Below are 72,089 nucleotides of genomic sequence, written 5' to 3' on the forward strand. Positions count from 1 at the left end.
CTGGGAGAAAGACCGACCTGACGTGTGGGGATGCAATCACACACCGCACACAGCCACAGCCTTGCAGCCCAGAGCCACCAACACATGGAGGAAGGGCCGACCAGCATCAGAGCTATCAGAGCTGGTTGTTCCCTGGAAGCTGCAGTCCAGCTGGGTCTCTAGGGACATTTTGAAACTTAACAGATTTTGAAAACAGCAGGAGAATGTTACTGCTACAAAGATGTGCCTGTCACACTTAGTGAAGAACAGCAGAGAGAACGCTAGGGGAAAAGATGGGGGAGTCAGGAGGGGAGGAGAGGTACATACACACTAATAACATATGTTTCATTTATGGAGAATCACTGGGGAGAGGGTGTGTGCAGAGGGGAACAGATCTGATCGGCAGATGTAAGTGGACAGCAGTTCTGCATGGCAGGTAGAAAGGACTAGAACCAGGAATGCCCAGGAACAGGAGGACCATTGAGAAAGAGAGCCTTATGACCACAGTGTTTTAACAGTCCATAGATCGGTTGGTAAAGAATCTGCCTGCCATGCAGGAGACCCCAGTTTGATTCCTGGGTTGGGAAGGTCCGCTGAAGAAGGGATAGGCTACCCATTCCAGTATTCTTGGGCTTCCCTGGTGGCTCAGCTGGTAAAGAATCCACCTGCAATGCAGGAGACCTGGCTTCGATCCCTTGGCTTGAAAGATCCCCTGGAGAAGGGAAAGGCTATCCACTCCAATATTCTGGCCTGGAGAAGTCCATGGACTATGTCCATGGGGTTGCAAAAAGTTGGACACGACCGAGCGACGTTCACTTTCACACTGTCCACTGCACCACCACCTTGCAGCCCTGACTATGACAGGAAGCCGAAATGCTCAGATTCCAGGCTCCATTACTGAAGTGGCAGAATTATTCGACTAGACGTTCATCTGGGCAAGAGGATACTATTAGGCACATTCGGTTGAACAAACAGTAATAATCAACTATGTTTTGGGGGCGGAATAGGATTTTGAGTTTTTTTTTTTTTTTTAGGATTTCAGTCAATTTTAAACAGTGGAAATTGCTCTATAATTTTCACTGCAGGGATTCCTAAATATTTGCTTTTAAAGCTATGCGTTAAGTATTATGGCAATACCTAGGTCTTTTTATTTTTCTGAACCACAAGGTAGCATAAATGTTCTGATTTTTATGACAGTGTAATATGTGTTGATTGCCTATTTTACAGCTGTTGTAACCTAAGTCCATACAACCTACTGCAGCTAAGTTGTGGCAGGTCCCTTAGAAGCAGGATGACTATAGCCACCTGGGATCAGCTTCAACAATAAGGCTTCCTCTAAAACACCTGCACATTACATCCAAGGGAGACTTGACTGACTTAGCCCCATTTCTCTATTAAAAGGAAATTCAGTTTTGACTTAGCTTAATTATCCACAGCCTACTGTATAAAGATGCAAATACTGAAAGCCTTTTTCTCAGTAGTAACCTAACACAATAACAAAAACATAGATACAAATATAACAAGAAAATTTTCAAAACCAATACAAGAAAGAAAAATATTTGTAATGGTATAAGAAGCAAAAAAAAAAAAAAAACTTGGTTTAGGAAAAGTTTGATACCATCTCTTTCTGTATAAGTCTTAAGTGAACTGATTATGTGGAGGTCTTTGTGTTCTAAGCAAAGTCAAAGCAATGAACTTAAACAGACTCTTTTTACCCTAGGAACTGTACACCTGGAAAGTGTTGACTATGTGTAGATACTAATTCCTAGAAACACTTAAATGATTCGTTATTAGGATGCACTGTGATTTAGGGACGCTTCTTCTCTAGACCTCTGGATGCTAAGATTTACTCACTACCAGCTCTTTCCTTCAACTTCACAACATTTCCCTTCCAGTGATGCCACATTTAAAAGTACTGGTCACCAGAATGATGAAGTACAAGGGTAAAAGTTCAGAAGGAGTCTAATATTCTTCAGGATGTGAGACCACAAGAGTGTGACTCTCTAGGAATTCAGGAAGGACAAAAACAAAACAAGCCCTGGTCCACTTATATTTGCACGGACCCTGGGTTAGGCAATTTGAACATGATGTAGCTAACATATGAAAGGTTAGGGTTCCCTGATACCATCTGGGTTTACTCAGTGATTTCTTTGATGTCTGTCTCTCACTTTGTCTCTGTGCCTTACCTCCTGTTTTCTCACTATCAGGTGTGACCATGTTGAATTCTTGTGACGTCTTCATATAAGAATCCTATCAGATTAGAGAACAGACTTTGTATGATTTCAATATCTTTAGACCATGAAATTTTTGCACCTTGTTTTATGTGCCTGGATATGTTCCATTGTCTTCTAGTCTATAGTCTATGAGAACTTGAACTACTACTGCTGTGTGAAAATTGTATAAATGTTAATTACACTGAATGGCTTCATAGTGCTTTTCAGGTTTACTATATCTTTTTACTTCTCTGTATGTTTGTTCTATTAATTTTTGAGGATTTGATATTGAAATCCCAATTAAAAATCTTAATTTATCTACTAAAAATAATTGTGATATATTTATGTAACCTTGTTCTGAGGGCTTCGTTTGTGGCTCAGGTGGTAAAGAATCTGCCTGCAATGCAGGAGACCCAGGTTTGATCCTTGGATCAGGAAGATCCCCTGGAGGAGGAAATGGCAACCCACTCCAGTCTTCTTGCCTGGAGGATCCCATGGACAGAGGAGTCTGGCTGGCTACAGCCCATGCGGTCACAAAGAATCAGACACGACTGAGTGACTAACAGCTTCATTTTCAACCTTCTTCTGTATTTTCTAAGTCACTTGTATATGTGCTATCATATTTTTATTATTTAAAAAAAAATGAAATTAAAATAAAGAAAATAGAATCCCATCAGAAATGTGCTCCTGGCATGACTCTGGAAGCTTGCAATATGGCTTATGAACTTGGGCAACAAGCCCTAAAGGAACAACAACCATTAGGTGTTTTTCTGCTCTTGGTATAAACTGCCATCTATTAATCATTATAAAACATTCCAAGCCCTGGAAGCAGTGATAGAGGAGACCTCTGGGTTACCTGGACATTCCTGCCATCATTTCTGCCGTGCTCCTGGCCCATGGGATTGAGATGAAATCGTCCACTGTGATTTGGACCAGTTTTCCAGTCTGTGCTGACCCAGATCCATGTATGCAAAGACAGGAAAGGCAAGTCTGAAATCCAGTTATATTCAGCACATTCACCAGCCATCCTTTCTCTGTTCAGCTAGTCCACAACTCACATGTCCTTTGAGGTCCGGCCTGCATTTCCGCCTGTGATCACGAACCTTGTCACTTACCTCCTCTCTGAACTTCTGCGCCCTCATGTGCCCCAAGTGATACCTGGTTGTCAACGTGCATTCGGATGATTTATGTGTTTGTACCTTGTCCAGTGGAGTGGCATTTTGCACAGGGGCTTATTTCTAAAGTCTCCATATGTGTTTAATGTGATTCATCTGTTCTCCATAATATATACTGTAGTGCATAGTGGTGTCTCAACAAACGGTTCCTAACAGGATAATTAACATTTACCGAGTCCTTACTCTGAGCCAGGCACCAGGCTGATGACTTCAGAAGCAGTATCTCATTTTTTTTCTCACCAGTTTACAGTTTAGTAAACAAGACCTGGCAGAGGTGATGGAATCCCAGGGCAGAGTCACACAGCTGGTCACCCAACGGCGGGATCCTTCCCTAATCACAGTGCTGCTGATGGTCATCCTCCCTCTGTGCTCTATGCCGATCTCACTGACTGCAACAATACTTTTCATTCAGTGGGGCAGGGTCAGCCATTAGATCACTGCCTGCTGTGCTGATCCCAAATATGGTTTAGATTCTTTTACCTGTACATGCAGGATAACTGATGTTTTCTTATTTACAAATATTTTGAGAATTGCACATTTATCATGATTCAGGTTAACCTTTTTCATCTGACATCAAAAGGTGTCTGTTATTGAGTTTAATAAATACATCAAACCAGAGCCTTCTGAGCCTGAGGCTCTGCAGATACCATACTAGCACTTTCCCACTGGGACTAATGTAATATTTACACCCAGGATTTGAAAAATGGTGCCATGCTCAAGGAAAATCATCTGCTTATTAAGAAAAAGTTTTAATGAAATATTTAGCATATCCAAAAACCATGTAACATACCCACTTAATTTAAAGAATATGAATTTACAAATATCCACCCTACTATCCAACTTGAGAACATATGTCTTTTTTTTTTGAAACATTTCTAATTAAACTTTTCTTGGGCTGTGGTCCTGAAGGGTTAGGCCGCCTCAGTTATTACTGATGAAAAATAAGACCATTAAAGCTTGACTCTTCAAGATTGTACTGCCAGACCCAAGCTTGTTACTGACTTATTCAAAACTCTCTGAAGCCAAATGGCATAATGAGTTGAATAAGCTCTTTCTCCATTTTCAGGGAAAAGTAGTAAATGCCGAAAGAATGACTTCGCCATTCTTTGGGAGGATAAAGAGGAAGAAATGCTCTGTTTTATTTCCCCCGAGTCTAAGCATAATCTTCAGGCCAAATGAACTCATGGAAATTCATGAAGACAAGGGCAGTTTCCACAAAGTAATCCAGGAAGTTAGGGAGTTTGGTCACCTCATACTAGACTCTGCTCCCCAAGTGAATCACCAAAGGAACCATACATATACATAGTTAGCAGCAGCAGCAGGGTCCCGATATTACCTCGACAAACCCAGAGTGCTTCTTCCAAGCACATCAAGAGTTATTCTGTTTCACAGTTTTGGATTCGTTACCAACCCTGCACAGCTTAGATGTAAGCCCAGGATGCCATACTGTTAATTGATATTGTTAAGTGTAACTGCGCATACAGACAGGAATACACCGGCTACTGTTTCCTTGATTTCAACAAGTTTTCCAAATAATTACCCATATAAAAAGCCAGTTAAAAACCAGAATGACAAATAAGTTTTCAACAAAAATGTAGTAACTAACAGATAACAAACATTTCATGTCACAAGGATCAGCCCACTCCTTGGTCAGTGCACCAGTTCACCTTGGATTTTTACCATCGTGATGTGAAAGCTGTTGCGGGAGATGCGGTCAAAATCCGGAGAACTCAGTCTATTGCGTTTGCTCCTGCCTCTGTCTCAGAGCACACACCAACTCTGCTCTCCAGCCTGTAATGCTCCTGTTCCAGACTCTCCTGTTTTTATTGCCCACAATCTTCGGGGAAACCATGCACTGACTTCGTACTAGACGGTACGTATTACCTGAGTGATGCTCTAGTACGCATCATCCATGAGGGGATTCAGGAACTCTCTGTGCTGTTGACACTGGGCTGGGCATCATCACACCTACAGGGACGGCGAGTAGGAGCAGAGGAGGGGACTTTTCAGCCGAGCAAGCTTCTCCCTCCACCGAAACATGGTCCATTCCAGGGAACTAGCTTGGGGTCTTTGCTTCCTTTCAACTTTATCTTAACATGCACACACCGCTATATTTAAAATGGATAACCAACAAGGACCCAGGGAACTCTGCTCATTAATGTGTAACATCCTAAAGGAGAAAAGAATTTGAAAAAGAATACATACATGTATACATATACAAGAGTCACTTTGCTGTACATGTGAAACTGACACCGTGTTGTTAACCATCTATACCCCAATGTAAAAGAAAAAGCTGAAGCAAAACAAAACCTCACAAATTCAAACAGCAGTCATAGTTAGACGTCATAGTCTTTGCCCAAACTACAAGGTCACAGCTCAGATAATATCTCTCCCTGCATCTACAAGTGAATGACAAGAACTGCATAACCTGAGGAGCCAAAAATATTGTTTAAATGTCTGGCTATCTAAGAAATGATGCTATAAGCATTTCTAATAAACTTGTAGATTGTTACTGCACACGAATTGCTGAATTTAATATTATTACAAATTCACATGGGGCGGTGATTGTGAAGGAGAGCAGGATTCTACTTCTATACTGGTCTGTAGATCAATAAGTCAAGGACATAATAGAGAACAGATGAAGCTTTCCATCTTTTAATTCGAAACTTTTGGTGTTGTTATTGTTGGGTTGCTAAGTCATGTCTGACTCCTTTCGATCCCATGGACTGCAGCATGCTAGGCTCCTCTGTCCTTCACCATTTAATTTTTTCAAATTAAAAAAAAGTTTAATTTGAAATTTTAAAATGCAATAATAGACTGAACTAAAAATGTACTCAAAAAATTCTATGGTGTTATTGTTGATAGTATTTGAGACACAAAGTTTGGTCCAGTTCATTTTGCTTTTCTTTGAATTCCCCTTTCTCCCTCACCTCCCTTTTTCTTTGATATGAGTACATACCGTGTGCAAAGCATTGTGAGGAGTGAACAGAAGTGAGCGAGACAGAAAAGTCATGTATTACTTTCTAGTGGGTAATGATGACCTTTATTTAAAAGAATCCCTTTTTCAATCAATCGAAAATGTGTTCTCTTTCTTTTCCACTTCAGTTCTTCCTTGCATATTTTCCCCTTCCTTTGATCTCATCTTTTTCACTCTTCCCTCATCAAACCCTAACATAAACGTAAAGCCATAAAGAGTGTGTTGCCTCGTTCCTAGGGAGGACACCTGCTTCCCCTTGGGGAGACTGAAGAGACTGGAGATCCCACAGCCTTGAATCTCAGTTTTCACGGGATGTTCTGTGCAGGCGGATGCTGACTGCTCTGCTGAGCCTACACTTTGTCTGACATTTTACCGCCATTAGGCAAACATTATTCTTTCGGTTGGTATTTGTTCTGTGTGCTGTATACTCAGTGGTGTGTGATTTATGTAAGTCCCCATCTCTTCTTGGTGGCTTAGGCTAAATTATTACCCAGGCATTCCAATTTAGACGCATGATGAGGGACAGATTACTAAGCCCCCAATGCTATACCTCTGCCAAACAAAGCCTAATTCTTTATTTATCACGTCATGCAGAGAACTCACGTTTCTAATGAAAATGTGGGCTGATTTATCAGCTGAAATAGCTTCAGGGCTTTCTGGTATTTCCAATTTTATTCTTGAAGAATACATTTTTAAAAAATTTAGAGACTGATGTGAATAGGCATATTTAGATGTTACTACTTAAAAAATAAGTATATTGCTGCTTTCAGTTACTTAGATGAAGTGACTGTATTTGTAGAGGGTTCTGGAGGGTCCTGATTTTTCATATTGTTCCAGCACAGCCACCCTCAGCACCCCTTTCACCCCAAAATGTGTCCTTATGCGGATGCTCTGAATTTGAAGGCTATAAGAGTACGTTCCATGTAATATTCCTCTGGAATATTTAGAAAATCCTGAGCAGGCAGGCCGTGGGCTGAGGAGGCGCCTGGGTGGAAGGAGTTCACACCCTCCACAGTGTCCCCACAGCAGCAAGAATTCCCACAGAGAGCATGTCTATTGAGGCCAGCTGATTCAGAGGTACATTAATCCACGTTATAAAGAAGAACTAAGAGGTTAAAGATATTTTTAAAAGCCTGAATTAAGTATTAAAATGTTGGCTGTGAAGGGAGTGGTAAAATGCTCAGAGCCTTTGTTATTCTGATGCTGTGTGTGAATTTCCAAGAGGAGTTTGTCCAAGGAAACTCTCTCTTCTGGGGCCACTTCCCAGAGGCAGGGTTCAAAGAAACACACTTTAGGGAGTGTTGCCAGGTAGAACTGTAGTTTTCCTACTCAGAATTCAAACTGTCGGCTGGAGAAGACTCTTGAGAATCCCTTGGACTGCAAGGAGATCCAATCAGTCAATCTTAAAGGGAAATCGAAACTGAATATTCATTGGCAAGACTGATGCTAACGCTGAAACTCCAATACTTTGGCCACTTGATGCGAAGTGGCCACTTGATTCACTGGAAAAGACCCTGATGCTGGGAAAGATTGAAGGCAGGAGGAGAAGGGGACGACAGAGGATGAGATGGTTGGATGGCATCACTGACTTGATGGACATGAGTTTGAGCAAACTCTGGGAGTTAGTGAAGGACACAGAAGCCTGGTGTGCTGTAGTCCAAGGGGTTGCAAAGAATTAGACACAACTGAGTGACTGAACAATCAAGACTTCAGAATTAAGACTCTGGAGCCACATAATACTCTATTTAGTTCCCTCTATTGTATTCAAGTGCTAAGGAGAGAGCAAAGCAGCTGACTGTTGGCCAGACCACAGTGACCATTGGCCAGACCACATGGACTAGAGCCAGGAGACTTGCATGCCTTTTGGTTCAGAATGGAGCTCAGATTTGGGTGGAGGACCAAGACTTAATGCAAGTAATAAGCAGAGGAAAGAGGTAATGCTTGGGGCTCTGCTCTGGAAAACAGATAGAGTGAATATCTAGGGAAAAACACACTCACACATCTTGGATGTTACAGGGGCGATCTCTGAAGATATTCTAGAACTGTGAGAAAAGGGAGCAGCTCATGCCTCAGGCTGAGCTCACCACTTTGCATACAGAGAAACAGTAAAGAAACAGAACCCGGGGGTGGTAGAGGATAAGACGTCTTACAAGGAATTGGTTTACTGGACAGTGGAGGCCAGCTAGTCAGGTCCACGCCATCAGGAAGGGCAGGCTGGAGACCTGGCTACTGGTGGGCTGTTTTCTCCTATGAGGAAACTTGGGTCTGCCCTGCTGGTGGATCAGGCCCTCCCACACTATCCAGAATAATCTCCCTTACCTGACTCAACCAACTGTGTACTTTATTCCATAAGATGCCTTCAGCAACATCTGCACAGTGCTTCTCTAATGCACTGACTATTCTTTATTGTAAAACATCCCCCTTTTTATGTGATATTACTTGTTTTGAAACCAATATCTCCTGATATTTGTGTAAACCCTCCAGCCTTCTTTTGTTTATTGTTAGCAATCACGTCTTTTTTTCTTTTATATACCATTGAACCAGAATCCGTGAATGCAGTAGGATAATGAGATCCAAAGAGGAGGGTCCAAGGCACAGCATGTAATCATGGACGGCATTTTGTGGTGGCCATGGTGGACAGCAGAGTTGAAGCAGCATCAGAACTGTCCACTCGAGCAGACCTGTGGGCTGGCTGGCTGATCACGCTGTTCCTAGAGCTGAAATAGGTAGGAAATCTGCTCTGTTCTTACTTGGTCTGATTTGTGTAAGTAAAGTTCTAGGTCAAGTGAAAGAACTCTAACTTGAATCATAAAAATGGAGTCATGGCCCCTCACTCAATTCCCAGATTGGAGCCAGTTGACAGACCCAGAATTCTTCAATACAGGGGTGGCCAACTCCTCTCAAGGAAGTACCCCTGGCCCCAGATCTATAGTTACTCTTTCCCCCTGACTTCCCCTGTAACCTTTTACCCGGGTGACTGTACCATGGGAAAGCGAAATCATTGTACTTTCAGGACCACTGGATACTGACTCTGACCTAACCCAACTCCAGGAGACCCAGAAAGTCACTGTGGTCCACCAGCAGAGGAGGGACTTCTGAGAGTCAGTGAACAATGGAGTTTTAGCAGAGGCCAGTCTCACAGTGGGTTCAGGGCATCCCCAAACCTGTCATGTAGCTATTTCCCTGGGTCCAGAGCCATTGTTCAAACAGACAGAATCAGCAGCTGGAAGTGTCCCCACATTGGTTCTCTGAGCTAGAGTATGAGGGCTCTAGAGGTGGGAAAAACCATGCAGATACTTCTAGAATAGCCTCTACTGAGAAATGGGGTGGATTTTTTTTTTTTTCGTGTCCACGTTCCTGAGTACAGGTCACCTGTGTTAGCACAAGAAACAGACTTAACACATGTGGAAGACAGGTTAAAGGTGACACTCTGAAGGCCCCCAGTTTCTTGTACACATTTTTTTTATTCAAAAGTTGTTATAGACATAAAAGCAATTATGTTTTTTGTTTGTTTGCTGTGAGATGCAAAGGATAGGATGGAGGTGAAGATTTGGAGCAGACCCTGGTGGCTCAGAGGGTAAAGCGTCTGCCTGCAATGCGGGAGACCCGGGTTTGGTCCCTGGGTTGGGAAGATCACCTGGAGAAGGAAATGGCAACCCACTCCACTATTCTTGCCTGGAGAATCCCATGGACAGAGGAGCCTGGCGGGCTACAGTCCACAGGGTCGCAAAGAGTCGGACACGACAGAGCGACTTTACTTTCTTTTCTTTCTTTCTTTCTTTCTTTCTTTCTAAACAAGATAGACAAGAAGGGAAATACAGAGCAAAAGGTATGCAAAGGCCCAATTTTAAGAGGAGAGGCCTCAAAGGCTGTCTTTTGGATCCTTTGGCTTTGTTGGTCTCTTTGTTAGAATTATATTGGCTCTTTTTCCTTTGATTAAAAGGCAGAAGCAAGAAACTCAAAGGACGGAGAGAAAAGATCAACGCTACATATTTACACGGACTAACCCACAAGGCAATACTCAAATCAGCAGTCTGTGAATTTCCTGCAAAACTTGGGCAGGTAGAAAGAATAAGGAGGGTAGAATTTAGGAGAGACAGGGAGGTAGGTTCAGAAGGATTTCACCCGATTCATTTGCTCTGTTTCAGCACACACTCGGTGGTCCATTAGCTCTGCCTTAAGTCTCACAAAATCTTTCTCCACTAGCTCCTGGTTCCTATGTCTACTGTTGCAGCGGGAAGGAAGTTGTCCTCCATAATTCCAGATGGGAACCAAAAGGAGCTGCTCTGAAATGTTGAAAGATTAAATATTCTAGTCTCTGCCTCACACAAAAATGTCCACACAGCCTGTGAGTTGTGCAGAAAATTCCTCTTTGAGGTATAAGCATACCTGCTTTTATCTGAAATTCCTCAAAATAACTAGGTGCCATATAAGCCTACTTCCATCCAGTGAAGGGTGTGCATGATGAGAGCACACAGGAGCTTAGTTCTGAGAGAAGGCTGGAGCCCAGAACCTTCTATGCCACACATGCACACCCGCCTCCCAGCTCAACTGCCTTGTGCCCAAACTCCGCGCCCCACCACCTCCGTTCTTCCAATGAAAGGGACTGAACCATAGAGTAGCTCAGTTAGATCTTGACCCCTCATTAATTGTTTCCAAGGGGAGGGGGAAGGAGCTGAAAATGCATTTTGGTAGAAAAACAGTGTATGGAGAAGGACTTCGATTCAATGCATAAAAACACAAAACCGGGATAAATGTCTAGAAAGCTTTATGGTGGCAGAGCGATTTTATTCATACACAGTTTACATTCCAAGGACAGTGGCCACCAAGGTGTGAAAATATGGAATGCAAATAAATAAAAGCACACAGATCTAGAATGGGATGCGACTGAATGTGTCCATCAAGATATTACCTGTCCAGACCCACCTCCTGATTCCTCCCCTGGAAAAGGCCAGACAGACAAAGAACAGACCAGACTCGCTTAGAAGATTAATCCAGAACTCTGCTTATTTATTTTCCTCTATGAAACAATTATCATTTTTATCTGAGAGGAATACAGGGAATTTCCAATTATAATTATTATTTCTGAGAAGTAGAATGCTACTCTTTCCTAATGTGGAGTAAAAATGCTTAATTTCCACTTGAAATTAAGTACTTGAAATATCAGTCAAATTTCACTTTATCCAAATAGATGTATTTTTAATATTTTTGAGCATATAAGTATCTAGCTTCAGAAAAACCTAAAAATAAGATTATATATCAAGGTTTTATATCACTTACAGAAATGATTTCAAATATTGCAAAAGAAGTTATTTCTACGGTTACCGAGAGAATTTAAGAGGAAGAAAATTCTGTGATAACTTTTAAGGATTTACAGAAGGAAAAATACTGGCATTTAAAAAGCATCTTCTCTAAAAGTGCTGACTTCATGCTCAGATCGTTTTCTGTGCTTATCTGCTCAGGCTCGTCTGGCTGTACCAGGCGCTGTGCAGTGAGCTTGAGAGCAACTGGGAAAATGAGTTTGGGGATTTTTTTTAAGGTAACAACTCTCTACCATAAAAGCAATTTTCACTTAACAAAAACAACAGAAAAAAAAAAAAAAGAAATACCTGCATTGACTATTGGTTCTGCAAAATAGCCACGTGGAAATAAGTATAACTATTTTGTAATCACTTCAAGCAATACACAGCTAACTTAAATCTCTGGGAACTTTTTAGGGACACGACTCTTTGCAACACTATGGACTGTAGCCTACCAGGCTCCTCTGTCCATGGGATTCTCCAGGCAAGAATACTGGAGTGGGTTGCCATTTCTTCCTCCAGGAGATCCTTCCTGACCCGGGGATCGAACCCATGTCTCTTGCATCTCCTACATTGGCAGGTGGATTCCTTACCACACATGCCACCTGGGAAGTCCTGTATATTGATAAGACTATTATTTAACTTACATATAAATGATGTAATGAGTGCTTATCTTACCTGGAACAATATGTCTCCTTCGTACTTAACATGAAACTCTGCTGAAGCATAGATGTGCCCTAGTGTTCCATGAAGATGTATTTGCTTCCTGACCTTTATCCAAGAAAATTTTAAGGGATGACATCCTGATATATGACCATGTTTATAGGGACAAACAGCAGCAAAGTAAGAACAGTGTATTAGTTATTGAGATTTGTCTTTTAATCATCCTCAAGAGATGACTAGAGTCTATGAGAAAATAAATGAAAGGAGTTATATATATCATTGGAAGTGGCGAAACCTCTAATTTGGAGATTGGAAGATGTCTGAAATGATCTATGCTATTTTGTTGTTTAGATCAGTGATTCCTGCACTTACAAATGAGTACACTTTAAGACACAAATATATTCAAGTAACTGTCATTCAGTCGCCCACCTTTTAATCTTAAATAACAGCATGAATAGATCAATTACTGCAAAATGTCTGTGTCGTTTCATCTTAAGATTTGTGTATAAAACTTCTGACAATCTATTTCATTTACACTGAGTGGTTGTGGAGACAACTTTTTTTGGAAAAACCATCCCCCAAGAATTCCAATGGTTGATTAGAGTTATGAGGGCAATCTAGGTTCTCTGCCTTTATGATTCCATAATGCAACTTCTATGTATTTTCCATCATACACATGAAAACTGACTTTCTTTATGAAATTACTTTCATCTTTCTCTTTATTTTTGAAAACTTATGGGCTACAACTTAGGATTGGAATACACATTCTCACATTTTTATTCCTTTTTTCACTTGCAAAATCCTGCACATTAAACATTCTCTAATTCCCCCAGTGCCGACTGGTGCATCCAAACTCTGTACCAACACCTTCAGCATCACGCCCTGTGCCTGCCATGTCCAGTGGATGCCATTCTGGTCCAAGCGTCCTCGGGCACTGGGAAAGCTAACCACCAGTGTGCAATCATTCATTGCCTACATCCGTGTAACTGGCTTTAGTTAAATCCTCTGTCACTGTGGCTTCAGCTTTTGGATACGGACATTTGCTGCATTTAAATTTGGGGATTTTTACTGTTTGCTAGTCTTGACTACAGAAATCTTGATGGTATGGTGGTAGGTAGTGTGGCTACTTAACTTGGAGATACCGTTTCTTTGGGATTTTGTGTTAATGTCTAGCCTTCATTGTTTTTTCTGTGGAGCACTTACCAGTGCTGTTCAAGATTCACGTCTGAGATTCACAGCCTCTGGCTCATGCAACTCTCATTAAAGACTCTGTTGCTTATTCTCTCCTGTTTGGAGCAAAGCCATGTACTAAACCGCCCAGACTGATGGGCTGCGTTCATTTCTCTGCAGCTAATTTGCTTGTCTTATGAGGCCTCTCATAGGACTTTGGGTCTCATAGTGCTTTGAGTCTGGGGTCACATTATTGTTGTTGTTCAGTCAATCAGTCGCGTCCAACTCTTTGCGACCCCATAGACTGCAGCATGCCAGGCTTCCCTGTCCATCACCAACTCCCGGAGCTTGCTCAAACTCATGTCCATTGAGTCGGTGATTGCATCCAACTATCTCATCCTCTGTCATCCCCTTCTCCTCCTGCCTTCAATCTTTCCCAGCATCAGGGTCTTTTCAAATGAGTCAGTTCTTCACATGGCCAAAGGATTGAGCTTCAGCTTGAGCATCAGTCCGTACAATGAATATTCAAGGTTGATTTCCTTTAGAATTGACTGGTTTGATCTCCTTGCACTCCAAGGGACTCTGAAGAGTCTTCTCCAGCATATTAATAGAGTCCAACAGAGCAATGTGAATCTGACTTAATATTCTAAACTGAACTTTTAGGTAAAATGTTTATCTCTCAGAAGCCATGCTAATCTAATTCTTCTTAAAGAAGTTTGACTGTGGGATGCTAACAAGAATTTTATTATATTTAATTTGTTAAAATAGTGACTGAGTCAAAGGAAAATACATCACACAGAAAAACGTGTTAACACAGATCAATAGCATATCTATCTCCATATATTTATATAAATATGTGTATACTATATAAACTCAGCCACACCAATCATCCTGTCACCAACTTGCCCTCGTTACTGAAAACTACCATGGGTGTCTTTCTAATCCCCGCAGTTTATCCTTAGACACAGACACTTGTCAAAAGAAAGAGAGTTGTTCAGTCATGTCCAACTCTTTGCGGCCCCATGGACTGTAGCCCGCCATGTTCCTCTATCCATGGAGTTTTCCAGGCAAGGATACTGGAGTGGGTTGCCATTTCCTTCTCCAGGGAATCTCCCCAACCCAGGGACTGAACCCAGCTCTCCTGCACCACAGGCAGACTTTTTACCCTCTGAGCCACCAGGGAAGTCCACATGTCGAAGGCTGCATGTTATTCTTCTGTATGATTGTCCTCCAGTTACTGAGCCAATCCTTGTTGTTGACTGTGCAGATTACTTCAGCATTATTGTGGGCAAACATTGTGAATAATTATAATTGCTTTTCTGAGATTGCTTTTTAGAAATACTATTGTAAAAGTTCATGCCATTTTATGGAAACAGACACATTGTGACTAAAAATAAAAATCAAGAGCATTCTTGAGGAAGAAAGAGTAATTTGGGCCAACTTATATTAGATTCTAAAGGGTATAAAGAAGGGAAACAGGACATCTTCCCACTCGGTCTTGTATCTGGGCAGAAGAAATTAGTTCCTATAAATAGTTGCATGTAATCCTCTTGCTTTTTTTTTCAATGTGTTTCTCATTGATTACTGCAGGCACCTCTGGTGATATTTTTTCTTTCCCTTTTAATTGGTAACCCAACCTTAATCTTGTTGGAGAAAGTAATATTTCTGGATAAGATTCCCCTTTTATTGATTCATTTACAGAAAAGTGTGGCCCTGGGCACAACTCTAGCCAGTGAGATAGAGCCAAGAACTCTAAGGACTGAGGGGATGTTTTTGCGAGCCCGATGCAGACATCAACTTTCTTTCTTTCTTTCTTTCTGAATAAGAAAGAAAGTGATGTTGGAGAAGGAATGGGATCTTGAAATCCTGAGGACAACACACATGAGGACAAAAGCCACACCAAAAAGATAGAGAGAAAGCGGTGGGAAATTAAAGCCACTGATTCCAAGTGAAAAAGGAGACCAGGCGCATCTAGGGAACAGAGTTCATGGGGATATTCCTGCCCAGAGGTCAGACCCTCATATGTACTAGGAGCACAATAAATGTTTAATGTTAGATAATTCAAATTTTTAATTGTTTGTATATTTGTTTTTTCTACTTTTAAGATGATTTTCAGCCTGGAATTTCTAGGAATTAATTTTAAGAAAAAATGTGCTGCATTTGAATATCTCAAATTTTAAGTACAAGTTAGTCTGCTAGTTCTATTATGGATTCCCTTTGTCTTCAGAACATATCATGCTTCTTAAGTCTGTGGAGATTGAATGCTGAGGTGTTTAGCAATCTTTATTTTGATTTTAGTTAAGCATAAATAGACAATGATTTTGAACCCTCCAAAATCTCCCTCCAAATTTTAGTTATAATTTCTAATCCAAATCTTCTCAAAGAAGGCAACTATTAATAAGTTAAAACAAAAATCTATGGCCCTAACAGCATCACCAACTAAAATCATGTTAAAATATTTATGGTTATTAAAAAAAAACCCTTTGAAATGACTTGTAAAATTGTATGCTGTTTATACTCACAGTTAAAGCGGGGGTCCATTTCAGTGAAAGATGCTAAATAACACAATTGAGAAACAATACCAAGTTTTTTTTCACAGAGGATTTGTCTAAGATTTTTCATCTTGGGTCTCAGGTTTAAGCCTTCAATATTTCTTGCAGATTTTATTCATGATTACCTTTGCATTATCTCCAGAGAGTCTCCTATTAGTGCAAGTTTATGTTGAACCTTGCTGAACTACAGTCATTATTTTGAACAATATTAGAATCATCGTAATTACTTTCTCTCAGTATGAGTAATCAGTACAATCGGTTCAGATCATTCTGGGCTATGCAAACTTAAAATTTATTCAGAAAATTGTCATTTGAAGATTTCTGAAGAAATATTTTATTTCATTTGAGTGTACGATTTTGAGAATTCTAATCATCACTAATTGCTCTTTTTATTCTATTCTTTGCAATTGTTATGAATTGCCATCAAAAGATGAATATTTATCAAGCTCTTATTTATTCCAAAGAACATAGCTTTATATATCTATCAGATTTACTGTCATCCATGCAGTCTCTCATTCTCCTTTAAGGTGGAGAAACCTTAGCATGATTGCTTAAATTTTAGATCACTAGTAGGGACCCGTTTGCTAATGGTGGCTTTAAAAGACATGTTGATTGGACTAACTTAACTCTAGCCATGGCCCAGAATCCTATGTACTATAGAACAACTAGGAAGGTGGTCTGCATTCCATATTTTGGGAACAAGTTTGTTTGGCACAAATCCAGTTTATTAACTTCCTCCTCAAATCCTGACCAAATAAAGGTCATGGCTGCTGATCCTGTGGCACCTTGCTTCCTGTTACTGGTCCACTCTGTTCATTCAACCTATCACAGCACTCACAAGACAGATGGCTGGACTTGGGGTGCAAATGGTCATTTATGGGTCATCCAGCCATGTTCTCTGAATTTTATTAGTTTCTATTTATTTCATGCCAAGAAAAAAAAAGTCTCTACAGTCTAAGTTCAGGGACTAGCAATGTATTTTTTTATTTTTGTATATATTGGACTTACCCACGTTTTATGTTTTGCAATATTAAACGTCACTAAACAGCATCTTCTTTTGCACAGGTGTGGAAAATAGAAGATACTGTGGATTCAAAGGTAAGAGATAATCTTGTCATTTTAAACTGTTCTGAGCACTGTCTCACAAGTATAGACATGACCTGAGAGCCTGGCTAGGCTTGTGGCTCTGTCCCCAAGGTATGGTGTGACCTTGCTCGTGTCGCCTACATGCTCTGAGATTCCTTGTCTGCCAAGAAGGTGGGACAAGATGTTCTCTGAGACCTGGAACAGGATTACGAGCACCTAGGTCTATATTACTACTCAACACAGTGATTGCATGGACTAGAATAAACAGTGAATGCAGAAATTCATGGAAATAATAAAAATATACACATTGAACAATAAAATATAAATATCTTTAAGTTAAGAATAATTTACAATTTAAGTTTTTTTCTAATTCAATATGCAACTCCACCCATGAAGAGCTCACTTTTTCCTACAGTTTTATTAAAAACTCTATGTTTTTAATAAAAACTGTCGGACACGACTGAAGTGACTTAGCAGTAGCAGTAGCAGCATGTTTTCATTAAATTGGATGTTGAACAGTTGATTTTATCAGAACTAGTGATTTTGTTTTTAATTTATTAATAGCCAAAGATTTCAGACAAAAATTCTCAGGCCAAACAAAAAATGATTTGGTATAACTGGGAAGTTAAAGTCTTATTGAAAAGTACACATATTTGTAACATATCACAAAGTTTTATAGCCTTAATGTGTAAAGTATGCTGCTGCTAAGTCATTTCAGTCGTGTCCAACTCTGTGCGACCCCATAGACAAATGGATAAAAAGAACACACTAATAGAATTGGTTTAACAATTCAGTTTAAAAAATTCAAAAAGAAAAACAATAAATGAACTCACATAAGAATTATTTTTTATTAGTAAGGCAAAAAAGATATCGTTTCTCTTATAGAAGGTAGAAACTTTTTGAAAAAATAATAGAACCAAAGATTGTCATTTTTTGATAAAGTGTTTCTGGGCATAGAAACAGATACAAATGCTATGTAAATCAATTTGGTAAGTTAAGCTGAAAATTCAGTGAGATAAGCTGAATCAAAAAACGTCAATTTAGGAAATTTTTCCCAGAGGAATTATCAGACATTTGCACAAAGTTGCAAATGCAAGATCTTTATCTTAGTGTTTTCATAATAGACAAGAAATGTCCTAACTGTCCAAAATGAAAAAGGTCTTCATTGGTTAAAATCAATGTAAATTCCAAGATGGAATGTTTGAGAGATGTTTACAGGTATAGCCTCCAAAAGTAGTTAAAGATGTTGCAAATTGCTTACTGTATTGTGAAAAATAAGGTTAAATGACAGTATTTAAAAGTGGTGGTTTCAACATGTGCTTCCATATATATCATTTATTACATGTTAATTTGTATAAGGAAAATATTAAGAATTTTATTTATTATCTATTTTATTATATTATTAACTTATAGGGCTATACTAAACATTTTTCTGAAATACATTAGAAATATCTTTTTTCTAGTTTGTCATTTATCTTTTGATACTCTATACTCTAGTTTGTACTTTATTTTTTGATTTATTGTATGTGGGGTTTTTTTGTTGTTGGTTTTAGGAAGTGCCATAGAAATTTTTCTGCATGTTTTGTTATTATATGATCACCTTTATCAAGTAATAAAAACTGAATGCAGTAATTTAATTTGTATAATCTCAGTCCATGATTTTTTTAGATGGTTAACCTGTTGCCCTGTGGTTGTTAATAGTCCTCTCCTTTTCACAGTAATTGGAAATGTCACTTTTATCACACACTGCCTTGAAAATTCTTGTGTCCCCTAATTTTCTATTCAGTTTTGTAGACTTGTTCCTCATGGTTGCTAAAATAGTTTAATATATGTTACTGGGGGTAGTAAGGGCCCTTACTCCCTTTTAACTTGTTCTGTTCTTAGTGGCATTCATTCTCTACTTTGTGCTTCAGAATAATTTTTTAAATATGAGAAGTATTCTGGAGAAGTGATGTCAACAAAATGTCAGAATAGGTAGCTCCAAGCCATCTGTCCCTCAAAAGAAACATTAAAAAACAAGCAAAATCTGTCAGAACCAAGACTGTCAGTTCCCTGGAAAATGGTCAGAGATTTGTAACAATCAAGCAAAGACCCAAGATAAAGGTCAAATCAAAAACAGTAGGAAAGCATTTGGTATTTTTGTGGAGAGTCCAGCCTCCCCTTGAAGTCAGCCATCTTGGCTTCCTGTCTCTGGACAGAGCAGAGCAGACTTACATGCAAGCCATCGTATTTCTGTTCTGACTTGTCTGGATTCCCCAAGGGTGGACAAAGGTGCTCATCTCTGTTTCTTTCAGCTCAGATGTCACCCAGGCTGAGAAGCTGTGGGTTCTGCTGGAATACCAGTGTCAGACACTGGGCAAAACCCTTGCATGTGCAATCAAGTAATTTCAAAAAAGTGCCAAGACCATTTCATGTAGAAAAGTGCAGGTTTTCAACAAATATCAGTGGTGCAATTGCAAGAGGATGAAGTCGGACACTTAATTTATACTAAGTACAAAAGTTACCTCAAAATAGACTCAAGAACTAAATGTAAGAATGAAAACTATAAAACTCTTCGAAGGAATGAATGAAAGTTGCTCAGTCATATCTCTTTGTGACCCCATGGATTGTAGCCCGCCATAGGATTCTCCAGGCAAGAATACTGGACTGGGTAGTCAGTCATTCCCTTCTCCAGGAGATCTTCCCTACCCAGGGATCAAACCTGGGTTCGATCTTCCACATTGCAAGTGGATTCTTTACTGTCTGAGCCACCATGGAAGCCCTTAGAAGGAAATATAGGGTTAAATCATGACTTTGGACTTGGCAGTGGACTCTTATAGAGGACATCAAAAGCCTGACTCACAACAAAACATATCTAAGTTCAGCCTGCACAGTGATGTGGCCTCTTTGGGGACGCTTATCTCTGAGAGTTTCCTGGACCTCAGCAGAAGTTAAGAGAGGAAGAAATAGCAAGTAATAGGTTGAGTCATTGAGGTTTTGGGTTTTTTGTTAACATATATTCTCTTGTCATTCTAATGCACTTCTCCAAATTCATAAAGAGGTTGGCCCATATTTATACACAACAGTTCAAAATTCTGCCATCAACACTTAGGTTTTTAACATATCAAAATCAAAATGTTTAGTAATATTTCCTATTAATCAACTGTTGAACTTTGCTTTTTGGCTGCGTCAGGTTTTAGTTGAAATGCATGCTTAGTTGCCACATGGCATGTGAGATCTTAGTTCCTCAACCAGGGATCAAACCTGCATCCCCTGCATTGGGAGGCAGATTCGTAACCACCCAACCAGCAGGGAAGTTCTTGAAGGTAAATTGTTTAGTTAACTTTCCCATATAGAAAACTTATTGTCTCTGCTTCCTTTTTTCAGTGGCCCTCCACTCCCTAGCAATCTGTAACGTGTTTTTTCATAAGACTTCTCACGTCTGAAAAGCAAGACATTTTGTGTAGCATATGCTGTTGAAGTAGACAGAATAAGCCAGTTAGCACTAAAACACGGAGGATGCAAGGTTAGCGGGAACCGTGGATAGTGTCTGCAGGCAGATGATTCCATTGTTAATCGATGCCACTGGGCTGGTGTAAAGATTGCTCCTCTGGGTCCCACCATGTTTGCACTTGGCTGTTACCAAGAACTTCCCTGTATTCCGATGATGGTTTCTCCACACAGACAGCTTTTGTCTCTGCGGCTGCTGCTGTGTTTCAGGGCAGTCTGTCAGCCTCTGCTGACACCCGCACCCGCCATGTGGCCTACAAGGCTTGAAATATCACTGTGACCTCTAGTAACCTGACTGCAGCCTGTTCAGACCCCCTGTCTCCACCTACGTCACCCTGCTGATGTGAACTCTTCAGGTGCTCACACTTGTCATCTCCTGGACAACAAGGAGAAGGGGCTGTCCCCAGGAATTGGGGTGACAGGACCCCTGAGACCGACAACTGCTGCAGGGAGGCACTGACCTCTGCCCTCCTCTCAGATAACCAGGGGACCACAGATCAGCTTACCCACGACCTCTCTAAGGTGACAGGAAATCAGAAGGAATGGCGTGCTCTGGATAGAATGAAGGACCCTAAAAACTAATATCACTATCTTAACTCATTTTACAAAATTAACATGATATCATTTTATACATTAATAAAATTCCATATTATTAGAAATGCATCTAATAACTGCATTTTTGTTATGGTGTCCAAAGATATGTAGAATTATAATAAAGTCAAACAGGGCATAGTCTCAATTCAATATTATTCTAGTTACAGTGATTTAAGGAAGTCATTATTTTGAGTAAAACTGCTTATTAAGTGGTACATTTTTATTTCCAAATAGACAGGCTTGTATCTGTATGTTTAACCAGCTTCATGGCCCCATGGCTGGTGCTGCGTCAGGGTTTCTGTGTAAAACAGTTTGTCTGACTAATTAAAATGTGATTTCAAAGCCTATTTGTTATTACTTCTATTATCTTCTTGTAGGGCCCTGGAATAACATGTTTATGGCTTCTGCAAACTCATCTAATTTAATATTTGCCTACTAACCCAAATGTCCCCATTTAACAGCAGCTGCCCTTGGAATACAGATATTTTTTTTTCCACCAGGCCAGCTAGGTTTTAGCTAATTGTCACTGCAATGTTCTACTCTGACGGAGTACATGAGCCTTTCCGATGGTGAAATTGGAATGTTAAATGCAAGCAGTTATTAATTTGTTCTCAGCACAAAGGATGCAATTATTCACCTAAAAATAAAACTCTTAGGGTTGGGAGAAAAGCAATGAATGGAACAACTCCTCATAATTTAATATTCTTCATTTTGATTTTCTTAGCAGATCTTCTGAATGACATTTAGAGGCCAGAACTGAAATTATTAGCCAGCATGACCAAGCAATTCAAAGGACTGTAATGACTTTTACAAAAATTATGAAATGATACAGTGTCTCCATAGTAACCATCCTTCCAGCTCAGGGGGTGCTGGACAGCAGGGCTTCTCAGGGTTGGCTGCACCCTCAACCAGGGGTCTTGTTGTGGGTGGATCCACCCTGGGGTCAGCAGAGGAGCCCAAGCATTCACCTTATAAGTCAGTCCAGGCTCTCCACCCTCTGTGCTCTTGCCTGTGCATCTGACACACAGCCCAGGCCAGGTCGCTGGCTGCTCTGGGAACACAGATGTGTCCACCCTCATCCCCTCCTCTTCCTGTGTCTCCCCACAGGTAAGCTGGCAATGATTCACTGGACGTTTGTACATTCCAGGTATTTTGCTCATCACACTGAGAAAAATGCCTGAGTCTATTGAGCACAAATGTTCTTGTGGGAAGCAAGGGTCAATATGATCATCACAGACATGCATGACTGCAGACTGTCTTTGGTGCAATGGACTCCAACTGCAGGGTGACGTGAGGGTGCGTGAGAGGCAACCCAACTGCAGTTATGCATGGATTTATATTCTAATAAAAAAAAAAGAAGAGGAAATGTACAAGAGAAAAACAAAACAAAAATACGAAAAACCAAACCAAAGAAACACAAAGTGGCAACCCAACTTCTTTTAAAGAGTCACAAAAGATTTCCCCAAGGAAGCGACATTTCAGAAGATCTTCCAAGGATGAAGAGAAATAATTAGCTGAATGTCTTTGAAATACGGGAAGGTGCAAAGCCCTGGAGGAGGAAGAGGGAGTCCTTCCTGGACCAGATGAAGGGACAGAGATTTCCAGACTGTGAAGAGTTTCTACACCTCCCGTGGGGGGAAGCACGAGGGGTCACATGGGCCACAGAGCTCGTGCAATACCACGTTAGCAGGAGGGTGTCGGTGTTCTGGGCACTGCTGAGTGGGTCCCCCGGACTTTGATTCTCTTTCCATTGCCTGATGTTGAAGCATCTGTGAAAGGCAATTGAACCATTGTCCTGGCAAGCACACCTGATGAGCAGGGCGCCTTTAGTACAGAGATTCCAGGTCTCAGGTGCAATGAAGGGGGCAGCTTCGGAGAGCGGCATGTTTTGGTCATAGGTGCCAAGAAATGTCCTGTTTGGGGACTCCAAGCAGATGGGAGATTGGAACAGATCAGAGGTGGGGTGGGGGCAAGAGCAATTAGACTGGAGAAAACGGAGTATTCCTTGGGGCACAGGGTGGGGCTGCATGTTGAGAAGTAACACTCTCAGTTGGGAGGTGATTCTGCAAAAGTAACATGGAGAGAAGTGACCTGCTGTTTCTCTGACTGCAGTGTCTGTGGTAGGACACCTGTCAGCCCTTCTACATCCCACGTGGCAGCAGTCACCATCTACCACAAGCAATGAAGTGAAATTATGGCCCCAGATGTTTTCATTCATTGTGCTGCTTACATTCAAACACTCAGGAAAACCTAGTTATACACATCTATTCCCGATTTTTCTTACTGGCACAACAAGTGGTTAAAGCATTTAGATGTCACAATTTAATAATTCCAACAGGTAAATCTGATCCTAGATCACACAGGTGATGCAAACATATATGGGTGACCGCATAACTGTGTTAATAGAATTTTTCAGTTATTTGAGATATATTTTGCAGTTGGAAAATCACGGATAAGACTGAGCTCATGACAGCCACTGTTACCCTGAACAACCCCTTAGTAACTATTTTTAATTACTAAAACATTGCAGCTCTAGTTAACAGGTTTCTCAGGAAGATGTTCAATGAGGTAATTCTTTGGTGGTTCAGATGGTAAAGTATCCACCTGCAATGCAGGAGACTAAGGTTTGATCCCTAGTGAGGAAGATCCCCTGGAGAAGGGAATAGCAACCAACTCCAGTATTCTTGCCTGGAGAATTCCATGGACAGAGGAGCCTGGCGGGCTCCAGTTCATGGGGTTGCAAAGAATCAGACACTACAGCAACTAATACTTCCACTTTCATTTTAACAATATTTAGTGTAAATACTCTTTTAGGTTACATGAAAAGTTTATTTCCATGAAACACTAGATCATATTCTTGATAAGGAATGACAGTAAACCCCTTATTACAGGATGATGGCTGCCCTAATTTCAAGAGAGGCAGTGAAAGGGTAGGTGTGCCTTGGCTGCAAGAAAGCGTTCATAAAATAAGTGTGTTCATGCCTGGAACTGGGGCTGCAAAGACAGAACGTGAAGTCATGAGTTACTTTATAGTTTAAGCCCGAGTAACTGCAACTATGATGATAGATATAAGGAAATTTGGTGAAAAGCTTGGTTGGGAGATCAAAAGATGAGATTAATATTAGGTATATTGAATTTTCTTGATTCTAGGAAGGAATCATTTATCAATGCCAAAACCTTGTGGATTGTTATTTGAGAAAATCAAGCCCAAGTGCACTGCTCCCTCCTTCTCTTATTCTCTCTCTCTTTCTCTGTCAATAAATATTGTAAGAAAGAGACCAATTCTATGCAAAACAATGCAGGTGCCTGAAAGGTCTCTACTAAATAAATCATTCAGCTGTCTCAAGTGCACTGGGGAGAGACGTGTGAGAGAACAGTCCTAACAGAAAACCTACTTCTGACGAGAGACCTCAGGAGCTTGCTCCTGCTCTCAGTTCTCACCAAGACAAGCTAGCCCATCAAGGCTGCAGGTTCCTTACTCAGCAAGTCAAGGGAGAAACGGCTGGATAGATGGTTAAATCTGTCGCCCTGGGAGTTTAAGTCAAAGGTTGCCATGTGAAACATCTTCAGGAAAAGTGCTGCATGAGGAATTACCAATTAGCCCACAATCTGCAATTAATGGAACACTACATACCCATTGTAATTAAAAGCCTGGCTTAAGAGTCTAGAGTTATAAGGAAGTGAAATCCCTTAATTAGCTGGGATGAAAGAGCAAGGGAAGTCAAATTACATAAGGACACTTGGAAAAAGATGAACTATGCTCAGAACATTTTTAGATGACTGGCTTTAGGTTGTGAACATCTCTCTTAAGATTTAAGGTCTTCTGGTCACATATACCACATGTTATTAGACTGGACACTAGTTGAATCACTAAGCTAGTTCTTTGAGATTTCACACTTGTTATGCCATGTTACTGGGATGTAGATACAGAGTAAGCCAGCTCCAACTGAACATCTGAGTGAATGTGTTCTCCAAGCCACACTAGAGATAAGGAGGAACACTTACCTGAAAGTTTTATATAAAATATGCAAATATGATGCAATTAAAATGTCATATCATAATGTTTTGTGTTGTCACGTCATTTCAGATGTGTGATGGTTTGTGGATCCGAGGTGCCTAAAATCTGAGGTTTTTGTTAGTGATATATTGTCTAATGCCATTTCATAAAGCTGAATTCAATCACCACATACAGAGAGAACAAAAGTACCATCCCATTAATATAACAAGATGTGAGAAAGATTTATTTAGGAGCCATCAATATTAAAACCTGAGACATTAATATTTAACACCATCAACTAGGTAGCAATTAAATACCAATGTTTCTATTTATTATGGTCTTACCATGTTGTAGCAATTTCCCCGTTGGCTTCAAACAAGAACGTGGAGTTGGATGTTTGCAGCTAAACTAAGGGCTTGAGTCTCTATTCAGGGATTCTCTTAGAGCTGTAAGCTCCTACTCAGGGACTCTTTTTCCTAGAACAGTCGACAGTGCTTGATCCAGGAGCCCCAGTGGATGAGGAATGCATGCAAGACCCCTTGCAAAAGGGAAACAGACCCCAGCCCAAAGGTGCTTATATCAGTTAAGTAATGTAAACGAGAATAGCAAGAATAAAATTAAGAATTTCTAACTCTTCCTATTCTACAATGATGAGATTCATTTCTCAGAAAGAAAATATGGTTTAACTGGAAGCATGGTATATTTATAGTAAAGTCATTCTTGACAGAAAAGACCCATCCTTTGATAGCCACAAAACTTTTATTAACAGTGTGGGAATTAAGTAAATAGGAGACAGAAAAACACGTCTGAGCTCTAAGAGATTAGAGACACAGGAGCTATCTAGAAAAATATCCCTTCCTTGTTTCCAGTTACACGCTCACTTATTTCTGAACCACTTGTTGAGTTTTATATGCACGATGCTTATATCAAACTATCCCATAATTACAAACTCTGCACAAACACAAAGAAATGTTCGTCTTCCCAGATTAAAGAATTCAGTGTAAGCCTGAAAAGAAAAGTGCTTCAACCGCCTTGGAGATTGTGATCATAATTATTTAACAGTTCATGGATGTCTGTCCTGTCTTACTGTCTTTCTCTTTCTTGGCTTCTCCTCTTCTTTCTGAATCCAGGTGCAGAAATGTGTAGAAATTAATATTAACCTGAATCTGATTATTTGGCTCTTCAGCATTTCATTGGATTATGTTGACTTGGTAATTTGATTGCTCTGCAGATGTGAGCTGCACTGATTGCATTAAAATATGTAAAGGAAATGAGGAAGTATCACCAGACAGCATGGGAAAGATGCTTGGTTCCCCATGGCTTGGCAGGTCCTCCAGGGAAAGAGGCGGGATGGAGAAAACACGCTGTCCCTCCCAGTGCCTTTCTGCTTGGAACTTTCCCTCTTATTACGACAGGGTAACCCATTACTTTCCACTGAGGTGTGAATTTTCACATGGAGTGAATTCTTCTAAAATCATCCTGTGGTCTTATTAAAAATTAGAGCTTCACTGTCCTGCTGGAGAAAATTATAGTTTGTTTAGTATAAGTATATCCGATGTATGCCCTTCTATTTTTATCTGATGAATCTGAGAGTCCTAGATTAAAACCAGCTGTGGTTTCCATTTCTTGTTGCTAGGAACTCCTAGAGACATTTAGACAGAGGAATTTTCTGGGAGCTCTCACAAACCCCCATCCACACAGAAGGAGCCTGAGAAATATTTCCAGACAGGAAGAACATGATCGGTGTTGACCACTGTTGAGTCATTGGTTTTTCTCCAAATCACTCCTGAGAGAGTTTCTAGATTAATTCTGCCATTCAGCCCATAAGCAAATTGATGAATACTTTTTCTCCATTGTAACAGAATTTATTAATAGGTTGACTTTGCTTTTCATTGTGTACATAGTTACCTGTGCTGTCTTATATGGTATACCACTGACCGCATGTACCCACGAGTACCTGGAGTATGTCTGGTCTGAACTGAGACATATGTAAGTATAAAGACACACCAGAGTTTAAAGATTTATGAAGAAAAATCTGTGTATAGTATTTTGTACATTGATTACATGTTGGAATGATAAAACTTTTGAAAGAGTGTGTTAAATAAAATACATTAGTAAAATTTCACCTGTTTCTGAGGTGGCTACTAGAAAATCCACAATAAATGCAGCTCACATAGTACTCTGTCAGGTGATGCTGCATCGGACAATAAGCTTCACGGGGGTGGGAACTGAGACGGCTCTTGAGATGGTTTATGTTCTTACATCAGCTCTTTGAACAGGATGCATTTTCATCATCTTTGCTTCCTCACTTGCACTGACTCTGAACTTGCTGAAATCAGGCTTCTGTTTTTATCCTTGGTCATGCATCTTCTCAAAAAATATTCATAATTATTATTCATATTGGCTTTACAATATACAGCCTTCAGTCCTCAGTTAACAGAACTTTATACCTGACTGAGCATTGCTGTCAACACTCTTCGCAAAGCTCTATTTCTCCGGGGTCTATGCTACCACTCAGCTGATTGTCCATTTATTTCTCTAATGTCCTTTACTCCATCCTCACTGTGCGTTTCATCATCGTCCCTGCCCTGAGAGGGGTTGGTTGTTTTTCTCTACATTCACTCTCTCCGTTGTGATCCCATTCAATCTGCGGGTTTCAACGACCACCCATAGACTGATCTGTTTTTGATTTAATAGAAGAATGCCAAGAGTTAATCCACCCTGTGTGGACACAAAGGCCAGGTTCAGGCCAGGGGAAGGCTCTCCAGTGACCAGTGCTGACTCCAGCTGCTAGAGTTCAACCAGAGTTTCATGAAGAGAGAAAGCCCGTGCTAGAGGGAACAATAATAGCCTCTGTGACACGGCTCACAACCACGAGAATCTAGTTTTTGTGTCTGCAGCTCTGTGAAACAGCTGACATTTGGCTGAGGTAGGTCGGGATCAGCTGGACATCGTGGGCTGCTTGCCTGCCGGCCTTGGCTCTGAGTGTGGGGTTGATTCCAGTCTCCTGTTTTCCGGGGGGTCCCAGGTGGGTGGCGTTGTGGCTCCGAGGGAGCACTCTTCTCAAGCAGACCCTGGGCAGCACGCTCTCATCACACAAGCCACCGGGAGGGGCTGCTCTAGCCCCACGGCCAGACTCAGCCTCTGCGAGAACTGGGGGGTGGACCCTGAGCTCACAGCCGGGATGGGCCCTAAGGAAACCCAATACTGGAGGGCTTCAAGCCTGTTCTGAAGTGTTTGTTTCTTTTATAGTATCACTGCAATTAGTGTATTACTCAGGAGAGGCCACAGTGTAAAAAGTAACCTTGGCATCTCACTGGCTCACAATACCATGTGTTTATTCCTCACACTAATGTCCAAGGGACTTCACTGTAGCTCAGAAAGTAAAGAGCCTTCCTGCAACACAGAAGACCCAGGTTCAATCCCTGGGTTGGAAAGATGGAAATGGCAACCCACTCCAGTATTCTTGCCTGGAAATACCAGGGACAGAGGAGCCTGATGGGCTACAATTCATGGGGTCACAAAGGGTAGGACATGACTGAGCGAATAACACTACACTAATGTCCAAGATACACAGTTGTGAGTCTGCTAATAACAGCCTCACTGTGTGATGCTCTCTGAGGGGCAGTCCCCATCAGAAGCTTTGCCAGCATTATGGCAAAGAGAAAAGAGGGACATGGTCAGACCCAAACTGACCTGGAAAGCTTTTCTCCAAATGACACATTTGAATTTCTATCAATATTCCATCACTTAGAGCATGAGTCTGGCCATATCTGAACTCAAGCAGACAGGGCTCTATATTCCCATCGCACAAGAAAATAAATAATTGTGAACAACGCAATCTGCCACTAAGTTCAGGCATGGATAATACTTGCAAATGTTATCAGTATTTGTGATTGTGACACCATTGGAACATGTTGAACATTAACCCCGAATTTAAGAAGGTTAAAAAATACAAAATAATCTATTGGTCTGTGGAGCTGAATTTCCAGAAAAGATAGACAACTTGGTTTGGACCAACCACCTACAAAGTATAGTTCTATAAAATTTTTGTTTTAGATTCACAATTTGTAAACAAATCCTGGTCACAAGAATTAGCAGAGGCAACAAGTCCAGGAGGTGAACTAAGCACTTGGCATCTTTTTTCCCACTGAAAAAATGGCCAATTATAAATGTACATGCACACACACACACATGCACACACACCACACACATGTGCACACAAAGATGCATGCACACACACACATGCACACACAGACACACACAGACTCACGCACTCAGACACACACATGCATGCCCACACACACACAAAGAAACCTTATTACTCACACAGTGAGGTTTTCTGGGAAGGTTTCCAAGCAGTGTGAACAGGGCTTGTGGAGACAAGGTTGGGGTAGGTAGGTCACATGGTAGTTTGGGGGCCAGGGGCGGGGCTGAGTCCTCTGTGATTTGAGAAGGAACTGGCAACCCACTCCAGTATTCTTGCCTGGAGAATCCCATGGACGGAGAAGCCTGGTGGGCTACAGTCCACGGGGTCGCAAAGAGTTGGACACGACTGAACGACTTCACATTTTTTTTTCCCTGTTGCCAAAGGAGGGGCGGGGCTTGGTATCAGGTAGCCTGGATGGGAGAGGGGAGAGAAAGGGAAGAGACTTGAAGTCATCAACAGTCAAATGTCTAAAGTGACCTGAGATTCATTAATATAGACAAGCACCACTTGCAGCCTGGAGACCAAATATTAGAGTTCAAATATCCAAGATAAATATCCCAGCAATTGGGTTGAATTTCCAAAGTAAAGTAAAGCAGATGAGGCTAGTCCCATAGACACTGACCAATTACAATAGCAGACTAAATCTTGAACTAAATGAAGGTTAAAAAAAATACATATGAAATTGAAATAGCTAAAACTGAGCTTTAGGGGAAATTGAATTTTTAAATACATATATTAGAAAAATATAATAGGTTATAAACAGGTATGTCATTGTCAGCATTGACCTCAGGAAGCTATAAAGAGTGCAGCAAATTAAACCTAGTATAATTTATGAAAGACAGAAACTCATATTTTCATTCAAATAATGCAGAAAAGCATTTGAGAAAATGAAACATCAATTTGTGATAAAAATTTATTAGAAAGTCAGGTAATGAAAGGCAAGTCTTTACTGTGATAGATTAGCCAAAAAAAAAAAAAAAATAGCAACTATAATAGTTAATGGTGAAAAACTGAGCAAATTCCCTCTAAGATTAGAAACAAGACAAAATGGATTAAGCTGATTCACCAATTTGGGAAATCATTGGCTTAGAGGGCCTAGTCTGTGTAACAAGGCAAGCTGAAGATAGCAAACAAATATAGATTACAAAGGATAAAAGAAAAACAACATTATTCGCGGATGCCATGTTTGTTTCAGGGAAAAATCCAAATGTGTTTCAAGATAAACAATTCTAATTAAGCACACTTGGCAATGACCCCAAATATAAGTTGAATACATGAAAAATGAATTTTATTCTACAAGTCCCAGCATGAACTAAGTAAAAATCAATTTTTGGAAAATGAAAGTTTCAAAACTACTATTTACAGTGACACCCAAAGCTCTGAGTCTTTCAGGGTTTAAATGCCCAGCTATTATAGCAACAAGGCAGTATTTATGTGCTTTATTATGGTGCTGAGTTAAATCTCTAAGCCAGTGTTCCTGGGTTCAAATCTTGGCTCTGCTTTGCACTAATCATGTGACCTTGGGCAAGTTAATTAACATTTCTGTGCTTCAGTTTCCTTGGTTGTAAAACCAAAAAAGTGTAGGTCACAGGTTCAGCTGAGAACTGCACATGACAATGTATGGACATAGAGCAGGACACCTAGGGAGCGCTACATTTTGCTAGGTTTTTCTGCATTTCAATCTTAACATTTAATCAGATTATAATCCCAAACATACTTGTGTTGTCAATTCCCATGACCTTTTCCCATGACAGAAACTTTATCCAGTTATCATTATCAACATGTGGCTATTACTGAAACGTTGATACTGAAAAACAATGGATGCTGGCTTGCTGTTTCATAATTTACAGTATTGCCAAAGTGTATGTGCATTAAATACACACATTTTAATGTCCGATCTTGGACCTATAAATCCCCAACATAAGTGAAAGTCAACTCTGCCCCCACTCCACCCACAAGGCACACCTACCTCCACTCCAGTTCTATGATTCAGCTCAGGAAGGGGTGGGAGGGCCTGGCCACATGAAGCTTTCTTCCCATAGGTCATCTGATCCTGTTCAAGAAATGTAGAAGAATAGTCTCCCTCTATTATTTGAATAGATTTGATTTTGTTTAACAGGAAAAAGGGTACTTCACTTTCTTTGTCACTGGTGAGAATACAGTGAAGAGTCAATTGTGTGGAACTTCCCTAGTGGTCCAGGGGCTGAGATTCTGTGCTCCCAATTGAGGGGGCCAGGGTTCTATTTCTGGTCAGATCCCACATGCTGCAGCTAAGACCTGGTGCAGCCAAGTAAATAAAAAATGAACATTAAAAAAAGTCAATTGTGTTAGTGCACAAGCTACATTAGTATTAACAGTAACATTAGAAGGATAACAGGCAGTTCACCCAGCAGTTTATCCCTGGGTTTACTGGGATTGGGCTTCCCTGGTGGCTCAGACAGGAAAGAATCTGCCTGCAATGCAGGACACCAGGATTTGACCCCTGGGTCAAGAAGATCTCTCGGAGAAGGGAATGGCAACCCACTTCAATATTCTTGCCTGAAGAATCCTATGGAAAGAGGAGCCTGGTGAGCTACAGTCCATGGGGTTGCAAAGACTCAGACACAACTGAGAGATTAATACACTTTTACTAGGATCTGCCAGCTGCCCAGCCCTCTGAGCTCTTGCTGAGTCAGCCCTGTATTCTCTTAAGGGTGTTTGGTCAGCCTACAATAGAAGCAAGCAGAGCAGGCCACTCCTGAGGAATCAGTAAAAGGGAAACTTGAGTATTCTGAGCACAGAGGAGGTAGCAAAGGTGTTATGAAAACAGCTGTATCTGCAGGACTGACCCTACTCAGGGTACCTCAGTCCAGGCTTGGGAAATCAGCAATAAGCAGAGATGGAAAAATAAAATGTAAGGAAAGCGAATCTAGATTTACGTCCCCATTTTACCTGGCATCAGCCCTAGCTTTGTGCCTAAGGCTTTTGGAATGATACGAAGCATTAAAATGACTAATTATAAGCACACATTAAACCATTCCATAAGGCCTTTATGATCACACAAATGCAGACAAACTTCTTAATTGCTGTGATGGGATCCTGTTGTATCTAATATTGTATTAAACCACGGTACCAGCATTTTAGTTACTTATGCAAAAACCACATCTGCAATTGATAGAAATATTTATCAGTGTGTTCACTAAAATGAAAAAGCACTGAAGCAAGTAATAACATTTAAAACAAATAGGAAAGCCCAAATGAAAATGAAGCATTTGAATAATTACACAGTGTGTAGCCCAGAATAAATGATATAAAAATCCACTTGTGTTTCAAATCAATAACATTGAAATGTGACAGAACCTTGGTGATGCTGCATGACAAAAATTTAATCCATAAAAATATACTTGTATGACATTTCCAGACAATGGGATATTTGCAATTTTTCTTTAGTGTGAAACAATTGGCTCTGAAAGTGATTTTTTTCCCCTAGTTTATTATCACGTATAACTCATGCATTCATGATGAGAATCGTAGTGTTGCACATTTGTTTTTTAAAGACTGTAGAGGTTTGTTGCAAGTTTACATTGATTCTGGTGGATATTTTCAGCGAAGTGAAGTCAAGTGTTCTGTGATCCACTGTTTGGGTCAACATTGAGAGTTTACAACCACACGTAGGTCCTGTTCTGGTACACTTCCCAAGGTGTTGTCAGCAGCTTCAGTTTATCCACTTCTGGGTCCTGCTGTCCTCATGTGTTCATCCAGCCCTCAGTGAACTCAACTGCAGATGGCTCCCTGCTTCTTTTCAGCCCTGTTTTGAGAGCCACAGGGAAGGGCTAGGAGGAGGCCAGGTCATCCAGGGGCAAACAAGTTTGCCAGTTGGTCTAAATATTCTCAGGCACTTGTCTGTACCCTCAAAAACAGCTCTCAGATTTCAGAGCTTCATGACAAATCCCCATTTTGTCTGTCAGGGACAACATTGAACATGGACTGAAGTGAGTAGAGGGCCCGCAGGGCCAGGGTGGGTCAGCTTGCAGGGCCTGAACCTGCAGGGACACAACAGGCTGGCCCCGAGCATCTTGTCCTGTGGGAGCAGCCAAAGGACCGACTGTCTGGCAGGTGGGGATGTGCTTCAGCTGGGCCTTTGTGTGGTGCAGGCACTGGAAAGGGGTGTCTTCAACTTCCCTGAGATGTAACTGACAAGCAGACACTGTATTTATTGAGGGTATAGGACATGATGAGTTTCAACACATGAATGTTGGGAGGAAACAATCGGTTCACAGCATTACCTGTGAGAAGCTGCTTGTCACTCTAATTGTGAGTTATGTCAGGCATGCAGGGGATGAAGCTGCCCACCTTATAAGGTTACGGTGAAAATGGTAAGAATCAAATGACCTAGTGCTCTAGAATCATTATGTCTCTACTTCCACTTTCTATACTTTTAAAAATCATTATGTTCTTGTTTTACATAAAATATAGTGAGACATCACACAAATTCATGTAAGACATTGCACAAATTCATGTTATTTTTGTGGAAGAAGAGTCATGTGATTTCAAGGGAGAAAGTGGCAATTATTAGAAAAGAAATATATTAACAAAAATTTTATGCCATTTAACATCAAAGATTGACATCAAAAAAGATATCTCTTTAAAGAAAAGTAACAATTTTCAAAGGAAATAGTGTTTAATCTTCATGTCTCTAATCAGATTATAGGGTACTGGCAAACTCCAAACCAATGCTAAGTAAAAGTTTTGAAAAATACCTTTATTTTAAAAATAAGCCATGACATGTAATAACTATAGTGAAAGCTCCAGTTTTAAATAATATTTTAGAAATCTTGAAATACAGATTAGTAATGTCAAATATGTACCAAATTCAAAAACTTTAAAATTTTTGTACATATTCAACAGTGATTTAAAGAGCATGATTTATATTTATATGCATTATGTGTTAATTCTATTCTTGATCATTTAGGAGGAATGTTAGTATAATACTTTGCCTAAGACAATGGAAATATCTAAATTTTAAAGCCTAGAGTTCCATTAATTGGTCTTATGTTCTTTATTTGGACAGAATAGAGTCTCAAGTGTCTGGAATGACCAGGCTGTGAGCAATCATCAATGAATATCCAAGGTAAGTGCCAAGTATTTGCATATTTTAGTCATTGTAAAAAGGTTATATAATTTAACAAATGCCTTCTCTGCAGAATACATAAAGACAAGCCAATGGAAAAAATGGATAATGACTTGAACATACAGTTCATAAAAAAGATATTAAAAAGGCCTATAAATGTATGAAAAGGTGTTCAATTTCATCAGTCATCAGAGAAATGCAAATTGTAACCATGATAAGAAATCTCTGCATACCTACCAGAAAGACTGAAGGAATAAAACAAAGGATTAGTAAGCATCTGGAACAAACAGCCCTCCTACTTTGTTGAGGTCAGTAGAATTTTGACTAAGCAGTTTGGAAATCTGTTTGACAGTATCTAATAAAACTTAACTAATGTACCCAATATCCCAGGCAATCAAAGACAGATGTAAGAATGCTTGTGACATCACTGCATGACATAGCTCCAAGCTGTAAAGCACCTAAATGCCCATCAACAGTAGAATGGATACATGAGTCATTGTATAATCACGCTATTGAATACTAGATAGTATTGAGAATCAAAAAAATTCCTTGATCACAAAATCTTCCTTGAAACTAACAAGCAAAATATTGGAAAAGTCAACTATCTTAAAAAAAAGAATACTGTAGATTTCCATTTACAAAATGATTGAAGCATGTACTATGACTTATAAAGCTAGAAATTTGACTGGTGATTCTTGGTGGAGGTGGGGTCTAGCTGGAAACACAAGGATTTCTTCTAGAATACTGGTCTGCTCCACACTCCATCCAGGGCATGGTTATGCTGGTGTGTTCATTTTGTAAATATTTATCATGCTGCCTACTTATGATATATACTGCTCTTCAAGTGTATTTTATACTCAAGTAGAAAGAATTATTTAGAGAGATTATGTATCCTGAGAAATAAACTACCTTCGAAGCAATTGAAACACTTGCTAAATATCATTTAAAAGTCAAGGAATATTTTCCACTTAATAATAATATGGCCAAATGACTGTTTCCGACCTGATTTTTCATGGAGAAGGGGCATCTCTGCCTCCTATAAACAGAGGTGAGTACCTTTTCCCATGCTATGACAATAATTTGGGTCCAGACAACTGGGCTTAAAATACAATGATTATTTTTATTACTACATTTAAAACTTGGTTTCCAAGGATTCTATCTCAGAAGTTAACATGCAGATTGGTGATGCTTATCACAGCATCTTTACGGCAAAATCACATCTATGAGAACCTCATTTTGCAATTTGATGCATGCTCTTCAGAGGCAAGTGTTTTGAAGACACCAGGTCACTTCTCCCCTGCCATTGATGTTGATGATTTAGTTCCTCACCTGCCATTCATGTTGATGATTTAAAAGAGAGGAGGGGGCTTATTAACCTTTTCAGTTTCACTCCAGTGCAGAGCCCTGAGTTCTTTCTTCTTGCTCACTAGCCTTAAGATTCTGCAAATAGTTTGCCCAGAAAGTTCACAGCTTTGTTTGAGGGTTTACCTCTGAGGTCATGTTTTCTGGGTGCCTTTCAATGCTTTGATCAACTCAGTTTATGAAAACAGCACTTAAGTCATCATGGTCACCATCCTCCACTTGAGCATCCCTCCAAAAAAAGAATGCCTCTCTCACTTTAGACACCTTCACACTTTATTAATTTGCCTGGAAAGTCATGTATCCAAGGCCTAAAATGTAGAAACAACACCATTGTATGGTGACTAATGACGCATGTCCAGTTGGCAATAATGAGTTGTGAAGGGCATTTATTTAACACAACCCCTCTGAAGCTTTGGAACATGATGGCAAATGACACATCTGACGTCCGGCTGTGGGCTGCCTTTTTTTTTTTTTTCCCAAAACGTTTGCAGATTCTATTGGAAGAGGGAACTTGGAGGCAAAGTGACAGCTCCCGTCACTTAATGAGACGTTTATTAAGAAACTAGGACTGATGATAAGCTGCAAATTAGCCATAATATAAGTAATCAGCAAAGATGTCACATTGGTAGAGGAAAATGATAAACAGCCAAATGCTCTTCCCTGTGCTCATTAAAAGTACCTACAGTTCATTACAGACGCTAATTTGCTAGAATCCCGAGACAGAAGGAGAGGAAGTTGGTGCTTCTTCCTAAGGTGTGTTTATCAGTACTAGAGGTGGTGTTTCAACTCAGATTTTATAGATTCCTCTAGTCACATCTTCAAAGTTTATAATTTTACCTAAGTATTATGGGTGTGAGTTGTAAAGTATCAGTAGATTTCTGATGCATCAATGAAATTTAAGGAAGTAATATTCTTGCAAGAGAAATAAATATTTTCAAGTACTCCCATTGGGCATATAAACATATTGGGAAATAAATTCCTAATTGAAATTATAAAGAGTTTCTAGATTATATATTAATATACATCCTATATAGAAGGAGGAGACATATAAAATGGGTGATTAAAATACATATTTCATTACTACAATGAATGTATCCTAGAATGATAAATTATGTCACAGGTGAGATTTCTTATTTTCATAGGAAGACTTTTTCAATTCCTTGGAAACATAGATGTTTCCCATGCTGGGGCTGTGAGAAACCATTAAGATTGTAATTTGTCTTCAAACAACTGCCAATTGGAAAAATCATCTTATCCACACCCAAGCAGGTTTCCAATTTGTTTGGATGACCCGAGAGGAGTATTCGATCCACTTCATCCCTCCAACCTACACATTTGGCACGCATCAGAAACAAAGAAAAAAACAAATAAATCAATTGGTGGGTCCTGTTTTGACATGCTATGGATATGGAGGCTGGAGGATACTTAGTGACCACTGCATCCAAATGTTTACCAAATTAAATTTACATTTCTAGAAACTGTTCCAACACAGAGATATCATATAAAGATTAATTTACTGAAATAATAAATGAAGGAAGGTAGGTAAAAAGGGAGGAAGAAATATGCTAAGTTGCTTCAGCGTGTCCAACTCTTTGCAACCCCATGGACTGTAGCCCACAGGATCTTCTGTCCATGGAATTCTCCAGGCAAGAATAGAGGAGTGGGTTGCCATTTCCTTCATAAACATTAATTAGGTGAACCACAGAACTAGATTTTGTCTTATAAGAAACTTCCAGAATCAGGTGAGCACACCAATGCAAATATCTGAAACCAGTTTGACGTATTCAATTATTTTGCTTATAATTTATAAGCCTCTATCTCTATTCATTATTGAATTATTGCAAACTATACAATCTCCAAAACAAATTTTTTTTTTAGTTCTGTTTAAATTTTGTGTGTTTATGGCTCAGCATTTTCTTCTTAAATCCATTTGAGTAAAATATTCAAAAGGTTTCATGTTAAAATTGCATCTGTTCTTCCATTGTTGATCACTACAAATGGGGAGAAGACTATATAATAAAACACAGATGAAAAATATTAATGTATTATATGTCAAACACGTGTAGCTGCATCATTCTGCATCCCATCTGCAATGAATCAGAGTTCCTTTTGCTCTACGTCCTCACCAGCATTTGATGACATCAGTCTCCTGGATTTTGGCCATTCTAATAGGTATGTCATGGTATCTCAATGTTGGTTTGATTTGCAGTTCCCTAATGTATCAATATTTGTTGAGCAGTCAAAATAAATGTACCACACCATTGCAAGATGTTAATAATAGGGGACATTGTGGGGAATGGTAATAGGGATTTGTCTGTACTTCTAATCTTTCTGTAAAACTGAAACTTCTATAAAAAATAAAAGTCTTAATTTTTAAAAATGCTAGGTGCAGTATTTGTATTTCCATCTTCTATAAGATCATTTAAAATATTGAACGTAATAATTGACATGGCTTGAAAGATGGAATGGTGATAAGAAGGTAAAGCATAAGCTTAAATCACATGACCAAATTTTTATCAGTGTTTCAGAGACTGAACAGTACAGGAGCTTGTGAATCCCGGGCTTTATCTATAAATGCTTTATATACAGAACATATGTCTTCCCGAGAAAATAAATGACAATATGAAAAATAATCAAAAGACAGAGCCTTTCAATAATTCTGTGGCTTGCAATAAGGTATGTTTGAATTTGCATGAGCCTGTGCTACATCATGGCAGAAAAGCTTTATATAGAAGAGAAACCCTGACCTTCTACAGTTGTAACCTACAATATTCCTCACAGTCACTCACTCATTGCTATAATTCATGTAAAACACCAGCCCTCCACCACAGAAAATAAAATGGCACCAAATTCATAGACTTTGAGAGGTGCTAAAGAGTTAAAAGGCAAATTAATTTATCATCTTCAGCCAGAGGAGTAATTAAACTCCAGAATAAACCTGACTTATAATTGAATATGAGTAATGAGTAGGGGGATGTGAAGAAAAATAAATTAAGAGGGAAAGTTAGTTTAACCGGGGGACAAGATATCATGTGTTTGTTACTTATGCACGGTGACATCCCAAGGCTGTGGGGTGGGAACGTGAAGATGAAGCGCATAGTACACGATGTGGTTAGGGTTCCATCAGGTCCCAGAACTTCCCTGGTGGTCCAGTGGTTAAGACTTGGTGCTCCCAGCAGAAGGCCAGGGTTTGATCACTTATATGGGATGCAAGATCCCACAGGTGGCATAGCACAGCAAAAACATTTTTTAAAAAATCCCATCAGGTCACAGCAAGGCTGCTCCAGTGTCTGGGGACAAGTGTCCAGACATGATCACACTTGGCCTTGAAAACAGTAAGGTTCCCTCCCCCACAGCAATGAGGCATTTTGGGTAAAACTAAGTAGTTGGTCCAAAGGCAAACTGATTATTACAGTTTCTGAACTTAATGATTTGAGACTATTGACCTGACTGTCAGAGACTCCATCAAACTCATGGAGGATGACTTTATAAAAGGAATTACATAAATGTGAAGTTGAATCTGGAATCTCTGGATGTTAATCAATTGTTTCTGTGTGGAGACTTTAGGGTTTTCTATACGAAATATCTTGTCATCTGTAAATAATGACAGTTTTACTTCCTCCCTTCCAATTTTGACCAGATTTTTACATCTCAAGGGATGAAAATATGTAATCTGAAAATGTCTGTCTTTTCTTCATCAGTTCATGTTCATTTAGGCTATGTGCATGGCACTATACAAGAAGTTGCCATTGACTAAGGAGCTGCAATTAAAAAGGAAGGCATCACTGGGATAAGTTAAACAACAAAATTGAATAAAGCACCAAAATAGTAAGTAGATAAATGTATCATTTGCCATGATTGAGAGTAGCTTAGGTCAATAAGGATTCTTTGGGTAAGTTTCCTGAATAATCAGAGAATACAAGAGAGGCTTGCGGGCAGATGGAGTGTAAAGTTATAATATACAAAGCTGATTTAATGGGAGCAGTTGCACATAAATGCAATGAAGACCAGTAGTTTGTGTGGGCAAGGATTGTAGGGAGACTGTGCAGTTTACAGGGTGGGGGGTAACAGTGATCAGAAAAAGGAGATGTGGAAACAGGGCAGGGGTCATTGCTTGAAATGACAGAAAAGGCAACTTCACCTGAAATCTGTTGTTGCTTTTTTACATCTTTTCCCAACACAGCAAGAACATAAGTGGTCTGTCTTAATTATTTGATTTCTGATAGTACTATGATCAGTTACCAAGTTAGTTCAGAGATAAATAAATGTCTGACAAAGTATCCCATTTACTCTGCTGATCAAAGATGATGTGACTTTTTTATTCCAGGGTTTCTGTTTGTCCGGAACAAAATGTTGGCATCTGGGAGCCACTGCTTGGTATTTCTCCTCCAATTATGCCTTTGAGACTCAGCAAAGGGACTAATCCTCTTTATCGAATGATAACTTTGACCTCCCATAACACAGGCTCTCTTTCCTTACTCTTTTGTATTGAAACTTGACTGTGTTTTGTAAAGTCATTAAGTTACTCATTTAAAAACTTTTTTTATTTACCACCTACTGCCCTATGAGTTTTGAGATGTAGATTTTAAATATGCTTTCCTTTTAGAATTGCTTTAGATTTATAGACAATTCCAATGATAGTGCAGAATTACCCCATAACCCATATTCATTTTTCCTTGTGATTAGCATCTTACCTTAGAATGGTACACTTGTCACAATTAATGAAATAGCATTGGATATTATTATAAACTAAATTCCATATTTTATTTGGATTCCCTTAATGTATACTTTGGGCTTCCCTGGTGGTTCAGATGGTAAAGAATCTGTCTGCAATGCAGGAGACCTGCATTAGATCCCTGGGTTGGGAAGATTCCCCTGGAGAAGAGCATGGGCGATCAAACCAATCAATCCTAAAGGAAATCAACCCTGAATATTTGTTGGAAGGACTGATGCTGAAACTGAAGCTCCAATACTTTGGCCACCTGATGTGAAAAATTGACTCATTGGAAAAGACCCTGATACTGGGAAAGACTGAAGGGAGGAGAAGGGGACCACAGAGGATGAGATGGTTGGATGGCATCACCAACTCAATGGACATGAGTTTGAGCAAATTCTGGAAGATGGTGAAGGACAGGGAAGGGTGGTGTGCTGCAGTGTATGGAGTCTCAGAGAGTTGGACACGACTGAGTGGACGGAACAGCAAAGTCTGATTTCAGTCCCAGGATCTCATACATGATGTCACAGTGCACTTATTTGGCAACCCACTAGGCTCTTCTTGACTGTGACCTTGAAAACACTGAGGAATGCTGAAGTGCTTTGCAGAAGGTACCCTGTCGGGACTTGACTCATGTTATCTAATGATTAGACTGGGGCTGTGGGATTTGAAGGGAAGATAAGAGAGGCGAACCGTTGTTTCCATCACTTTGCATCAGACAGTGCTCACAACCATTCCCATTGATGCTGACCTTGACCACATGGCTGGGGTCCTGCGGATCAGCTCCCTCTGTTCTGAAGTTGCTCCCACCCCTTCCATTCCATAGATCTTAGCAAGAAGGATATTGCCCATCCCAGGCTCATCCAGTGGGGAGTTATTCTCTAAAAGGGTTAAGTATTACCTCCCAGCATTCACACCAGGAGAAGACAAGCTGTTCTGGGTCAAAGGCAGTGGGTGAGCTGTGAACTCTGAGTGGGGCGTGTGGTCTTGGACAGACTGCTAGAACTTTTTTTCCTATGAAGAAAACTACTGGGGCAGTTGCCAAAATGTAGCTAAGGTCTGTAGATTAGATGATAGTGTTATGTTAACTTCCTGATTTAGATTATTGTGTGGATATGCTTACTCCAAAAGTAAGGTACTGATGAATTTATTTGCAGGGCAGCAATAGAGAAACAGACATAGAGAAGAGACATATGGACATGGGAAGAGGGGAGGAGAGGGTGAAATGTATGGAGAGAGTAATATGTAGACTTACATTACCATATGTAAAATAGATAGCCAATGGGAATTTGCTCTGTCAATCAGGGAACTCAAACAGGGGCTCTGTGACAATCTAGAGGTGTGGGATGGGGAGGGAAATGGGAAGGAGAGGACATAGGTGTACTAAGGCTAATTTTTGTTTGACAGAAAACAACAGACTTCTGTAAAGCAATCATCCTTCAATTAAAATTTTTTTTAAAAAGTAGCTTACTGTAAAAGTAAGTCTACAACTTACTTTCTATGATTCACAGAAAATACTACACATCTGTAGGGAGAGAAATGAAAAAGCCAATGTGCTGGGTAAAAATGCTAATAGTTGTGGGATCTGGGTAAAGATTTCTCTGTGCCATTTTTTGAACTTTCTACAAACCTAAAGTGATTTGAGAGTAAATAATGACATAGAAATATGCCATAATGCTAATGTGTCTTTTTTTAAAAAAAAAAAACAGCTTTATTGAGATACAGTTCACATACGCATAAAGTTCATGTTTTTTAAAGTATACAATTCAGTGTTTTTAGCACATGCACAATATTGTGCATCCATCACCATACTGAGTTCTGCACATTTCATCATCCCAAAAAGAAACCTCATACCCATTAACTCCATTCCCTTCTCCCAGCCCCAAGTAACCACTCGTCTGTTTTCTGTCTCTAAAGATATGCCTATTCTGGACAGTTCTTACACGTGGATTCACACAATATGTGGTCTTTCATGTTTGGCTTCTTTCAGTTAATGTCTGCAGGGTTCATCCATGCTGTAGCATGTATCAGTAATTCATTTCTTTTAATGGATGAATAATATTCCACATTTTCTTTTTGTTTTGTTTTTTTATTTTTTAATATAAATTTATTCATTTTAATTGGAGGCTAATTACTTTACAATATCATAGTGGTTTTGCCATACACTGACATGAATCCACCACAGGTGTACATGTGTTCCCCATCCTGAACCCACCCCCACCTCCTTCCCATCTCACCCCCTGGGTCATCCCAGTGCACCAGCCCCGAGCACCCTGTCTCATGCATCGAACCTGGATCTTCTGGGGCTTCTCTGGTGGTCCAGTGGTAAAAAAATCTACCTTCCAAGGCAGGGGATGCAGGTTCAATCCCTGGCTGGAGAACTAAGAATTCCACATACTCAGGACAACCAAGCCTGTGCACCGCAACTAAAGAAGTTCACGCAGCTCACTGAAGACCCAGTGTGCCAGAAAAAGAAAAAAAAAGAGGCCGTGTCTCATAAGCTCTAGTAAATAAATAGATAAAATAAGTGATCTTCCATTAATTACAGATGGCATGAAGCTTCCAGGCCGTATAACTCTTCATTTGCCCTTTGATAAAAATACTGTTCTCCCCCGAATTTCTGAACATTGCCCATGTGAAAAAGAAGGGCATTTTTGTGAAGCTCAATTTTTTTTATGATAAAAATGTTTTCAGAATTTTTTTAGCGACTTTGTTGATAATTAGATCATGGTTCTTTACTTACAAAGAGAATCAATAATTTCGTTGTGTTCAGTGTATTGTATTCCAATGGGTGGCTTTGGAGAGAAGACTTGTAATCCATGGTGGCACCTTTCAGTTCTGCACTTGGATCATGCTTCTGCTTGGCAAAGGCGTCGACACAGGTGTGCAGACCCAGCTCTTTCTTGAGCCTCTCATAATGATGCTTTCCCTTGGCCAAAGCGTCTCCAGATCACTGTTGTATTTATACTGTGTCATTGTTCCCTTGAGTGGCTTTGGCGGGGACAGTACGTAATTAGACAGCATATTCTAAATTACAGCCTGAACACAAAAGGAGAAACTTACTAGCTTTTGAGCCAGTTGGAATTTTTTTTAAATCGATTTTTTCCCTTGGATTCAATGACCTAAAATGTTTGTTTTAGTAAGATGAGTTTGAGCTGTGTAAGGATGGAGCCAACTGCACAAAGGAGCTCAAGCTGAAAATTCATGGTTTGCTAGTTCCCTAAATTACCTGGCACCCTGTGTTGCTGGTCTCTGCTACCATACACGCTGAAAGAAATAGGCTTAGGAAAGCAGTGTGGGTTTTCAGCAATCGGAAAATGCAATAGAGCCTGCTTCGAACGTCAGACTAATCCTCCAGATAATATCAGTATGTTGGCAAACTTTTCTGTGCTACTATGAAATTTTAAAAGCATAAATAACAGCATGCTAGAAATGGCCTGTTTTCTTAAAAAAATTAAAGAAGGATTTGCACTATACCATGAGTAAGAAAGACACGCACCCACGCACAACATTGTACCTTCCAGCATCTGGTTTCATCTATTATTTGGGAGGGTTCAACTAGATGGCAAACAAGTACTTTTCATATAAACAGACCTTTAGTTTTCCACTTCAGTTATTCAGAGGATCACAGTGAAAATCCAACTTGATAATAAATCTATGAAATTATATGTAGTATAAAAGTAAGGCATTTAGAAGATGATTGATTCTGCTTTTGTCACTTTCCAGCACTTTACCTTGTGGTACTAGTGGTAAAGAATCCACCTGCAATGCAGGAAATGAGGGTTTGATCCCTGGGACAGGAAGATCCCCTGGAGAAAGAAATGGCAACCCACTCCACTATTCCTGCCTGGAGAATCCCATGGACAGAGGATCCTGGTGGACTACAGTCCTTGGGGTTACAGAGTCAGACACAACTGAAGTGACTTAGCACAGAACACATTTACCTTACCCTAGGTAAGCTACCCAAGCCCTCTGACTTTCATTTTTCTATACTTGTCACCTGAAAATTTTGTAAACACACACACATACATAATTTAAAGATGAGAGAATTTTGTACATTGGAAATAGTAACTAAACGTCAATCAGTACTCTCAATCAAGGAGAACGGAACTTCCTACTGTTTATGTCTTTGGAAGAAACATAAATAATAGCTAAAGCAAAGCTTCAGACTTTGCAGTGTGGCAGAACCAAGAGGGAAGACAGAGTTTAGATTTGTGCCCTCACTGGGTGGAAAGACCCTGGATCACCTACCAGCACCCTCAGAGCTCTTCTTCCTCCTCAATTGGTTGAAAGGCAGCAGCACTAATTAGTTGGCAATGGCACTGGCAGTCGATCCAGAAATTCTCTCTCCAAAATCTGGAGTCTTCAAGTTCACTGTCAACATTTGGGAATACTTCATCTGTATGACTTTCAGGAGAATGAGAGGTGATTCCAATAGATTAACATTGCAAGGCAGCTACAGCAAAGCAAACCTCACATCCGCAGGGGATCTTAGAAGACAAAACCGAAACAACACTTTTTGTTGGTTATAAGGGATGAGCTATTCCGAGGTTGCTTAGCTGTCTCAACTCTTAAATGGCATTAAACAAATTTTATTACAGTGTTTTATGTAAATAATTCTTTTAAAGAAGCAAAGTATCTACAGAGTGACTCCTCTGTTTAGAAGCTTAATTTTCCTCTTTCCATGTTTTGAATTATTTCACTACAGCCTGATTAAGGGTGAGTGAAATAAGAGAAAAGGGTGAGAAGAGCATGTGACAAGGTGGAGAAGCAGGCCCTGATCACAGGACAGTGGTTACTACACAGATAACAACTGCCCTCATTGAACAAAATCATTAATTTTATGTGAATTCCTAAACCTTAAGTATTAAGGAAGTAACGTTTAAACCTGTTTGCAATAGCTGTAATGATTAAACTAAACAATTTTAATAAAATCTACTGTTTGCAATAGTTATATAAAAATAAAACTTTTTTAGAAAAAAATTTAAAAACACACTGAAGACTACATTAACAATTATAAAACTTTTCTAAACAATAATGAAGCCTAAATATATAGAGTTGTTTACTATATGCATGGACACAAAATTATAATTTCCCAGGACTTTCCTGGTTAAGATCTCACCTTCCAATGCAGAGGGTGCAGGGGCCAAAAAACCAAAATGAAAAACAAAAGCAATATGTAACAAATTCAATAATTCAATTTATCATAATTTCTGAGCTCCTATCTATGCAGAGAGGACCTGGACAGCTATCTGGGGACCTACTAAACTAATACTTTCCAGACTTTGCAATGGTGTGATCACACTGATATGGGAGGGAGACATCCACAGGATCCCTAGATGTCCCTAGACGTCTAGATCCCTAGATGTCTAGATCCCTAGACATCCATGTCTAGGGATCCGTCAGCGCCCGCTCACGTCCAGGGGAGAGGCAGCGGCCAGGCAAACAGGCCCAGCCTTAGAAAACCTTTGGGACTGTGACATTGGACGTGCTTGTCCATCTTCTCTGAGACTGTCAGCAGTGGTTCCTCTGACACCCAGATTCAGACTCCAGACTCCTGGACACAGGTCTGGCCTGACCCAGACTCCCATAAAATTTCCCGGGGAATGGACTCATTGCCTGTGCTCTGGACATTTCAGGTCTCCTCCCCTGGCTGTCCTGGCTAGGGTTTGGGTGGTCCCGGAGGACAGCACTGCCCTGTCCATGCTTGTGTCAAGATTGCATTTTCTCCACATCTTTTCAAGAGTCTGATAACCCCAGACCTTGTTCTGCCAGACAATCTGTGAAAGTACCTTGGTCATGATAGGCCTATCTGCTCTGTTTTCCTTCTTTTGGTAAAAGCATCCACTTTCCTTTTGAGGAAATATCTGTTCTCTAGCTGTGTTGTTGAGGAGAACACTCCTTCTCCTTTAACACAGCTTGCTAGATTCTTCTGAATAAAAATAACTCCTTCATTCTCCATATCACTTTGTAAATATAGGCATAATATCTTTTTAAGAGTTGTAAATCCAAAATATTTTATTAAGAAAACCAGTTAAATGCCCATTTTTACTACTAAATGTCCATGATTGACAACTAATATTTTGGAGATTATGATTTTAAATTGTCTGAAAACTTAACAAGTTATGCTTAGAGGGAATATTTCCATGCATATAAAATTTCTAAAAAATTGAATTGTTTATAATTATGGCTTTTATTATTTGTCTTCAATTTTGCAGAATATAACTTCTTTGATATATCCTACTCACAGATAACCTCAAATGTAGAATATTGAAAAAATAATTTATTCTAGTTTTATTTGGTTACTTAACAAAATTATTTCTAAGTGATGGTAGTTTCGTCCTCACAATTGTACTGCCAACACAGTGAAAACATTGGGGAAGTGTGTGAGCAGCTGATGACTCAGAGGGAGGAGACTGTGTTCCAGAATAAAGAATCCAGAGTCCCGAGGAATTAACCCCAAGTCATGGAGCCGAATCAAGGACCTCCCTGCTGAATTCTAAAACTGCTGTGGATCATCGACTGCCTTTTACTTCCCAAGTTCCTTCTTTATGACCTGACACGTCTACAGCTGCTCCCGTCCGCCTGTCCCACCACTGCACATAGGGGGAGATGGGCAAACAACTTGTCTCTGTTTCACATGTTCACAGGAGAGGAGTGTGCCCAGGAGTGTTTCTTAGCCTATCCCATCCAGGAGCCTCATCTGCACTGGGGCCTGATCTAGATGATAAGATTTTGGATTCTGAGGTGATGCCACAATGGGATGAAATTTCTGAGGATTTGGGTAGGAGAGCGACTGCATTTGACAGGGGAGGAGGTAAGTCACTGGAGGCGGAAGGTGGATGGCGTTAGACGGACTTCACAGTGGTGTCCACGATCCCTTCTTGGGGTTTACACCCTCTTATCGTCTCCATCCCTTGGAAGCAACCTGGAACTCACTTTCAACTCAAAGACTCCAGTGGCAATGGTGATGCGCTGGCATTGTCAGGACAACGTCATCTTCTGTAGGGTCTGTGTTGCCGGCAGCCTTATTCTAGATCCTTGCTCTCTATTCTAGCTTTGCAGAAGCAAGCAGCCATGAGTCCTGTTGTCTTAAGGCCACAAGTTTTGCCAAAATGACTGAGTCGACTTGAAATGGGGCCCTTCCATCCTTGAGATCCAGTTGAGAACCGTGTCCTGTCTGACACCTTCACTGGAGTCTTGGAGAGAACCGGGCAAGCCGTGTCAGGGCTCCGGATGTGGAGAACCTGTGATGCAGTCACAGGCAGTGTCCTAGCAGCTCCGTGGGCAGGGTGGCCCAGGACCGAACAATAACACACTCTGCGGTGTTGCCCCCATAAGTAATACTCTTTACTGGCCCTTGCTTGAGCCTGTTGGACATACACTGCCCAAGGCTAACCACAGTTAAGAGGCACTATTTTGTTTCTGATAAGTTTTCTATATTCCTTAGAGAGAAATAAAGCGCTGCTCTGATTGATTTCTGGCTATGAGTTTGGTCTTACTATAAAGAATCTCTAGGAAGTCATTGAAGCAATCAGCACATGCAAAATGGTGGCAAAAACACATTAGATTAACAGCTCATCTCCTCCAAGGATGCTATCAGAGAAAACAGCTGTAAACATGGCATAAATTCGATTCGAGTTAAGCACAGCAATCTAGTTCAGGTTATTGATCTTGTCCCTAATAAATTAGTGGGTGAATGCCTGGCTGGCCAGAACAAAGGTTGTTGAAAATTCCTTACCTGCAAACACTTCTGAATGATTCCTAGCCCTGTCTTCCTCCACCCGATCTTATAAAATAGAGCTTTGGAACTAACTCCCTATTATGCAGGCAGGGGTTTCATGCTAGAAGAGAGCAGAGTTTTTAACAGAAATTAATGCCTGGTTTATAGGGTCTCAGATGGCAAACACCGATGGAAGAAGGCACAGGCTAAAATAGAGATGAAAGTCAACATACGGGAGAAGGAAGCAACACACTTGCTAAATGAAAGTGTGTGTGTACTTGTTTAGACTTGGAGGCAGGGAGAAGATTTTTAAAATATGTATGCTTTGCTGGTTTATTCATTATAATGATAAATTTGGTAAACAATCATCAATGAAATGATCTGGTAAGTAAAAAATATACCTCCTGGTCTATACTAGGTTCTTGAAGAAAATGGGCAAATGCTGCTGTAAATAAAAGCACGATATATAAAGTTAGATGTACAACAGTACTTACTCTCCAAATGCGGCCTTCAGCAGTTTATCGACTACTGAAAAAAACATATGACAGCATGAAGCCAGCAAGCCGCAGATAATAGACTGTCTTGAGAGAGGCTCCTTTTATCCTGCACACAGCAGTAGTTGATAAATGCCTCTCGTGTCAGCCTCCTATTTTCCTCTGCTCTCCCCCCAAAGCGTATCTCGGATCAGGGACTAATAGCCCCCCAGGAGAAGATATCCGGACAGCACCCTTCTCCCCTGCGGTAGCACAGTCCTCGTACATCTGTCAGAAGCCTCCGATAGGGACAGGCTGAGGGCTCGTTGTTTGTCTACCAAAACATGGTATTCTCGGCTACAAAACTGGAGAAAGGAACATAATGTAATTTATTTCTGTGAATGGGAGAGGTTTTATGATCCCAGAACAACAGTTTAGCCAGAGGCCTTCGCGGTATTAACTATTTCTCTTAATACGTACCTTGGACAATGATATCTGTCATAAAGGCTTCCCACGGTGAATGGGAAACTCGTATTTAAGCTACCTTAGAGCTAAGCTTATTTTAATCTTGTGCTTTGAAAAAGGGAAGAAAAAAGGGAAACATCAGTTTCACAATTTCACAATGACATTGCATCCTATGAAATTTCTAGTGTTCAACATTGCCTGGTAGGTAATCGAATGGGTTTTAATATCACTTTGAGACAGTTGCCTAAAAGTTATCATTAGTCTATGCAGGTCTGCCTGATTGAAAGTGGGCACACCTCTTAATAGACTGAAAATAAGGCCCCAATACAGCACACACACAAAGCTGTCAGCAAGTAAGGCAAGCACTGAATAACCTCTTGCTCAGAAAACATGTAACTGTAATTACAACCTACTCTTGTCTGGCTGTCTTTGAGAGAAGAGGTGCTGGTCTCTTTAAGGACGTAACGGTAAAATAAGGTGATGGTTCTTGGAGATGTGCCTGAGATTTCAGAGAAGAGCTGTGAAACCATTTTGAAGACGGGGTTTAAGAGCCATAATGAAGACAGATCGCAATTAAGGGCTCTTGAATCATTTAATAAAGAGAAGAGATTAAGGCAGCTAGCCCTCCTAGGAAATCAGTGAAGAGTGGTGAGATGGTTAATTAGCAGCATCTTCCGTGCACTTTGGTGGTTGTGGGGAGTGCAGTCCAGGTTCATTTGGGAGGATGACGAGCTTTTTAATCACCAAGCATCGAGAGTGATGCCAGCAGACAGCCATCAACTCTCAGGCCCTAGATGGGTGTTGTAGGTGAGGACTACAGCGCTTCTGGGCACTGCCTGCTTTCTGATTGGTCAAAAGGGAGAATGAAGTTCTGGCCCCTTCATCATCATGAAGATGAAACTTCAACTCTCCTAACATTGGTATGTATTTTAAGTCTTCATTTTTCTTTTCTGATAATACACTTTTCTACTGTTATTGCACAAAGTATGGGTGGTATCATTAATTTTTTAAAAGAGAAATCTTGAAATGTAGCTCAATTTAGAAAGAATGGGCTTCCCTGATGGCTCAGTGATAAAGAATCCACCTGCCAATGAAGGAGAAGCAGGAGATGTAGGTTTGATCCCTGGGTTGAGAAGATCCTCTGGAGAGTACGGCAACCCACTTGGGTATTCTTGCCTGGAGCATCCCATGGACCAAGGAGCCCGATGGGCTACAGTGCATATGGTCATAAAGAGTCAGACACGAGTGCACACACACACAGTAGAATTAAAATTTGGCCACTTACTTCAAAGACTATGAAATGACATGTTAGTTATAAGGAAATTCTGAGTTTTGTATAATAAGTGAACATTTTTTCCCATTCATCTTCCCGGGCAGTGCGGCCTCAGGTCTGCTGGCCTGAGCAGCGGGGTCCTTGAGTGGGGACCCAACTTACTCCACTTAGCTTTCTGGGGAGCCAAAGGCCGTCTCCCAGCTGCTGCAGCCCCCGTGTCCCGGGAGCACCCGCCCCCACCTGCCTCTGACCTGGGGCCGAGGCTGCAGCCCAGAGAGCTGAGGCTGAGCAGGCATGTGCTGTCCACCCCACCTGCGGCTTTTGCTGTGTCCTGAGGGTGGGCGCCCAGCCCCTGAGAGCGCCTGGTGCTTGGGAGCATCTTGCCATCTCTATCCAACAAGTCAGATGAATGAGATCAAATGTGGATTTTGGTTTCCAACACTGACAGCTCTATGGTGGTGTTTCACAGTGGCAGAGAAACTGAAATTCTGTTTCCATTGTGTTAATACTTCCTAAAAGACAGTTGGAAGCCAGAGCTGAGCACAGACCTAGAGCCTTGGTGTGGAGTAGGTTTGTTACAACATAAAATTTCTTTGGGGAAAGGTGGTGTCTTCAGTAGGAGCTGTGAAAGGTAGTTTACGTATCATTATGTAAAGATCACAGCTTATACTCTGTTTTGATGTGGGAGGCCCTGAAGTTTCAATGCTTTATGTATAAAGATTTATTCATACACGTCCCAACAGACCCACCCACCATCCCCTCTCCACTCTACTCCAATCTCTTTAATTAATGCACGTTAGTGGAGAAAATCTTTAAGATGAGCCATTTGTTAAAGACTGTGAAAAGCAGTCTTATATTTCATGTGATTTATTTCAAATTTAAATCAAAACAGTTACATTGGAAGAATGAAATAACTTACATGCACTTGTATATCATTTTCTTTCCAATAGTTCAAATACATTTAAACTTATGTTAGATATTTCCCTGGAGTCTAATAGTGAATAATCATGACTCTGTATTAAATATATTTCACATGTATTTTCTATTCTCTTGTGCCTCCATTTCAGTCTTTCACTGATCACAAAATTTCTGAATCTTGAAAAATTCTGAGTCATGACCCCCCCCCCCTCCAGTATAAAATCACAATGTATTTCTTTAAAAATTTGTGTAGCTCCACCACAAAAAAGAAAAAAGAAAGAAAAAAGAAAATCCAGAACAACAAGGATAAAATTCTCTCTTATCCGCACTGCCTCTTTCACTGCTGTATTTCTTCGTTTGTCTTGGCAGACATATTCCCTCATGGAGCCTCTAAGTGTCCTTATTAAACCTTTCTGATTAGATTGGTGCCCATCCCCCACTCCAAAAACCACAAACTTTGTTAAAGTCTCCAATGACTCACTTTTAGAAAATCAATGGCCAGTTTTTGCCTTTATCTTATCAGCTTATCAATAACAGTTGAAATAATTGGTATTCACTTCTTTAGTCAATACTTTCCTCCCTTGACTTCCAAGAAAGCACATTTCCAGTTTTGTTGTTTTCAACTTTTTCCGTGGAATCTCCCCAATTGATTCCTGATTGCTTCTCCTTTCCCATCTCCACTTCCTGGTAGATACATCCAGTCTGAAGGTTTTGTTGACATCTATCATTGTGTGTGTACATGCTCGGTCATGTCCGATTCTTTGCAACCCATGGACTGTAGCCCACCAGGGTCCTCAGTCCTTGGGATTCTCCAGACAAGAATACTGGAGTGGGTTGCCATGCCCTCCTTCAGGGGATCTTTCCAACCCAGGGATCAAACCCAGGTTTCTGGCATTGTAGGCAGATTCTTTACCGCCTGAGCCACCAGCGAAGCAATTCCTAAACTTATATTTCCATTCGTGATCTTTTCCATCAAATCCAGATCCATTTAGCCAATTCAGACAGAGACCACTATAGCCTCCCCAGACTTCACAGACACTCGATGTGACAATACACCCTGAGATAAAACCCCAACTTTCCCGCCTCCTCACCTACTCTTCCCATTTAGTGAGGTGACTGCATCTTCCATTTTCTCAGGGAAAAACCCTTGAAACAGTCCTTGATTCCTTCCCTTCTGTGGCAGCATGCATCCAATCCAATGTCAAATTTAGTTGACTCCATTTAAAAAATATCAATATATCCCAACTCCTTACTCTTGATACAGTGTTCCTTGGTACCAGCTGACATGAGCCCGCATCATCCACTCCTGGGTTATTCCAATGGGCCCCAAGTGGTCCTGTTTTCCCCTCACACCTGCAGGCCCTTCTCAGTGTAGCAGCCAGAGAGACTTGATCGCATGTGACCCTTGTGTCAGCTCCCTACTCATAACCTCCCCACATCACCCTCTCTGCTGAAAAGGAAGCTGAAGTCCTGGTTCAAGTCCACTGTGTCCTGCCCTGTGGCCTATCCTTCCTCGTCTCCCCCAGTCCTCTCCTTGGTCCTCTCTAAGCTGGACTCAAGCCAGCCTTGGATGTGCCTCGGCCGGGACCAGCAGGCTCTGAGTGCAGGCCCGTTGTGCCATCTGCTCCCTGCCCTCCTCTGAGTTTGTTCTGTCGATGAGTCTCCATCATCCCTTCTGTCCTCCTTTACTGTTCTTCAAAACAATTATCTCTGGAAGGATCCGACAAGACTTAGCAACTAAACAAGAACAACATATACGATGTTCTATTTATTTATTCTGTTTTTTTTTGTTGTTGTTGATTCCTCCCTGTGGACAGTAAGCCTTAGAAAGCAGGTGACTTTGCTTGTGTGGTTCGTGGTCTATCATAAGTACCATAAGGCCTGACATTGAACAATAGGAAGAGGGGAAGGAAGGAACTTTTACTAAAAACTCCAAAAATAAAATAAGCATTATTATAGACAGAGGTAAGAGTGAAAAATATGGGTATAAATTAGTTATGCAGGTTAATTTATTACTTAATATTAGAATCAGGAGAACAGAATATATATAGAGGCTAATTGCAAACTGCCCAATTCCTTAGTCTATATAATTTGTCTGACCTAATAATTAGCAGAATGGGAAGTGTTCCAACCCAAATACATCGCAAAGTAGGTCATGGTAGGTTGTGAAGTTTTCTTCCTGGATTTATTCTTAAATAAAAATCTTTAATGGCAGAAATTAAAGTTGGTGAGAAAAGGCACATGATTCAGTCAAATTGGCTAAGGCAGGAAGGTGATGAAAACGCCATGGAACAAATGGGCTTCACGGTCACAGACCCTGCGTCTGTGGGGAATAGTGCTCTACGTGGGGAACTGCGCCGTCTGACGATGAATAAAGGAATCATTGGTGTGGAAAGAACCATGAGCTTCACCAGTGCGTTTTATAACTTGTGAGACAACTGGGCAGGTTATCATTCCTATCCTCTGGGATGAAGGGGCTCCAGCTCCAGGCAGTGGAGATGGGACATGGTCTGAAACCAGAGCAGAGCCCCACCGGTCACACAATGCAGTCAGCCCACCCTTGTCTGAAGGAAAATGTGTGGTATTTAAAGAATATCAGAAAATTTACTCAAAAAAGTCTAAAACTTGAAAAAGGCAGCCAGGAAAAGTGTTGCTAAATCAGTAGCATGCTCCTCATACCAACTCTAAGAAGTCAACACGATTTTTTTTCATGTACATCACATTCCAACAAATGACCTAAAATGTCATCTATTTGAATGACTAGAAAGTTATAAATAAACATATCAACCTCAAACCATCGAGTCAAATATGTCAAAATGTGTTACAAAACCTCTAAACAGAAAATTGTGTGACAAGTATCTATCTAGCCACTATTGGCAATTAAAGAAATGTTAATATTCTACTGTTTCATTTATATTTCTTTTACTTTAAAAGGGTGCAGAGTGAAGTAAGCCAGAAAGATAAACACCAATACAGTATACTAACACATATATATGGAATTTAGAAAGATGGTAACAATAACCCTATATGCAAGACAGAAAAAGGGACACAGATGTATAGAACAGACATTTGTACTCTATGGGAGAAAGCAAGGGTGGGATGATCTGAGAGAATAGCATTGAAACATATATATTATCAAGTGTGAAACAGATCGCCAGTCCAGACTGGATACATGAAACAAGTGCTCAGGGCTGGTGCACTGGGATGACCCAGAGGGATAGGATGGGGAGGGAGGTGGGAGGGGGGTTCAGGATGGGGAACACATGCAAACCCATGGCTAATTCATGTCAATGTGTGGCAAAAACCACTACAATAATTAACCTCCAACTAATAAAAATAAATGAAAAAAAATTAAAAATTAAATTTTTTTTTTTAAAAAGGGTGATATAAAACCTTCTAGAGAGAGTTAAGCCCCAGCCCTTCACAAGGGTCTCACCTCTTCTCTCCTTAGAGATAACCTATGTGCTAAAGTGAATACCCTTTCATATTTTTATTGCTTGGTATGTGACCATGAATGGTACTTTACATGTGTGTAGACACATACTGTTGTATAAATAGAATATTATATATATATATTATATATATATATATATATATGCATTTGCAACATCCATTCTTCCCTCAATATCATGTGTGTGAAATTTATGCCTACATTGATAGGTAGATTTAGTTAATTCTAACTTATTACATCAGTATAAAAATTCACAATTTCTTCTGTCCTCTACTAAAAGATAATAACCCCATTTCCAATTGTTCCTATCATAGACAAAGCTAAAGTGTAACCCTTATGTAATTCTAGCATGCTCACATGAAAATGCTACCTAGAAACTTAGAATTTCCTAGAAACACGGGTGTGGATTTGCTATATTCTTAAGTTTCACTGGTGTTGCAGAATGTCCTTCCAAGGTGATTTTATCAAGACATGTAACTACCAGCAAGTTTTAAGAGTTCCTTCTCCCTGTTCATTCATGCCAATGCTCACTATGTCAGATACTCTTTATTGCATATCTGATTAATAAGAAATGGAATCTCAGTTTTCTCCATTTGCATTTCTTTGATTACCAGTGTGGTTTTAATTCCCAACGGCTTGCTGGCCATACAGCTGGGGGCTGTTGGAACTTTAGCTTTAATATCATCACCATAAATCTGCTATGACTCCATAAGGTTATCAATTTTCTGCCATGCTGACACTCTATGGTTACTGTTTCTATCAGCAACTTTATTTCTGCTTTTGCACCTTTGGTTTTCTTATCTTTCTCTTCAGACACAGTTTGTGGATTTGGTGAGGTTCTCTGCACTATCTGCTGACTTTATGGCCAGATCATTCCCTACCCTTCCTGGAGACAAAGGCCCATAGATGCCTGTAGACCCCAGGGTAGAGTCTGGGACCTTTCAGCTGAGATCTGCATGTGGTGGGCCCTTCCTCCTGACTCTGGTCACCGGTCTGAGAGGAGGACCGAGAACCCCTTCCTCTTCTGAAGCCACCCGCAATCATTCCTTTGTTTCAAACAAGGACCAAAAGAATGGCCTGTTGGAACGTCTTTTAACTATCAGGAAAATTTCAGAAGTGCATGTGGATATTCATGCTACACAACTATTGTGCTATACAAAGCGTATAGTGGCTCAGGTGATGAAGAATTTGCCTACAATGAAGGGGACTTGGGTTCAGTTCCTAGATTGGGAAGATCCCCTGGAGGAGGGCATGGCAACCTACTCTAGTATTCATGCCTGGAGAATTTCATGGACAGAGGAGCCTGGTGGGCTACAGTCCATGGGGTCACAAAGAATCAGACAAGACTGAGTAACTAATATTTTCACTTTTCATACACATATGATGCTCATAATAATTTCCTGAGTTAAGTTCCAATATTTCCCTGTTTACACAGAAGAAGAAACATCATGCACAAGTTAAACAATATCTAAAATTTCATACTTCATACATCTTATGAAATAAAGCAGTGAAAACAATGGTTGCTGTATTTTGAGATAAGGGCTGATAGAGAAGGAAGGACTTGGGAGTAAAGTGAAGCCAATTCAGCATTTAGCTGCAAACTTATAGGTGCCACCATGGGCGTGGATGGAAAATATTTGCACATGAACAATATTAATTTATCTCCATGGATCCCAAAGATCAACTTTTTGATTTGTTGAAGAAGCAGGGTGAAAGTAGTATGTATAATTTTTGACTGGAGACTACTAGGAAATAGTAGTATTTATTTGTAATAGTAGTATATAATTATCTAGTAAGTATTTCCCAGGCATAAAAGACTCCATCCTCCACCATGGGATACTTTCTAGTACAGGTGTTGTTGACATCCATTTTTAGTAGACAAGATAGTGATTGTCAGCATGTCTAAAAACCATCTAGACACCCTACATAGAAGACTCATAAATATAAGCACACAGAAAAGCTGAGAGAAAAGGACAGAAAAAAACTTCTCACATGTATCCACTCATACAAGCTGAGGTAGCTTGTACAACTGAGGTAGCTTTAATAAAATCACACAAACTGGAATTCAAGTCAAGTAGTATTGCTAGATGTGCTATGACAAAAGGCTGACATAACAACACAAACTGTCTTTACATCTAATGATCCTGCCTCAAAATACATAAAATTTAAAAAGCAAATATGACAGAACAATTTTTAGAAAGCATATTAAAAAATTCCCAGGGAGGCAAAAGAAGGCATTGAATCTATACAACAAAAAAGAAATATAAAAGAAAGTCTCCAAGAAGGAAAAAAGAACTCTTAGAAAGCAAAATAGACCATTGTTTAACAAAGCTATTGTATATTGAAAATGTAAATAATGAAATATTTTGCAAATATTAAACACTGTCAAAACAATGGCTAATAGGAAATAAAGTATTAAAAAATTCAGAGATCAATCCAGGAGGTTTGGTATCTATTAATAGAAATTCCAGAAAGACAGAGCCAAGAAACATGTGTACATGTTTATCAGTTAGTATTGAAATCAGAAAAGATTTCTTAACACTGAACTACTTTATTTTCCAACCTGGAAGCTGCACACCAACAATCTATTAGGATGAATGAGTACAAACCACACCAAGGCACTTAATCTGTAGATTAGAAGAATATCCAAGATCCCTCAGCTGGAGAAAACTATGCATGTTCAAATATCAAAACTCAGAACTGCTGACAGCAGTCCTGGAAGCCAGAAGCCAAACCAACCATATGGGCAGAGTAACTACATTTTAGAATAAGATCAATTTCAAAAAAAATGTATCTGCCTTGTCCCTTTCTCATGAAATGACTTGAGAATCTTGCTCCAGTAAACGAGGGATAAACTATAGGAAGGGTTTCCTAGGTGGCACAGGATAAAGAATCCACCTGCCAATACAGGAGATGCAGGCTCAATCCCTGGGTCAGGAAGATCCCCTGCAGGAGGAAATGGCAACCCACTCCAGTATTCTTGCTTGGGAAATCTCAAGGACAGAGAAGCCTGGCGGGCTACAGTCCATGGGATTGCAAAGAGTCAGATACAACTTAGCAACTAAACAACAACACAAAGCTGTAGGGAGGAAACAGGATCCTGGAAACAGTGTTTAACACAGGGGAAAAGCTCAAAGGGCAGCCGAGCGGCCAGCCAGACAAGGATCCAGTCTGGACTGGAAGGGATCTCCAGGAACCCCAGGAAGGATGTGGTGTGGGAAAAAGCCAAGAGAAGGACACTTGAGGGGTTTGGCTCCTTTGTGAGGGTGTCTGGAGGGACTTTTCCATGGAGAGTTTGGAAGAAATGCCAAGGGGTGCAGAGAGATGGATGAAAAGGAACAATTAACTCCAGAAAAGCAGAAGGTAACCAGTAGGCCATGTAATAACAGCGTGAGGGTGAAGAGCCGCAAAATTGGACAAGCTGGCCAAGACGCGTGTGGATTGCAGCGGAGGCTGTGTAACCCTAGACCAGAACGATGGGCGAGTGGTCAGGGAGTGGGGTGGTGTGAGGTTAGTCTGTCTTTTCTGTAATAAAATATCAGTTGGAAATGTTTATTTTGCTTAATTTATAAACGACATGGTTTATGGAGATAAGTTACAGAAAAAAAATGCTCAAAGAGTGAAATGTCATTGGCTGATCGAGTTCCCAGGATCAATCTGGCCATGCCCTTTGCCTCTTTAAGCTGCAGTATTCGTTCCACAGGGTGGACATAACAAGGCACCACAGATGGTGTGCCATAAACCACAGAAATCTATAAACCTATTTCTCAGTCTGGAGTCTGGACTTCTGAGGTCAGGGTGTGGGCAGGGCAGATTCCTCCTGAGGCCTCTCTCCTGGGAGTGTCCGTCTCCTCCCTGTGACCACGTGGTCATCCCTCTGTGTGTGTGTCTGTGTCCTTGTCTCCTCTTATAAGGACCCCAGCCCTACGGGATCAGGGTGCATGCACCTGACCTCATTTTATCTGAATCACCTCTTTACCTGAATCAACCCCATTTCCAAATACAATCACATTCTGGGGTTCTAGGGGTCAGAATTTCAACAATTTGGGGGGACACAGTTCAGCTCATAACACAGGCCCATGTATGTGCTCAGTCGCTCAGTGTCGTGGCTGACTCTTTGTGACCCCATGGACTATAGCCCACCAGGCTCCTCTGTTCATGGAATTTTCCAGGCAAGAATACCAGAGTGGGTTGCCATTTCCTTCTCCAAGGCCCACGTATAACTCTGCTAAAAATAAAAATACTAACTACAGTAGCAAGTGAATGTATTTATCAAAACACATCAAATTATACCCTTAAGTGTGTGTATTACATTGTATGCAAATCATCCCTCGATAAAATTGATTTTAAAAGTATGTGCATGGGAGAATTTGTGGAGTAAGACTGTATTTGGACTAAGTACTATTTAAGTAAACCTAGAGGCATCTTGTCTTTGGATTGTCATTGTTTAAATTACCTAGACTAAGAACAGATAAATTCTATATTACTGGTTAAGTAATTGAAATTTTAGGACCCTGTTCACCCTCTTTTTTATGCATTCTTATTTATTACACACACACACACACACACACACACACACACACACATCTGTTCTGAGCAGGAAGGAGAGAGGGTAATGGGAAATTTATCAGCTGTCAAACACACCCTCAGGAGGGGAGACAGACGTGGAGGGTGGAGGCGGCAGGCCACTTCTCCCAGCTGGTGCCACCTCCATCTCAGACTCACCTGTTGCATCCCTACCTATCTATCAGTATCAGTCACTGTCGACTCTCCCCCTAGAGACTCCCAGTGTACACAGGACGGCTCTGCCCTGCTCTGGATCTGGCATCTGTGATGGAAGTCACAGGGCTGTGGTTTCTGTGACGTGCCCTTTTCATCGATGGTGTTCTCTGTCTTAAGTCCTGGAACTGTAACCTCGGGCGTCTGCTCCGTGCAGGACCCTGCCGATCGCCCCCTGGATGACCCAGCGTGGCCCCGTGGTATTAAAACGATAGCAGGTTTCACTTATCAAAAATGTGTCTTAGCGCTGCTGATAGCCTGAAGAAGGAAAGGCGTAAACACTGAGAGTATAGTTCTGCTCCCTCCCTGACAAGCCCTGGAGCCTTGGCAAGACTTTGTTTTTTTCCAACTGGAAAGTAACTAATGAAATAGTTTGGGGCTACAAGGGCTCAATGTCAAAGCCTTTCCCTTTTCCTAGTTCAGTCATATCGAGTCATATTGAGCTGGAACTTCCCACCAGCAGTAAGTGTGTTCATATACCGATTGGAAAAAAGAATACGTATTGTATATGTGGTCAAATCAAACATTTGTTCAGTGAGCTGCCACTTAGGGAGGACTTTAGGATAAACCACCCTCCTGCTTTTTTCCTCCAGTGACTTTTATTGACATGGTTGCAATTCTGAATACTTTAATTTCTTATAAATTTAAGAAACATCTGCCTAAGAACCATTGAATGGCTATATTTTGAAGTAATTTTACTCAATTCATAAATAAGAATGTGCTCCATCAATGTTCTATCCTCTTGCTCCTTGTGGAGACAAGTTTCTCTCCAGCTAGTAGTTGTTTTGAAAAGTAACCAATCTACCTTCCAGTTTTCCCAGCTCTCTGCTTTATCTGTCATCATGGCCAGAATGAAAGAGGCTCAAAGGCTGAGTAGACTAAGATGGAGAAGGATCAGATGGGTTTTTTCCTGAAATATAGTTGTAATAGTTAACATTTGAATACACAATTATTGTGTATTGTCTCAGATAAATACCAAATCAATGTGTGTAAATATTACTATTTCCAGTGTTCAAAAGGGGAAACTAAAATATAAACATTTTAAGGCCCCTAGCCAAGAATACATAATTGTATGTGACAGACCCAAAATATAAACACACAGCTCCCAATAATCTAATGTTTTCTTGGTTGTGGGATTCTGACAACCAGCTTGCAGGATTTATTTCTATGTGGTCGAGTTTCTGTATGATCACGTGTGATATAAACATTCAGTGCTAAAATAAATGCTAAGCAAATTAAGAAGCAAATTATTTTTAAAGGTGTTATATTTTCTAGATTTAGGGGCAATTGCTGTGTTTAGATATGCTAAGAGTTAGTTTGGTTTCTTAAATAAGCATCTTTGAGAACAGACAGAGAACATAACGTAAATCTTCTAAGACAGAAGAAATGGTTTACAACTGAATCAGAACTTGCCATGTGTGTTTCGATAGTCTAGGTTACTAGGAAGGAAATCCAATATACGTGAATCTTTGTTTTATTCTGTAGCTTTTTACAACATGTTTTAAAATAAGCATTTTAAATTAGAAGGTTTTCAACTTTACAGAAACATACAAAATTAATGCAGAGCGCTCCCATAAACCATACACTGTTTCCTCTATTCATAGCATCTTCTGGTACACTTGTCAGAGTGGATAGACCGATACTGATAGACTGTGATTCACCAAAGCCCATTCTTTATTCAGAGTCCCTTGTTTCTCCCTAGAGTCTTTTTTCTGTTTCAGAATCCCATTTAGGACCCCACATTACATTTTGTCTTTTTGTCTCTTAAGGCTCCTTCTGGCTGGGCAGTCTCTCCGACCTCCCTTGATTTGAGGACCTTGACAGCTTTGAAAACTGGTGTTTTGTAGAATGGTTCCTCAGTTGAGATTGCACTGGTGTTTCTCATGAGTAGACCAGGGTTGTGAGTTCCTGGGCTCTGTATTCTGTTCCCAGACATGTACGTCTTCTGTTTTGCCAGGTCCACGGGGTCTCGATCCCTGTGGTTCCACAGGAAGTTTTGAGAAGCTTGGTAGCGTCAAGCCTCTGAATTTGTTCTTCTTCTTCCAGGCCTTTCCGTTTGTACCATTCAGTTTGTTGACATTTACAAACCAGCTTGCTGGCATTCTCACTGGGGATGGATAGAGTCTGTAGATCACACTGAGGAGAATTCACAACTTAGTCTTCACAATCCGTGAACACAGACTGTCTCTCAGTGAACTTAGATCTTTGATTTCCTTTATCAGACTTTTGTAGTTTCCCACAATTAGATCTGCACATGTTTAAACAGACATATAAATCTTTTCTCCTTTTGTTCTATTGTAAATGACATAAATATATTTTTAACTTCAATGCTCACGGCTGGCACATAGGCAAACACTCTGCTTCTACGTGTTAAATTCGTGCCTGGTGATCTCAATGTGTCCATTAATAGTTCCAAGGGTTTTGTGAAGAGTGTTCGGGATTTTTAGCATGGCTAGTCTTGTCAGCAGCAAATAGAAATGATTTACTTTCTTCCCTTCTAGTCTGTACGTTTTTTCCTTTCATCAGCTCTCCTCTCCTCCTCTTCTCCCTGTTTTGTATTCACCAGGACCCCCAGTACCATGTTGACTAGAAGCACCTATAGAAGACATCATGCACTGTTCTTGGTCTTGTTGGGAAAATGTTCACTTCTCACTCAAAATACTAGCTCTGCATTTTTTGAAGCATTGAGACCTTTATTGTCATGTAATGCCTCCCTTTATTTATTTTAATCTTTCTTGTTCGGAAGTCTGACTTACCTGAAATTAATATAGGCTTTCTCCAAGTTTCCTTGATGAGTATTTGCATGGTATATGTCCCTTCTTTTCTTTAATTCACCTGAGCCTACATTTTTCATGGTTTTCTCAGCATTGAGTTGAATCTTGGGGGCTGTTCTTTACTCCTATACTCCGTGTACGATGTTTATGTATATGAATACTTATAAATATTTATACTTATTTAAGCCTTATCTAATAATGTAAGTTTTGTTATTATTACCAAATAAAGGAGAAGGAAAGTATAATTTGGGGAAAGAAAATTGGTCCACAGCACATAGATAATCCAAGATACAAATTTATCAGTCTCACCCTTGAATTTACTTTTCTTTCACTAAAATATTATGCTTTACACGTAGCTATATTTTTCTTTTACAGATTCATTTAAAAATAAAAATGAATTTAAATAATGAAAATGTTACCTTCCCCACTGATGTTTTGCATTGAATCCAGAAGGTAAAGCTTGAGTTATTTTATTTTACTGCATTTCTCAAATAAAAGCATTAACAACCTTATGATATAATTACAAATCACACCTATAAGTCCTCATTGATGAAACCACAAAGGGAGCGTTTGAATTAATAACCCATGGTTAGTATTTGAAAGAGAAACTATTTAAGATTCAAGCTCAATGATAAAGCGAGTCTGTTTCAGTGAAAGTTCTAAGAGAAAATTATGAGCCCAAACTCCTAAGGAGATTATGCTGCTACAGATTGGAGCATAAATGCTCCAGAAGACAGATGATGAATATCCTTTAAAGTATGTGAATCTTTAAATGCTAGCTGCAAGAATAAGGCTGCATTGAATTTTTATGATATGCTATGGTTACTGGATAAAAGGAAGCACAGAATCGATATTTCCACACAATATCCAGTAATTATTTTAATTTCTTGTTAGAGTTTGATAATTAAATAAATATAAGTGCTTTTTCTTTCTAAGTCATTTGGAAAAATTATTTTAAAAACCCAATGTTGATATTGATTTAGATGAATAATATCACACACACAATCCTTTATAGTATGGCATTAGTTTTTTCCTTTTTCAAATTAATAGGGACTAAGATGCATACTAATTTGGAGATATTTGGTAGAATACATTTCCTTCCTCCATTGAGATATGATTAATAATTATAATATGTAACATCTAAACGCTGTCTAATGAGCCTGAAAACACTAAGTTAAACAAACATATTAACCTTGCAGCATGAGTTAGAGCTAGTGTTCTATGGATCCAAATATTCCCCATGATATATTCAATATAAATGAGATTTCATGCCTGGGCTAAGATGAAGACCTTTCTTTTTCTTTTTTGTCTCTTTCAACTGGGGCTACCAATGCACATTCAGTTTTTTGTTTTTTTTTTTTTAGTTTAACATAAACTATTTTATTCTGAGAAGCAGACTAGAACAATTTATGGTAGACCATCTCTGGCCGAGGGCCATTTTGACCATTGAACTGCTAGGGCTGTTCAGAAAGAAAATTGGAAAATGGAGGTTTTAAAGCTCCTGTGAGTCTTGGTCTAGAACTATTCTCAGCCAAAGCTCATTCACAATCTTTTAAACAGTTTCCTTCTTGGGGTGCTTCTGTCCTTTATGACTCTCAAAGAAATTTGTAAATAATTCTGTTTGGCATGAAGACAGCAGCCTCACAGGATAATCACTTTTCATTTCCCTATCTCTACCTGCTCAGGGAAGAGCCAGCTGGAGAAGGAACTGGATTGCAGCCAGGCCAACCACTGCTGCATTTAATCTCTCCAGTGTTTATAGAATGTGAATTGTGTCTGAATCCTGATCACTCTCAAGTCGCTAGCTTTTTGTTCCGAAGTGCCTTAGAGTTTAAATACTGATGAGATATGTATGTTTATCTGTATTCAGGACTTAGTTGTTCTTTTTGACTTTTGCAACTATGAAGAATGCAGAAAATCAAACCACTTAAGTTTTTTTTTTTTTCCCCCAGAAATATCTATGTTCTTATGATACTAACACAGTTTTAAAATTCTAGCTTATTATAACATAATACATGTGGTGAGGTCTCAGGGACTCCAGCAGGATACATGAACTAAAAGTGCAGTTTTGACCAGGGCCAGCAGGGAGAAATTTCTCTAAACAAACACAGACACTCATCTTTCCGTGGTGATGCAACTTTCCAACGGAGCTGATGGCAAATGAACTGTAGGCAAAATGCAGAACAGAAGTAGGAAGAGAGAAATGACAACAGTGGAAATCATACTTATAACCTATCTATATCCTACTTAATTTAATCCAAGAGAGGAAGGCAGAGCTAACACAAGCATGATCTTATCCCATTTTGTATTTAAAGATGTCAGTGTGTTGACCCAGCATCACATTTGAGTCTCTGTCACAGCCTGTTACACTGCACCAGCTGCCATCAAAGTTTACTCTGTGAACCTCTCATGTTTCAAACAGCCTATCTCCCTTTCACAGCACCTTGCTGTTGTCTCCATTGTTGTTGCTCTTCAGTCAGTAAGTCATGTCTGACTCCTTGCGATCCCATGGACTGCAGCACACCAGGAAGCATCAGTTCTTTCAATGAATATTCAGGGTTGATCTCCTTTAGGATGGACTGGTTGGATCTCCTTGCAGTCCAGGAGACTCTCAAGAGTCTTCTCCAGCACCACAGTTTGAAAACATCAATTCTTCGGTGTTCAGCCTTCTTTACGGCCCAGTTCTCACATCCGTACATGACTACTCCATTTAACCACATTTTATGCATTTTCATTTTTTACTCAAGTTGTTAACTTGGAATTTTCTCACCAGAAGAAAAGCCTATTTATTTTGTTGTTAAAACCTTAGGGCAAATTGGATTGTTAGTTCTTGTGGCCAATAGATAGAGAGCATTAAAAAAAACACATGGCTGATTTAGGGAATTTTCATGACTATGGCACCTGTTATAGAGATATTTTTAGGCGTGGGTCCTTCCTAATGGCCCTGCAACCATACTCTCTATAACGAGGTGTGTTCATTACACGTATAATCATCACCCAGCTGGCAGCTTCAGAGTACTCTGTGTATAAGACCCTATCTTCAGAATAACAGATAGCATAACCATCTGAACTAAAAGAAAATTAAATCAATAAACATTTTACATGGAAAACAGGCAGTTCAGCACTTAATTTGAACGTGCGAAGCACTCAACCCAGAGGGAAAATGTTAAGTACATTTTTAAAAAGCAGCCACAGTGTCATCAGAAGAACAGGCAATTCCATGCTACTAAGTGCAATCAAATCGAACTTGAGAACACACGCCAATATGGTGTCAGACTCGAAGGCTGGTTTATTAGATTCTCCAGGCTGGTCTCCACTTAAATGCAAGCGGGTATGGCTCTGCTTGTTCCAGTACTATAAACTCTGTCATTTCTTTCTTTTTTTTTTAATTGGAGGGAAACTGCTTTACAATGCTTAATTGGTTCCTGCCGTACAGCAACGCAAATCAACAGTGATACTGCCCTCCCTCCCTTCCCCCATCCCACTCTTCTGAGGACCACAGACCTGCAGAGGGGTGGACTCCTCCTGGGGTGGGTTGTTCCATCTGACTGCCCAGGACCCTCATGAGCCCCCATTTCCATGTGCTGCCCTTTGGCACATGGGGTCAAGGAATGGAAGGTGCTATCTCTGCATTCTTCAGCTGCTGAGTTGTTGGTTAGAGGCCACCAGTGAGGAAGTTGGCAGGAGGTCACCACAATGAGATGGAACCAGAAGCCACACTGCTTCTCTTTCAAAGGTCTGAGCACAGAGGACGAGCGTCAGCAGACAGGAACATGAGGAGCAAGCTCAGGTTTCTTGCTCTGTCTGCTGTCTCCTGACTCCGCAAGTGAGCAGCCAACACAACAAGGTGGTGCTTTCCATTCTTTCTGTGTCCCCATCTCTCCTATTGGTTTGTGGTCACCACATTTTGTGTTTTATAGTCCCCCCTGCTCAAAATCTCCAGTGATTTCCTCTCCTGGACACAACCAGAGCCCTAGACTCATTGACTTTGAACCCTTGGAATGACCATTGTTGATGGCTGACTTTCATCTACTCATTGAAATTTCCTCATTTGAATTAATGCTAAACATCCTTATTTTTCAGTAAAGTTCTCATTGCTGGATAAAGGTTGTTAAAATCCACAGAGTGAGCAGTAGATGAAGTTCATTTCAATGTAACTGAGAAACATAGTAAAGGTAAATAAAGGTGCACAGACCTCACACAAATCCACCCAGATTCTCATTTTACCCAACAAGTAATAGGGTAGTATTGTCCACAGGGGAGTATTTGTGATATTATTCCACCCCTACATTTCTCACTTAGCTTTCCTTAGGTGATCATCCATAAAAGGCACCAATTCAGTGATGAAAAGGCACCATGAGATGGTGGAAGACATAGTCCACCTACACAGATGGTCTTAGAAACTGACTCCAGGGTAGGTCCCTGAAAAGCAGAGTTTGTGTAACTGGTATTTTGAAGGAGGGTTCTCAGGAGAAACCCGTAACGGATGACGGAAAACGGAGACAGCAGAGAAGGAAAATAATCACAGACATTTGGTCTGCAGTCCAGGCTATGCCTGGGTCTGCAAGGAACCCTGGGGTGTGCATGGAGCAGGCCTTGCCTCACCCTGAGGAAGGGGCCTTGGGTACCTCCATGTCAGCTGATTATGGGCCATGGGACTCTCCTGAGTAGAAGGATCCATAACCTCCTGTGCTTCCCAGGGAGGGGACCAATCTGGGTGAAGGCAGCCTTCAGGAGAAGGATGCAGTGAGTGATTGGCACACTGCACCCTGCAGCTGAAAGCCTGGGGGCATGGGGTCACAGGCTCTGTAACAGAGATCAGCGCAGGTCGCCAATAACATCACCACAGAATTCACTGATTCATGGTGAAGAGACAGCACATGTCTATTTTGTCTAAAGTTCAAAAGGCTATTAACAAGATAAACCAATAGCTCACTTACACCTCTTTCCCCATCCATCTTATCTTTTTTGAGTGTTTAATGTATTTAGTTAATTGCTTCTTTTCACCTTAGATTTCTTTAGGTAGTCATGAGGAAATGCACATATGTATTAATTTGAACTCATAGATGCATGATATACAATAGGGTATGATGTAAAGATTCAAAATTTACTGTTGTCTACTGTGCTTTCTGCACACATACACACATATACACTTATGTCTCTCCACATTAGCACATGGAGATCCTTCTTGTCCTCTCAGTCATATAGAAATCAATGTGAGGAGGAAATACAGTTTATCGAAGCATCATTTCCTATTAGGTTCCCACTAGAAAGACTGGTTCATCCGTGTGGTGGAACTTGCTCTTCTAGATACATCATTTAATTAGTGCTGCCTTATTAGAGATGTGGTACTAGCACGAATCAGCAGTGAATGAAAACCCTCATAACACAGTGATATTAACATCCAGACCATCCTGATCCTTGAAAAGTCAAATGTACATGGTTTAGACAAACCTGTGAAAATTCTCATGTTATATTTATTTATTAATGAAGCTACTAATAGTGCCAATAGATTTATGCAATTCAAAAATAGTCCAACAGATGGACTATGGAACAAAGGAATACACGTAACTAAGAATCATAAAACATCTCATTGTTCTTCTCAGCTATGAATAATAAGAATTCTGAAATACTGCAGCATGCTCATTTCATTAAAAAATGATTCAATTTATGTCAATTTAATGCAATGGTAGTCTGATTGGGCTGCATTGCATTATATTAAACTTAATTTGTATCTATTTCAGACTCCTAATAAATCAGCTCCTAACCAAAGCCTAAGGATTAAGGGATATTTTATGATATATCACAGTAATACAGCCGATCTCATTGGTTTCTTATTGTGCAGTCATAAACCAGATTCCAATTGATGACTGGAACAAGTGAAATTTTACTGCATTACTTTCACCCTGATATTCTATGATGAATAAAACATCTGGACCTCTGAAAGAAGCATGTGTACTTTGTATTTCTTAGCAGAAAGTACCCTGTAGAATAGAAACAGTAAGAAAAAGAAGAACCAATATGTATGCACTCTCAAGTTTGTGCAAACTATATCTAACTGGAAAATGCTTGAATTAAACATGGAAGCCAAGAGGACAACTTAGTGTTCCAGGACTAGTCTCTGAATGGCTTAGAATACCAGAACTTGGTACCACCCATCCTCCTTCACAACCTCAACCAAGAAACCTTCCCATATGCTTATCTCTTGCCCAAGCAGATTAATGAATTCAGGATATAATGGGTCTCTGAAGTGATTTTCATGTATTGATTAAACGTCAAGGATGAAAACGCTGCAGGTTAAATTACTAGGGACACAACGAATGGAGAAAGCACAAATGTGACCGTTGTTTAAATAAATTACTGAGAGATTCTTCTTGACATGCGATTATGTTCTTCATAAGCCATGAAATGATGCCACATGACCGCCGGTGCTTCTGATTGACTCCAACACTTCGGGGAGCTTCAGTTCAGGAAATCATTTCAATATGTTAATGCAGCTATACAACAAACAGTCCTTGGCTGTGTCAGTAAGGAACATTTTGTAAAATGAAGATATTCCAATTTGGAGACTAGTACTGATATTTGCAAACAAAACCGAAGTGTAATTAGAAGACTTTGATATAGACAAGCTCAACAGTGTGACTGTACAGTTGGACAAATTAAGAAATGCCCACACCAAAGCTGAGAGATGAGTAGAAAGGGGATGATCCGACCACACTTCAGTGGCACCAAGGGTCTACTTAACGTCAACAAGGATACACTTCCACAAGATAAGGCAAAGGGCAGTGTAGTATTGACGTTCACGAGGGGCCCAGTGCTACCCTCCCTCACCCACTCTTTCAAGATTTCCTTAGGAAGATTTTCTTAGGTGACCCGTTTGGAGTCAGAGTCCCATCTGGTTGGAAAGGCCCTGGATGATCCAATCCATGAATTTTACCCACACAACCCAGGAAGACTCACCAGTTACTTCCTAGCAGCACACACATCTCACCCAACCATTTGTCCACCTGTGACTACCAACATATGCAGTCTTATTTCTAGTCTCTTGTGTAGGTAAGAATGTATGATGGACTTCTCAACATAAGGGCTTCCTATATGTAAAAGAGGGGAGCTTTAGCCAAGGGCTTTCCAAGGATCCTGGAGAAGGAAATGGTGACCCACTCCAGTGTTCTTGCCTGGAAAATCCCAAGGACAGAGGAGCCTGGCAGGCTGCAGTCAGTGGGGTCATAAAGAGTCAGACATGACTGAGAGACTAACGTTTCCAAGGATCAGACATGATCATGGTCTAACACACCAAGATGTATCATTTTGTGATTTTATAAGGACAGGTATAAAAGAGGAAACCATGAAAGTATCTAAGAGAAAAAAAAAAAAAAGAAAGTATATAAGGGCAAGGTAACGAAGACATTAACAAGCAAAGTGATAGCCAGCTGGGGGATGAGACGTCTAGCACCGCATACTTTTGTCAGTCACCAACACTGCTCTCACAAGTTTAATAGTTGGTGAAAAAGTCCATAGCTTAAAAAATCTCCATATGATTCAAAATTGGCCATAGTTGTTGATTTGACTAATATGCCTGGAAATACCTTCAAGAAGATTCACTGCCTTCTATTTCTGAGATATAAGATCGAGTCTAAGAAAGAAAATGGTGATATTAGTTAGTGGAATTTTTTCTTCACCCCAGGACATGTGGCTTCTATCTCTCTCACTCCAGTGTGACTGTTCAGTTCATCATATTGATCATAAATGGCCTCATAGATAATTCATCCCACAGGTGTGAAGGTAATCCATACTAATTTGCACCATAAGGATACACTATTATGAGCCATGGATGACAAGATCATTCAGAAGAGGCTTTGGTAGTCAGACTTCATTGGCTGCATGGAGATACAAGAGATGAACATTTCCCAAAAGAATGAGACTGTGCAATCTGTGTTCCTGTTGTCAGGGTATCTGTGGTGGGTGTGAAGAGGGAGTGGCTTTCCCTCTGTGCTGAGGTCACCTTTCTCCTGATACTCTGCTTCTTCTGGCTTCCCAAGGTCGACCTTATCATTTCCACCTTTGGTTCTTTAAGAACTATTGTGTGTTTGATTACTTCAAGCTTTGAGGATAATTTCCAACCTCCACCTTGGTGAATAATGAGTCCCTTTATGTTTAAAGGTAAAAATCAATACCTGGTGTTTTAATTGCTCAAAGGAAACAGAAAATAAGGGACAATTGCAAAGAAAGTTGTGAAAGAGTTAATTTCTGCCTCTTTGGAAAAGAGAATGAAAAAGAGACTCACTCCCCAGAGGGCTTCTGCTTCATCCTAGAATGCATTGAAATGTAAGCTGCAATCAACAGTCTGGTTAATAACAATTCATGCTGCTGTCAATCTTTTTGACCAATGTCATCAATATTTTACTCTGCAAAATAACAACAATTAACAATCAGGACCAGGAGAAGCACCAGGGGCAAAAGTGTTTCTAACATGATAATGAAATCAACAACACAGGGCAGGCATTTCCAATAGACATCCTACAAAAGGTCTTAACATGGTTTTCTTTTCAAAACAGTATGAACCACTGTTCTTTATTGAGAAGGAACCTTGATGCCTGGGAGAGAGTCTGTAAAATTCAGATGAACGTGTACAACTCATAACAGCAGCTCCCATTTGCTCTGCACTCACCACAGGCTGTTCCAAATATAGGATGAATCCAAAGCTAAAGAGTAATGTGAGTGAAAACAAACCTTGACAGCTAAGGTAGCTTGCGAAGCAGACCAAAAAAAAGTCAAATCTCCATTTTCCCCTCTCATTTCAATTTTTGTAGGTTTTAAGAAAGTTGAAATTGGCCTTCATTTCATTTATTCTGCTCTTTGGTGAAAATGAAAGCAGTAAGGCATCAAATTAAATATTCCATTTTATTTATTATATAAGCTTGAGTTGAGCTTTTTCATATGTTCAAGTCATTTTAGGCTCTGAGTTTTAAGCATCAGTTTTGAAGTTTACCAGATTCTTCCAGAAACAGACCAATAGTTATGGTCAAAGTCAGGGTCCGTCACCTCAGTGCAGCCAAGGGGAAGCTTAGGATGGTCCCAGTGGGGGGTGTTCTGGATAGAGCTCCATATAAGATGGAGTTGGGGAGGGGGCTGGAAAGGGGTACATCTGGACAGGATGTATCACCATGGACATGATAGGTTGTTGCATATTTGATATATTTTTGTCCAGAGTTAGGGATGGTAATTCAGGGCTAGAATCCTGTTGGTAATGAAACACTGACCATTCAACAAAGGACATATTAACTGTTTTTACATTTATGGTCCTATGCTGCCTATGTTCTGATTAAAGCACTATTTCTGCTGAAGAGAGAGAGAGACCAGGCCCCTTTTCCATGTCTGGGTGCTGTCAGAATCATTGTCAAATTTCCCTTAGGAATTCCTTACATGAAACAATTAGATAAGAAAGATTCAGTTTATGAAAAAGACTTGAAGAGATGGTTAATTTTTTAACATTTCATATAAAACATTATTTATTTCAAAATCACTTTCTTCACATGTCCATGAACTATTAGGAGCTCTTTGAGCAGGCAATGCTCCTTCTCATTCATCCATGATATTACCCCTGGAGGTCAGAAATGACTTCTACTAACCTCCTCATTATTT

The sequence above is a fragment of the Dama dama genome, chromosome 23, assembly GCF_033118175.1.
Source record: "Dama dama isolate Ldn47 chromosome 23, ASM3311817v1, whole genome shotgun sequence".
NCBI lineage: Eukaryota > Metazoa > Chordata > Mammalia > Artiodactyla > Cervidae > Dama > Dama dama.